Source organism: Pelobates fuscus, chromosome 1 (assembly GCF_036172605.1).
Source record: "Pelobates fuscus isolate aPelFus1 chromosome 1, aPelFus1.pri, whole genome shotgun sequence".
NCBI lineage: Eukaryota > Metazoa > Chordata > Amphibia > Anura > Pelobatidae > Pelobates > Pelobates fuscus.
In genome coordinates this window covers 182,585,635-182,657,723 of record NC_086317.1, presented here as the reverse complement: position 1 = coordinate 182,657,723, position 72,089 = coordinate 182,585,635, and the positions used below count along the sequence as shown (strand labels likewise).

General features: G+C 43.5%; 1 protein-coding gene across 3 annotated transcripts; it reads right to left on the bottom strand.

Annotated features, from left to right (window-relative positions):
- Positions 1 to 41,524: 41,524 nt before the first annotated feature.
- Positions 41,525 to 67,175, bottom strand: LOC134590675 (uncharacterized). Of its 3 annotated transcripts, none has more exons than XM_063444418.1 (4): positions 66,981 to 67,175; positions 66,006 to 66,150; positions 65,751 to 65,864; positions 41,525 to 42,279 (listed from the first exon to the last, which is right to left on the bottom strand). In XM_063444418.1, exons 1-4 carry the CDS (start codon positions 67,065 to 67,067, stop codon positions 41,717 to 41,719), a joined length of 909 nt encoding a protein of 302 aa, XP_063300488.1. In that variant the 5' UTR covers positions 67,068 to 67,175; the 3' UTR covers positions 41,525 to 41,716. The 3 variants fall into 3 exon arrangements, with proteins under 3 accessions (XP_063300488.1, XP_063300489.1, XP_063300490.1); XM_063444419.1 differs by having other exon boundaries at positions 66,006 to 66,172; positions 66,981 to 67,038; XM_063444420.1 differs by lacking the exon at positions 65,751 to 65,864.
- Positions 67,176 to 72,089: the final 4,914 nt, after the last annotated feature.

The following is a 72,089-nucleotide window of genomic DNA, read 5'->3' as shown; positions in this document are numbered from 1 at the left end:
GTCACCGACGCTATAATTCCCTATATCTGAATTACCCGTCTATAACATACCCCAGTAACATTGTCTTTACAAACAGTAGTTATAGTACGGTTAGCATAGGTCAAAGTACAATTTAAGGTCACAATACAATTATTAGTGGTTATGGTGTTAGACATGCAATAGACGACAATTATTAGTACTTATATACAGTGTCAGTAAATATACAGGGTTATGGTACCGTGCACTATAATACAGCAACACACTGTTAACACTCTCGCTAGACGGCAGAGCTCACGCTATCTAGCAAGATATACACGTTACTAAACAATCTTTATCACATATACAATTCCCAACTAATCTATTGGCCAGTACCTTGATGGACTACCTAAAACTATCTACATCCGTTTTGGTTAGCCACACTGCCCAAGCACCACATATAGCGAGCTAGAGGACCGAATTTACACAGACGCCTCTTAGTCGATTACTCTATCAAAAATCTAGTGGGTTCCAAATTTACACGCCTTCCCACTTAGCCAAGATAGGTTGAGAGCTAGCGAACTGAATTTACACAGACGCCGCTTAGTCTCCCGGTCCCTTCGACCTAGCGAACAAAATATACACCCTAGAACGCTAGTCTAGACAAGACACCGGTGTCCGGCTAGGGCTATTTACACCAGAACCCCGCCTGACTAACCAAATCAAACGGTCTTACTAAAGAGCGTTCGATTGAGCGGTGCGCCTTCGCTCCTTCCCTCCGACAGAGGGGGCAGATTCCATACACAATTCAAACCCCTTATGGGCCTACCGCACAATCGGTATACCCCTAGTGGGTCCGCCGTCTAAAACAGCAGTCGTCTTACCTCCTCGTTCCTGAACCTGGGTTCACACTCATCGACGGGGACACCCCAGCACTTACTACGTAGAGGCCGATGATCTCCTGGACAACAGACCAGTGGCGCCGAGACGAAGGGAGGTCCACGCAGAAGTTCAGGGGTGCAGCCGTAGAGAACGTGGGCAAAGATAGACCGTCTCACGCCTCTGCCTCTCAGCTACCGTTGAACGATGAGCTTCCCGGCCCAATGCACCAAATGATACCGGAGAAACTGACGGAAGCCAAGCACAGAGAGATGGACACAGGTTTCTTCAGGAAGGAAGAGATTCTTTATTCGATTCACCGACCGGGGCTCAGAGGGACTAATGTCACCAAAATACAGCAAGATCTGAGCCCAGAACTGACTGTGTAAATGCATGATATAGACATATAGCTCCTCCTATAGTTAACTCTACCCACATATACTCTTTACACAATCAGCTGAACAAAGCCTAACTTCCCTTACCTGTTAGACCACATGGCTCACCCAGAACAATGGAGGAGGGGAAGTGTTTTCAGTTTCTGCATTCCTGCATTTGCTCAATACAGTGTTGATTGTATCTTAGCTACGTGTAACTAACTAACTGATACAACATTTACACATATGCCACATGGCAATCTTGTCCTAGTAAATTTATTTTTACTGAGATTCCACCACATTTTGGGTATGGAACCATGCGTGCGGTCGGTCAAAATGTGACTTCCAGGAAATTCCTGAACTGATATGGCTGATTTTAGGATATGTTGGTCACCCAGATCAGGACTATCAGAGGATGTGACATTTGTGGGGATATTATGTGTTTTGGGGTACTTTTTTTAGTTTTTCTGCCTGGAGATAATTGGGTTAATTGAGTCAATTATCTCCAGGCAGAAACAACACACATTCCTATAAAGTCCCAAAAGTACCCCAAAACACATATTATCCCCACAAATGTCACATCCCCTGATAGCCCGGATCTGAGTGACCAACATATCCAAAAATCACCCAGATCAGCAAAGGAATTTCCTGGAAGTCACATTTTGACCGACCACACGCATGATTCCATGCCCAACAGTTCCAGAGAATTAGGCTGTGCGGTCGGTCTACTTCGGGGATTCGAAGTGCACACAAAATACTGAACACCGTTTGAATACCGAACATCCATGGAGGGTAAATAGTTAGCAGTCTTCATGCTGTCGAGTGTCAGATTTGAGTTCCATGAACTCTACGACCAAACCCCGCTCACTGTACTCGCGGTTTAAGGTGGCTGCCGCCACGTGTCGAAGTGCTGCTTCAAACCACTTTGACTGTTCAGGAGTTTGAAGTGCCGCTTCGAAAGTTCGAAGTGTCACTGGATAAATAATGTCAGTAGTCCAAATGGCCCAAACAGTGGTTTTAACCAAGTTCTATCACAGGGGCCATAGTCACAGGGTAGGAGGCTGGCAAACAGGCCCCTCCAAGAACCAGTGGCGAGGTTACTTTCGCCACAGCCAGTGTTCTGACGTATTGACAAGATTTGCCCAGTGACAAGGTTATTTTCACCACATTGGCTTTATTGCCAGCAAGGAAGCTACAGCTAGGGAATTTCAAAGCAACCACAGCGCAAGTGCTGTGGATGCTCTAGGACAGGCTTCCCCAAACTCCGGCCATCCAGATGTTGCTGAACTACGACTCCCATGATTCTCAGCCTATTTAATTCATAGAATCATGGGAGTTGTAGTTCAGCAACATCTGGAGGGCCGGAGTTTGGGGAAACCTGCTCTAGGAGGAGAGCAGTGGGACCTCCCGTGGGAGCTTTTTACTGCTATCCCTTGTCAGTCAATGGATCAGCACGCTGAGACATTGAATGACATCGGAGAGAAAAAAATGTTTGTAAAAAAAGATTGTCTCCTTCTATACATTTTCTAGCAAAATTGTTAGCACAATGTATAGATAAAATCTTATGCTCAATCTAATGCTCATACGTTGTTTAGGGCATGGAGAAGTCCCTTTAACATTATAATGTCAAACATTGCAGGTTTTGAGAAACTGCATTGCTTACATTGCAGGGTTAAAGGGATTCTCCAGTGCCAGGAAAACATATTCGTGCCCCTCTCCCTTGCACCACCCAACCCCTTCAGTGACTTACCAGAGTCCAGCGCCAATGTCCCTCAGTGCTGGGTCAGGCAACGCCTTCTCTCCTCCCCCGCCGACAACAGCCGGCGGGGGAGACCTAATCCTCAATGCTGGAGGTCCTCACATAGCGTGAGGACTGGCAGCGCTGTTTTAAAACACTTTTCATGTTCTAAGAACACGGAAGTGTCCTCTAGTGGCTGTCTAGTGGACAGCCACTAGAGGAGGACTTAACCCTGCAATGTAAATATTGCAGTTTATGAAAACTGCAATAGTTACACTTGAAGGGTTAAGGGTAGTGGGAGTTGGCACCCAGACCACTCCAATGGGCAGAAGTGGTCTGGGTGCCTGGAGTATCCCTTTATGCTCACTTGTAGTGGATGTTAGTGTGAGCCACTAGAGGCACTAACACAAGTGAAACTCATTTGAATGTAGGTTCAGTGCATAATGTACATTACACATCAGATTAGGACCCCAATGCTATGAGAAAGATTGGATTGGACCATGCCAGAGGATTCCATGTATCCTCAGTGGCATTGTGGAGGTTGAAAGGTGAGCAGTACCGAGGGAGTCTTAATGCTGGCAAAATTGGATTAAAATTTGATTATTTTATTTGTATGTTTTACTACACCAGGTGGGGACCCCTGATACAAGCAGGGACTATAATGTTAGGAGTACAGATTTGTATTTCTAATGCTATAATGTTCATTTAAAAACAAAATACCCATGCTCTCTTATAGCTCCTTATAGTGGATAATTTTGGTTAATGGGCTATTTATGTCTAAATTATGCAATTGCTCGAATGTGGATTGCTATTTTTATGAGATCAGAGTCATTGCACCCTATAAACTCTGTTAGTAAGTGCTTTATACTCAGGGGTAAGTTAACGGTTGGTGACTCCTGGGTGCAAGATTGTTTTTTGATTTTTTTTGCTTTAAGAGCATGGTTAATTAACTAATCCCATTTAATACACTTCTCTTATATTCCCCACACAAAACAAACAAAACACTAACAAAAGCAAGCAAACAGGAATACACAGTGACACAGATAGAAACATACAGGAACAGATTCACATTCATGGACAAAGGTGCACACACAGATACTGTAGCACATATACACACACACAAATACACAGTCAGTAATACATTTAGACACATACACTCACAGTTACAAATACACACAGGCATATAAACAGATATAATACAGTTAACCTCTGCTCTTTTCCGTCACACCAACCTGTGTCTCTCAGTGCAAGGAAACATGTAAATGATATTCCCTACAAAAATGTGACCTGTAACTCTACAATGAGAGGTAAATCATATGTACATTATTATTATTGGTATTTATATAGTGTCAACATATTCCACTTTGTTATGTGACTGGGGAGGCTGGGAAGGAAGAGCCTTTTATCTACTAATTTACTTAAATGCATTATTTAAAATCCTGCCGTGACACCTGAAAGGCAGGGATAACCCATTAGTGATGCTATCATGGAAAATGGTCAGGAAAAAAAATTACATAAAATGCATCAAACTGCGATTATTTTTCCCCTAAGGCACATGGATACATTCCTTTAACTATGCAAGAACAATAAATAAAGTTTACCGTACTTTTCACTCAATTATCTTTGGATGAAAAATAGGGGGGGGTGTGTAAATGCAGGACCATATTTACCACGTCCACCTGGGTGATTAGTTACAAAGTAGATATTTTCTGGCTCCAACTCTGAAAATAAGAAGATGTGAATGCAATGCCAGGATTCCTCACTTATAAGATCACTCCAAGCACCATAACCATAACCACTACAGAATCCTGTAGCGATTATAGAGCTATGGCACCCTGTCAGAATTAGTAGTCAAACTGTTTGAGAATGATTTGTTAAATTTGCAGTGTCCTGCCAGACGCCCTTCATCACCGAGAGCTTCAGCTGACTGCTTCCAGTAAATAAGCTTAGGGCTTAGTGTACAGCAAAAAGGACCTAGGTGAATGTTCAATTTTAAACCAAAAATATTGCACAATTTGGCTCTTTTTTTTTTTTTATTCCATTTTAAATCAACTTCTGGAAGTGTTTTGCTGTCACCTTAAGGGCACAGAAATATGCATGTTTAAAACGTTCCTTTGAATGTGAGTTTTTATTCACTCACTTTTAATACTAATTTGTACTTACTAAACTGAATTGCACTTTTATTTGTATTGTACTTCCTTTTATATGTCTACAAACTGCCCCGGTGCATGCTTTAAGGGGTAAGTGTAAAGCGCTACAGAATCTGTTGGCGCTATATAAATGCCAATAACAGTATTAATAAGTGTTATCCCTACACCAGTTTTAGCCCTACACTTGCACTTTGTGGGAGACATTACCTAAATACTGAGTTTGTTTTACTTGTATTTGAAAATTTCAATCTGGTTTTCATAGATTTGACTATTTGACTCAGAGAGGACACTAGCACACTTCTGGCACCAAAAACACTAGTGTTCCTCTAAAATAATTATGCTGATTTCTGTACTACTGAAAACACTGGTAGAAAAACACTCAAAAGAGAGAAGAGATGAGGTAAGGGAAAAAAAAAAAAAAAAAACCTAAAACTACACAAATTATGCAACACTTAACCTCTTAGTGACCAGACCATTTTTTAATTTTCTTACCATTAAGGACCAGGGATGTTTCTGCGGTGTTTGTGTTTAGCTGTAATTTTCATTTTACTCATTTACTGTAGCCACACATATAATATACAATTTTTCTCGCCATTAAATGGTCTTTCTGAAGATATGACGAAAAAATATAGACGAAGGTAGCGCCTAGCTACGCTAATCTTTTCGTGGCCAACTGGGAGGATACTTTAATCTGGTCTAATCCTAACTGGAAATCTAATATTATTTTATACCGCAGGTATATTGATGACCTGTTTTTTTGTTTGTTTTTTTATCTGGGAGGGCACCTAAGATGATCTTAACCACTTTTTATGTTTTTTAAACGATAATGACAGAGAAATTAAACTAAATACAGATATCAATACTAACAAAGTAACATTTTTAGATTTAGACATCGATATGAAAACAACCAGCAGTTCACAAAAACTTTTTTTAAAAAGGTGCACACAAATACGTTCATTGATTCCACCAGCTGACATTAACCCCCATGGCTGAAAAGCATCCCAAAGAGCCAACTTATAAGACTAAAATATAATAATAATGATGAGGTATTTAAAGCACAAGCCCAAGAACTTAAAGAAAAAAACCTTCTGCAACATACTTTCTTTAAAGGGACACTATAGTCACCTGAACAACTTTAGCTTAACCCCTTAAGGACCGGACTGTCTCATCTACAAAAGCGAATGAAAAAAACTGCTAAATAGATTCAAAATTTTGTCCTGAGTTTAAAAATACCCAGTGTTTACATGCTTTTTGCTATTTTTTTGCATGTTATAGGGCTATAAGTACAAGTAGGATATTGCGGTTTCAAAACATACATTTTTAAAATGTATCAATAGTGACATTGTAACACTATTATCTGTCATAAATCGCTGAATAACACCGCACATGTACATATTTTTTTTAAAGTAGACAACCCAGGGTATTCAATATGGGGTATGTCCAGTCTTTTTTAGTAGCCACTTAGTCGCAAACACTGGCCAAAGTTAGCGTTCATATTTGTTTGTGTGTGAAAAAAGTAAAAAACTAAATTGAACGCTAATTTTGGCCAGTGTTTGTGACTAAGTGGTTACTAAAAAAGACTGGACATACCCCATTTGCAATACCTTGGGTTGTCTTCTATTGCAAATGGTATGCCATCATGGGGGTAATTCTCATTCCTGGGCTACCATACGCTCTCAAAGGCAACGTAACCAACCTGGCCATTTTCAATGTAAAAATATTTGACCCATATATTTGACCCTGTAACTTTCAAAAACGCTATAAAACCTGTACATGGGGGGTACTGTTATACTCAAGAGACTTTGCTGAACACAAATATTAGTGTTTCAAAACTGGAAAATGTATCACAACAATTATATCATCAGTAAAAGTGCTGTTTGTGTGTGAAAAATGCAAAAAAAGTCACTTTCACTGACAATATCATCGCTGTGATATGTTTTACTGTGTTGAATCACTAATATTTGTGTTCAGCGAAGTCTCCCGAGTAAAACAGTACCCCCCACGTACAGGTTTTAGGGTGTCGTAGAACGTTACAGGGTAAAATACAGTGATAGCAAATTAAATTCTCTGGACTTTCGGCCTTGGTTGGTTGGCAGGCAGGTCCCTTAAATTGCAATCAATAAAATAACTTAATTATGTAAAAATATTACATAAATACGCACGTAGAATTTAAATATATATGCATATTTATATATTTGAAGTCTACGTGTATATTTATATAATTATTTATGTAATTTTGTATATGGACATATGAATAGTTTGTATTCTTTTTATTTATTTATTTATACATAGATATATATACAATTTCATTCTAAGTGTATTTTGATATAAATATATATATATTAATATCAAAATAGAGTTAGAATAAAATTTCGGATAGATATATAATTTTTTAAATCATTTTTATTATTTATTTTTTTTTAAATTCTTTATTTTCTTAGTGCATGGCTTAATAACATACATGCTTGTCTTGCCACGACAGCTGTGACAAGCAGTCCCACGTATGCATCTAAATACAGTGTCAAAGCATGTGAAAACATTATACAGGTTTATAAGATTGGTATACAAGTTAAACTAAGCACTTTTTTTTTTATAGTAGACAAGTTAGGTGACACGCCCAGGGTTGTGCTGTTGCAGACAGGTGTGGTGGGTTGTGTGTTAGTTCCCTGGGATACTCCAGGTTTGGGTGTCTGTGAATGCTCGTGGTTACCAAGTGTGGCTTTACTTGGGAGCCTAAGAGCATACATGCTTGTTACAGGTTTGGGTCAGGCTTGTGGTGTCAGATGTCAGTGAGTACCTGTCTATGGGCCCCGTTAGGTTCTAATTTGTGTTTGATCAGGTGTGCGTGGGGTTCCACGTTGCTGGGTACTGCCTGTGGCATCTTGACTATTCCCCTTACCTTGGGGGTGGCAGGGAGACGGAGGGGTGTATCTAAGGTGGGTGCCATCAATTTGTCTGTTGCGTAGGTCTGTTTGGTATGGTTGGGTGCATGGGTACCTCATGTAAATAGTGGTAGTGTTTAGGAACAAATTTATACTGGTGTTAACAGGGAAACAAAGTAATAATACGTGCATATACATCTCATGGGGAGGGGGGGGTGCATGGGATGGATTATGCAATGGTGTAGGCACTAGAGGGGATCTCAACCGAGTATCGGTAAAGTCTTGGTCCGCATCGGAAATTGTTCCCGAGGTATATGCGTTGTTTTTAGGCTCAGCCTTTGAACATAGTTAGGTGTTTGTAGATTGTCGGTTTCTCGTTATCTGGGTCGGCGTTAGATCGTCTTCTGGTTCCCGATTTTCTATTTGACTTGCAGGTGCGGGGTTAAGATGCGAAGGTTGCAGTCCCAGTGCAGATAGGAAGGCTGGTGCTCCAGACAGGGTTGTGAGGTTATGGGTAGTCCCATTGTGGTGTACTAGCAGTGAGCCAGTGCGTCCCCATCTGTAGGCTATGTCAGCAGCACGTAGTGAGGCTGTGACTGGCCCGAATGTTTTACGCCTTAGTAGTGTGGCTCTGGTGAGGTCCTGAAAGAAAGTTAATTGAGAGCTCTCGAAGGCCAGAGGCGTTTTACCCTTCAGGGCTGTCATTATCTGTATCTTGTCCTGTATCGACGTGCAGCGCAGGATTACATCTCTAGGTGTGCTGGGGGGGATTTGTACCGTGCTTGTGACCCGGTAGATCCCGTCTAGGACTAGTTTCTTGGCGATAGCTTGAGGGAGGATCGTGGCGAGGAGTCGCCTCGCGTAGTGTGCTAGTTCCTTGGTTGGGACTGTGGTGGGTACTCCCCTGATTTTAATGTGGGTTTGGCGTTGTCTATCCTCAAGGGACATGAGTTGAGCAGCTAGGACATGTTGTTCCATTTGTATTTGTTGGACTGTGTCTTTAAGGCTGGAGACCTCGTCCTGAACGACTTTGATGTCTGCCTCTGCCGTTCCAACACGTTCTGTTACTTGTGATATGTCTGCCTTAACCCTTGCGACATCGGCAGCTAGTAAGTTTTGTATATTTGCCCATAGTGCTTTTAAGTCCCCTTTGGTGGTGGGGGCTGAATCATCTAGGGGTTCTGGTGGTGTTTGGTCTGCCAGAGGGGTCGCCGCTGTGCTCGGCTCTTCTCCGTGCGGGTCGGAGGTCAGGCTGCTGGCGTGGAGTTGAGCGGCCTGGGCCGGTTCAGGGTGTGTAGGCCGGAGGAGCATCTCCCCGATATCCCTACCTTGTGTGCAGTAGCCGGTTGCGGGTTTTTGTGAGCGGCGGCCCATTTCTGTTTTGCTTGCGGCCGCGTTGAGAGGAGGGAGTTCCGGGTAGATCCCGCCGAGGAAGGCCTCTAGGCCCAGGAGTGGAGTGGCGCGGTAGGCCGCAGTTTTGAGTTTGCGTCTGGGTTGTTTGGGTGCCTGAAAGAAAGGCATGAAACGGTGCGGGGTGCTTGCTGGTAGGTGCTGGGTGTTTTTGGAGGGTAGATGGGGCTTGATGTTGTCGATTTTTGGCAGATTGTGGTAGATTTTGGAGGAGCAAGCTTTGATGGTGTCTATTCAGGATGGCTGCCAGGCTCCGCCTTTATTATTATTTTTACATGTTTAATTTAATTTAAATTACTTATTTGTATTTTATAATAATAATAATAATATATATATATATATATATATATATATATATATATACAGGGAGTGCAGAATTATTAGGCAAGTTGTATTTTTGAGGATTAATTTTATTATTGAACAACAACCATGTTCTCAATGAACCCAAAAAACTCATTAATATCAAAGCTGAATATTTTTGGAAGTAGTTTTTAGTTTGTTTTTAGTTATAGCTATTTTAGGGGGATATCTGTGTGTGCAGGTGACTATTACTGTGCATAATTATTAGGCAACTTAACAAAAAACAAATATATACCCATTTCAATTATTTATTTTTACCAGTGAAACCAATATAACATCTCAACATTCACAAATATACATTTCTGACATTCAAAAACATAACAAAAACAAATCAGTGACCAATATAGCCACCTTTCTTTGCAAGGACACTCAAAAGCCTGCCATCCATGGATTCTGTCAGTGTTTTGATCTGTTCACCATCAACATTGCGTGCAGCAGCAACCACAGCCTCCCAGACACTGTTCAGAGAGGTGTACTGTTTTCCCTCCTTGTAAATCTCACATTTGATGATGGACCACAGGTTCTCAATGGGGTTCAGATCAGGTGAACAAGGAGGCCATGTCATTAGATTTTCTTCTTTTATACCCTTTCTTGCCAGCCACGCTGTGGAGTACTTGGACGCGTGTGATGGAGCATTGTCCTGCATGAAAATCATGTTTTTATTGAAGGATGCAGACTTCTTCCTGTACCACTGCTTGAAGAAGGTGTCTTCCAGAAACTGGCAGTAGGACTGGGAGTTGAGCTTGACTCCATCCTCAACCCGAAAAGGCCCCACAAGCTCATCTTTGATGATACCAGCCCAAACCAGTACTCCACCTCCACCTTGCTGGCGTCTGAGTCGGACTGGAGCTCTCTGCCCTTTACCAATCCAGCCACGGGCCCATCCATCTGGCCCATCGAAACTCACTCTCATTTCATCAGTCCATAAAACCTTAGAAAAATCAGTCTTGAGATATTTCTTGGCCCAGTCTTGACGTTCAGCTTGTGTGTCTTGTTCAGTGGTGTTCGTCTTTCAGCCTTTCTTACCTTGGCCATGTCTCTGAGTATTGCACACCTTGTGCTTTTGGGCACTCCAGTGATGTTGCAGCTCTGAAATATGGCCAAACTGGTGGCAAGTGGCATCTTGGCAGCTGCACGCTTGACTTTTCTCAGTTCATGGGCAATTATTTTGCGCCTTGGTTTTTCCACACGCTTCTTGCGACCCTGTTGACTATTTTGAATGAAACGCTTGATTGTTCGATGATCACGCTTCAGAAGCTTTGCAATTTTAAGAGTGCTGCATCCCTCTGCAAGATATCTCACTATTTTTGACTTTTCTGAGCCTGTCAAGTCCTTCTTTTGACCCATTTTGCCAAAGGAAAGGAAGTTGCCTAATAATTATGCACACCTGATATAGGGTGTTGATGTCATTAGACCACACCCCTTCTCATTACAGAGATGCACATCACCTAATATGCTTAATTGGTAGTAGGCTTTCGAGCCTATACAGCTTGGAGTAAGACAACATGCATAAAGAGGATGATGTGGTCAAAATACTCATTTGCCTAATAATTCTGCACTCCCTGTACAATATATATAGTTATTATATATATTATATATATACGTGTGTAATTTAATTATAAGTGTATTTTTATATTAATATATGTACATATTAATATAAAAATACACTTAGTATGACATTATATATATATATATATATATATATGATACATAGACATATATTATATAGGTATAATATATGTCTATATATCATTTATATATATACACATATATAATTATTATTTTTTTATTAACATTAACTTTATTTAATTTTTTTAGGATTTTACACTAGCAGGGAGACTGCCTGTCAGCACAGACAGTCCCCCTGCAGGCAGACACATGGACACCTATTGTGACCATGTGGTCGCCCTGTTGAGCGATCACATGGCCCCAGGGGTCCTAATCCGCCATGGGGAGACTGTCTGGGCTGCAGGCAGTCTCCCCACAACGGGACCAACGCCGATCGCCGCCGGGAGAACGACGGCGATCGGGTAAGTACATTGGACCGTTAGGACGGTTCAGGACCGTCACCGGTCAGCAACGCAAAAATGCCGATGACGGTCCTGAACCGTCCTCGGTCCTTAAGGGGTTAATGAAGCAGTTTTGGTGTATAGAACATGCCCCTGCAGCCTCACTGCTCAATCCTCTGTCATTTAGGAGTTAAATCCCTTTGTTTATGAACCCTAGTCACACCTCCCTGCATGTGACTTGCACAGCCTTCCATAAACACTTCCTGTAAAGAGAGCCCTATTTAGGCTTTCTTTATTGCAAGTTCTGTTTAATTAAGATTTTCTTATCCCCTGCTATGTTAATAGCTTGCTAGACCCTGCAAGAGCCTCCTGTATGTGATTAAAGTTCAATTTAGAGATTGAGATACAATTATTTAAGGTAAATTACATCTGTTTGAAAGTGAAACCAGTTTTTTTTTTTCATGCAGGCTCTGTCAGTCATAGCCAGGGGAGGTGTGGCTAGGACTGCATAAACAGAAACAAAGTGATTTAACCCCTTAAGGACCGGCCTGTTTTTGCGATGTTTGTACGTTAAGGACCAGAGCAGTTTTAACATTTTTGTGGTGTTTGTGTTTAGCTGTAATTTTCCGCTCTCTCATTTACGGTTCCCATACAAGTTATATATTGTTTTTTTCAAGACAAGAATGGCTTTCTTTACATACCATTATTTGTATTATGTCATATATTGTATTTAAAAAAAAATAAAAAATATGGTGAAAAATTAAAAAAAAAACATGTTTTTGGACTTTTACTTGAAAAATCTTTTACTTATCTACAAAAGCTAATGAAAAAAACTGCTAAATAGATTCAAAATGTTGTCCCGAGTTTAAAAACACCCAGTGTTTACATGCTTTATTGCTTTTTTTTGCAAGTTATAGGCCTATAAATACAAGTAGGAAATTGCTGTTTCAATATATATATATTTTAAATGTATCAATAGTGACATTGTAACACCGTTATCTGTCATAAATCCCCGAAACACACCTAACATGTACATATTTTTTTTAACCCCTTAAGGACCAAACCTCTGGAATAAAAGGGAATCATGACATGTCACACATGTCATGTGTCCTTAAGGGGTTAAGTAGGCAACCCAGGGTATTCAAAATGGGGTATGTCCAGTCTTTTTTATTAGCCACCTAGTCACAAACACTGGCCAAAGTTAGCATTTATATTTGTTTGTGTGTTAAAAATGCAAAAACCGCTAACTTTGGCCGGTGTTTGTGACTAAGTGGCTACTAAAAAAGGCTGAACATACCCCATTTGCAATACCTTGGGTTGTCTTCTTTTGCAAATGGTATGCCATCATGGGGCTAATTCTCATTCCTGGGCTACCATACGCTCTCAAAGGCAACCTAACCAATCTGACAAATTTCAATAAAAAAAAAAAAAAAAGTAAAATCAAGCCTTATATTTGACCCTGTAACTTTCACAAACACTATAAAACCGCTACATGTGGGGTACTGTTATACTCAGGAGACTTCGCTGAACACAAATATTAGTGTATCAGAACAGTAAAATGTATCACAGCAATAATATCGTCAGTGTAAGTGCTGTTTGTGTGTGAAAAATGCAAAAAACGTAACTTTCACTGACAATATCATCGCTGTGATATGTTTTACTGTTTTGAAACACTAATATTTGTGTTCAGCGAAGTCTCCCGAGTAAAACAGTACCCCCATGTACAGGTTTTAGGGTGTCATAGAAAGTTACAGGGTTAAACACAGTGCTAGAAAATTAAATTATCTGGACTTTCGGCCTGGGTTGGCAGGCAGGTCCCTCAAATTGCAATCATTAAAATTACTTAATTAGGTAAATATATTACATAAATACGCACGTAGAATTTTAATATATATACATATTTATATATTTGACGTCTACGTGTATATTTATGAAATTATTTATGTAATTATGTATATGGACATATGTATATTTCGTATTATTTTTATTTATTTATACATAGATATGTGGTGGAATCTCGGTAAAAATAAATTTAGTAGGCCGAGATTACCACGTGGCATGTGTACGTGCATATGCTGACGTATCGATCAGTTGGTTGCACGAGGCAAGATACGATCAGTAGTGTACGGAGCATGTGCAAGAATACAGGATGTAGTATTCCCCTCCTCCATTGTGCTGGACAGGCCATGCGGTCAAGCAGGAAGTTAATTCTTATTTGTATTGATTGGTCAAGAGAATGTGCGGGTGGAGCTTAATATGGGAGGAGTTATGTGCCTATATAAGGAGCCTGCACCATTGTCCGGGGCTCAGAACTTGCTGTATTTTGGTGACGTTAGTCCCTCTGAGTCCCGATCGGTGATCCAATAAAGAATCTCTTCCTTCCTGAAGAAACCTGTGTCCATCTCTCTGTGCTTCGCTTCCGTCAGTTTCTCCGGTATCATTTGGTGCATTGGCCGGGAAGCTCATCGTTCAACGGTAGCTGAGAGGCAGAGGCGTGAGACGGTCTATCTTTGCCCACGTTCTCTACGGCTGCACCCCTGAACTTCTGCGTGGACCTCCCTTCGTCTCGGCGCCACTGGTCTGTTGTCCAGGAGATCATCGGCCTCTACGTAAGAAGTGCTGGGGTGTCCCCGTCGATGAGTGTGAACTCAGGTTCAGGAACGAGGAGGTAAGACAACTGCTGTTTTAGACGGCAGACCCACTAGGGGTATACCGATTGTGCGGTAGGCCCATAAGGGGTTATTTGTGTATGGAATCTGCCCCCTCTGTCGGAGGGAAGGAGCGAAGGCGCACCGCTCAATCGAACGCTCTTTAGTCAGACCGTTTGATTTGGTTAGTCAGGCGGGGTCCTGTGTAAATAGCCCTAGCCGGACACCGGTGTCTTGTCTAGACTAGCATTCTAGGGTGTATATTACGTTCGCTAGGTTGGAGGGACCGGGAGACTAAACGGTGCCTGTGTAAATTCAGTTCGCTAGCTCTCAACCTATCTTGGTTAAGTGGGAAGGCGTGTAAATTTGGAACCCACTAGATTTTTGATAGTAATCGACTAAGAGGCGCCTGTGTAAATTCGGTCCTCTAGCTCGCTATATGTGGTGCTTGGGCAGTGTGGCTAACCAAAACGGGTGTATATAGTTTTAGGTAGTCCATTCAAGGTACTGGCCAATAGTTTAGTTGGGAATTGTAAATGTGTTAAAGATTGTTTAGTAAAGTGTATATCTTGTTAGATAGCGCGAGCTCAGCCGTCTAGCGAGAGTGTTAATAGTGTGTTGCTGTATCATAGTGCACGGTACCATAACCCTGTATATTTACTGACACTGTATATAAGTACTAATTATTGTCGTCTATTGCATGTTTAACACCATAACCACTAATAATTGTATTGTGACCTTAAATTGTGCTTTGACCTATGCTAACCGTACTGTAACCGCTATTTGTAAAAGACGATGTTACTGGGGTGTGTTATAGACGGGTAATTCGTATATAGAGAATTATAGCGTGGGTGACTGTATAGTTTCGCCAAAGGGCATAATATTGATTATCTAGTGACTGGTGTAACAGCTGTGTGTGTACGGGAATTCCCTGAGTGTTTATTGTGTTATTGTGTACGTTTCACTTGGTAACCGTACCACGTGGTGCTGTTGCCAGAGGAAACGGGTGTGACTGTTGAATAGTACGCGTGCATAGTATTCGTTGTCAACGACGTTCCATTGATAAGTATGGGCGCGTCGCAGTCAACGATTCCGGATCCCTTAGGTTGTATGGTGAAGAATTTTAAAAAGGGATTCAAAACATGTGATTTTGGGGTTAAAATGTCTCCTGTACGTTTGGTCACTTTGTGTACTAGGGAGTGGCCTACTTTGGTTGCGGCATGGCCGCCACGTGGCAGTTTGGATCCAACTCTGGTACAGCGCTTACACGTGGCTGTATCGGGTAGGCCTGAACTTTACGGGCAGTTTCCTTATATTGATTGTTGGAGACAGGCCGTAAATAACTCGCCAAAATGGATTCAGACATGCCACGAGGAGCAATGTCGCCTCATGGTGGCTAGGACTTGTTTGTCCACTAGGACTGGTGTTAGGCCCATTTTGGACACGCCCCCTGAGTCCGAGATCCCTTTGCCGCCCCCTTACTTTCCTTTAAGAGGAAGTGACGCAAATGCAGGAAGTCCTGCACCCCTTCCCTCATTGCCCTCATCCACTTCCGCTTCCTCCTCCAGTACAGAATCCACCCCCTCTCGTACTAAATCTCCCCTTCCGGAACCAGAGCCAACCCCCATTAGATCTGAATATCCTGATTTGGCGCCACTTCAGACTTCCGGTCAAGCTTCTTCTAGCTCGGCTCGAAGTGTTTTATTTACTAATTTTTCCCAAAACCAAGCTCCCACATCCTCATGTTTTATTACCCCCCGACCGGAACCTCTAACTGACGCCCCTCCACGTAGCCCCATACTAACCCAACAACTGACCGGTACCCAACAATTAAAACATTATCAGATGCCTCTTCGTCTGAATCCCGGGTCAGCCTATATCGATGCCGCAGGTCAAATGGCACATGCTGACCCAGTCTTCGTATATGTCCCGTTCACGACAACCGATCTCTTGAATTGGAAGTCCCACAATTCCTCGTATACTGAGAAACCACAAGCTATGACTGATCTGTTCACCTCGATAGTTCAGACACATAACCCGACATGGGCTGATTGCCAGCAGTTATTAATGACTTTGTTTAACAATGAGGAAAGGACAAGGATTAACCAAGCGGCCATTAAAGCGCTAGAGGATAAAGCCCGTGCTTTGAATCAAGCCAATCCATCAGCATGGGCCGCAACACATTATCCTAACACCGATCCCGACTGGAATGTTAATGGCGCAGATATGGTCCAACTTAAAGCCTATAGAGACGCTATAATTGCTGGCATGAAAGCTGGAGGAAAGAAAGCCATTAATATGTCGAAGACAGTTGAGGTGATTCAGAAAAGTGATGAAGCGCCCAGTGTCTTTTATAACCGATTATTGGAGGCATACCGCTTGTATACCCCCTTTAATCCGGAAGACGCAGATAATTCCCGAATGGTGAACTCCGCCTTTGTCAGCCAAGCTTACGGAGATATTAAGCGCAAGCTACAGAAGTTAGAAGGGTTTGCAGGTATGTCCATCACCCAACTAATGGAGGTAGCGAATAAAGTATACATGAACAGGGAAACAGAAAGTAAGAAAGAGGAAGAGCGCAAGATGCGTAGAAAGGCAGATATGTTAGCGGTAGCAATCGCAGGCGTAGATAGACGGGGCCCAGATAGACGGGGCCCAGATAGAGGCGATAGTAGATGGAATAGGGAGCCTTTGAGTAGGAATCAGTGCGATTATTGCAAGGAAGAAGGGCATTGGAGGAACGAGTGTCCACAAAGAGAGCAGTACGAGAGAGACCAACCCAGGGCAGGTTATGGAAACTTTAGAGGCAGAGCGAGAGGTAGAGGAGGCCCCGGAGGGAGTAATGGTAATAGAGGGAGCAATGGGAACAGAGGAAGTGTTAGGGAAGATAGGTATTTCCCAGCAGCGCAAAGGTCCCGCGATAGAGAAGGCAGGGACTTTGTAGGATTGGCTGACACGGTCATGGAGGACTATTGATACCGACCGGGCTCCATCCCCCTTGGTCGAGCGGATCCTACGGTCGATGTATCAATAGGGGGAAAAAGGAGTGCGTTCATGATCGACACTGGTGCTGAACATTCAGTGGTGACTAATCTAGTTGCTCCTCCATCTGGAAGGACTATTACTGTAATAGGAGCAACTGGAAGAAGTGCTGAAAAACCGGTTCTTAAAAGTCGACTCTGTACATTGGGAGGCCACGTAGTAAAACATCAATTCCTTTATATGCCTGAATGTCCAGTCCAATTGCTGGGACGTGATATGCTATCTAAATTACAAGCGCAGATTACGTTCCTACCAAATGGAACAACATCCTTAAAGTTTAATGGACCTTCAGGTATTATGACATTATCCGTACCAAAGGAAGAAGAGTGGCGACTTTATACAGCGTTGACTAGCCAAAACCCTAGGAGTGATGAGTCCTTATTCAACATACCAGGAGTTTGGGCAGAGAACAACCCACCAGGACTGGCCCGCAATATTCCTCCTATTAAAATTGAACTAAAACTTGGGGTTTATCCAGTGAGCCTAAGACAATATCACATCCCGCAGAAGGCTAAGAAGAACATACAATCTTATCTGGATAAGTTCATACGGTATGGTATCCTAAAATTCTGTACTTCCCCCTGGAACACCCCATTGCTGCCTGTTCAAAAGCCCGGTACAGATGAGTATCGACCTGTGCAGGACTTGAGAGCAGTCAATGATGCGGTTGTTAGTATACATCCAGTTGTACCCAATCCATATAACCTGCTTGCTTTAATTCCGGGCGGGGTTACTTACTTTACAGTCTTAGACCTCAAAGATGCCTTCTTTTGCCTCCGAATTGCCGCAGAAAGTCAATGTATTTTCGCTTTCCAATGGGAAAATGCTGTAACGGGCTCAAAACGCCAAATGACTTGGACAAGACTGCCCCAAGGGTTTAAAAATTCACCTACCCTATTTGGTTCAGCTCTAAGTCAAGATCTACTGGATTTCGAGTCCATCCCAGGAGAGTGTGTATTGTTACAATATGTAGATGACTTGTTGAAAGCAGCAGTTACAAAGGAAATATGTCAGCAAGCAACGCACGATCTACTACACATTCTCTGGAAGGCAGGATACAAGGTGTCTAGAAAGAAGGCTCAGTTGTGTTTGCCAACTGTCAAATATCTGGGATTCCATATCTCTGAAGGTCAAAGAATTATGGGGCCAGAGAGAAAAGAAGCTGTGTGCCAAATACCGATACCCAAGAATAGAAGACAAGTGCGAGAATTCTTGGGGGCAGCAGGCTTCTGTAGGATATGGATTCCCAGCTACGCGATACTGGCAAAACCTCTGTATGCAGCTATCAAAGGTACAGAGCACGACCCCTTCTTATGGACTCAAGAACAGCAAACGGCATTTGAAGATGTGAAGAAGGCTTTGATGAGTGCCCCAGCATTAGGTCTACCTGATCACACACGACCATTCTACCTGTATGTACATGAGCAAAGAAGAATGGCTGTGGGAGTATTGACACAGTACTTGGGATCATGGCAAAGACCTGTTGCCTACATGTCTAAGCAATTGGATGCAGTGGCCAGCGGACTTCCACCGTGTCTAAGAGCCGTAGCTGCAGCCGCCCTGCTAGTAGCTGAAGCCGATAAACTCACTCTGGGTCAAGAACTTTATGTACGAGTCCCACATGCAGTACAGACGTTGTTGGATTACAAAGGAAATCATTGGTTTAGTAACAGCCGTATGACCAAGTATCAAGCAATGTTGTGTGAAAACCCAAGAGTGCATTTAGAGACTGTAAACACCTTAAATCCAGCTACCCTTTTGCCACAACCTACTGAAAGTCAACATGATTGTTTGGAAGTAATGGATGAAGTATTTTCAAGTAGACCAGATCTTCGTGATTTTCCCATCCAGAACCCCGATGTTCAATATTATACTGACGGCAGTAGTTATGTGAAAGAAGGGATCCGCTATGCAGGATATGCAGTAACAACAATAGACAAGGTGATAGAAGCTCGGCCACTGGCGAAAGGAACATCAGCACAAAAGGCAGAATTGATAGCACTGACACGAGCGTTACAATTGGCTGAAGGTTTAAGAGTGAACATCTACACGGACTCCAAATATGCGTTTTTAACCACTCATGCCCACGGAGCTTTGTATAAAGAAAGAGGACTATTGAATTCAGAAGGCAAAGAAATCAAGTACGCAGCTGAAATCCTACAACTATTGGAAGCAGTGTGGGAGCCGAAAGAAGTCGGTATCATACATTGTCGAGCGCATCTGAGAGGAGATGGTGATGTAACTAAAGGAAATCGGATGGCAGACAGTACAGCTAAGCGTGCCGCTGAATCGGGAAGACAGGAATATGTGGGGCATATAGCTGCCCTTATACCAACTCCACTGTCTCAATGGACTCCAGTTTATACAGCTCAAGAAGAGGAGTGGTTAAAGACTGAACCTGGAAAGTATTTGGAGAACAAATGGTATCAGTTAGAAGATGGAAGAATAGTCATTCCAGCATCACTAGCGGTAGAAATTGTCCAAAATTATCACAACGGGACACATTCTGGGAGAGACAGCACAGAAGAATCTCTCAGAAAACATTTCTACATACCAAGATTGTCCAACTTGACTCAGGCCATTGTACGAAGATGTGTAACGTGTGCTAAAAATAATGCAAGACAAGGACCAGTAAGGCCACCAGGAGTCCAGTTTATGGGGGGACTCCCCATGTCCGATTTACAAATTGACTATACAGTGATGCCTAAATCGGGTGGACATCGTTACCTGTTGGTAATTGTGTGCACCTATTCAGGCTGGGTAGAAGCATGTCCTACTCGTACAGAGAAAGCAGGAGAAGTTGTGAGATTCCTGTTACGAGAAATAATACCTCGATATGGACTACCCTGCTCTATAGGATCGGACAATGGTCCAGCTTTTGTTCATCAGTGCCTACAACAACTGACTCATATGCTTGGTATAAAGTGGAGGCTTCATACGGCATATAGACCCCAGAGTTCTGGTAAGGTAGAGAGAATGAATAGAACTATTAAGAATCAGTTGGCTAAAATGTGTCAGGAAACCCAACTTAAATGGAACGTTCTCTTACCCATAGCTCTATTGCGAATCCGCAGTACCCCTACCAGAAGGATGGGCCTCTCTCCTTTTGAAATCATGTATGGGCGACCACCTCCCGTACTTGGTAACTTAAGGGGGGACTTGAGTCAGTTGGGAGAAGGAATTACCCGGCAGCAGGTTGTAGAGTTGGGTAAGACTATGGAGGAGGTACAGAAATGGGTACAATATAGATTACCTGTGAATATTTATCCCCCAGTTCATAGTTACCAACCAGGAGACCAAGTGTGGATTAAAGAGTGGAATAATGTACCGTTAGGGCCCAAGTGGAGAGGTCCTTATGTTGTTCTTTTGTCTACCCCTACAGCAATAAAAGTAGCCGAAGTGACTCCGTGGATACATCACTCCAGGGTTAAACCAGCAGCAGTCGATTCTTGGCAAGTTACAGCAGATCCAGAGAATCCCTGCAAGATCCGGTTAAAACGCACGACTCAGTCGGAGTAACGAGGAACTTTGTGGATTACAAAATTTTATTGTTTCAGGGATTTGGTGCGTGAGTGAGAGGGCCATAATAAAGCCTGTCCGCCCACCGACGTATAGTATATAAGCCAGGGAAAGTCTCGAAGGGACTCCTGTGAAGACGAGCAGAACTCCATTCCCTGCAGCCCTTAAATCCTGGAAGCTGAGGTGCCTTCGCACGGACGAAGACTGAGGATGACGGCGAAAGATGTGTTCTTGATAATGTTTATTTATGTGTATTTTTATATTCAGGAAGGTAGAGGTACCGACACTCCTAGCTGTGAGGTATGCATTAAGACTACAAGAACAGGTAACCATATTTCCCAAACCCTAATTTGGCATTCACAATACGAGTGTAAAGGAGATGTATCAAGATGTAGATACCTTAATATAGAATATAGTGTGTGCCATTTAGGAGTAGGAGAACCTATGTGCTTCAGTCCAGAGTATCAACCCCGTACAATTTGGTTGACTCTCAGGAATGGAGATCCTCAGGGGACCCTAATTAACAAGACAGTATTAGAATCCGTATATTCTTCGGGTGTTCTGCTATTTGATGCATGTAAGGCGATATCAAGTGGTAGAAAGCCGTGGAATGTATGTGGGGATCTTAGATGGGAGAGGACGTATGGGTCTAACGATAAATATATTTGTCCCAGTAGTAAAAATAAATATGTGAGTCCTAGATGCCCAAATAGAGATTATAACTTTTGCCCATATTGGTCTTGTGTGGGGTGGGCAACTTGGGGACAGACAGTAGACAAGGACATGATAGTGACTAAGTTGCCTACCAGCCCATATTGTAAGTCTATGGAATGCAATCCAGTCCATATACTTATAAATAACCCCGACAAGTTCTTAGACAAGTATGGTAATTTATTTGGGTTTCAAATATATGGGACGGGTTTAGATCCTGGGACAGTATTGTTTATAGGGATAGAGACTGATACGGTATCCTCCCAAACTCATCAAGTATACCATTCCTTTTATGAAGAGATGAGCATAGATAATAAGATCCCCCATAATGCTAAAAACCTGTTCATTGATTTAGCCGAAAGTATTGCCGGTAGTCTTAATGTTACCAACTGCTATGTGTGTGGAGGTACTAACATGGGAGACCAATGGCCTTGGGAAGCAAAGGAGGTAATGTCCGGTTCTGAGGCAGTTGACCAATTAATATCTACACAAGCCGATTATCATATGAGTGTTAGAGGTAAATCTGAGTGGAGATTAAAGACCTCCATCATAGGTTATGTTTGCATAGCAAGGAAAGGAATGATGTATAATACTTCTGTAGGAGAATTAACTTGTCTAGGGCAAAAAGCTTATGATGATGATACAAAGAATACAACTTGGTGGTCGGCTTCAAATGTCTCAGAACCATCTAACCCGTTTGCTAGATACGCCAATTTAAAGGATGTGTGGTTTGATCTATCCATCACATCTACCTGGAAAGCCCCAGCAAATTTGTACTGGATCTGTGGTAAGAAAGCCTATTCGGAGTTGCCACAGGACTGGGCAAGGGGCATGTGTGTTGGGTATGCTCAAACCATCCTTCTTCTTGTTACCTATTGAAACAGGTGAGACTTTAGGTGTTAAAGTATATGATGTGAATCATAGGAAGAAAAGGGGACCCATAGAGATAGGCGCCTGGGAAGATAATGAATGGCCTCCCCAGCGTATTATAGATTATTATGGGCCAGCCACGTGGGCAGAAGATGGTACCTTTGGTTATAGAACCCCTATTTATATGCTCAACCGTATTATAAGATTACAGGCGGTGGTTGAGATTATTACTAACGAGACATCACAAGCGCTCAATCTTCTAGCGAAGCATAATACCAGGATGAGGACAGCAGTCTACCAAAATAGATTAGCCTTGGATTACCTTTTGGCAGTAGAGGGAGGTGTATGTGGGAAGTTTAACCTGAGCAATTGCTGTCTTCAAATAGATGACGAAGGGCAAGCAATAGCCGAGCTTACTAGCCATATGGTTAAACTAGCGCATGTGCCTACTCAGGTATGGAAAGGGTATAATCCAAGTAGTTGGTTTGGTAGCTGGTATGAGTGGTTTGGAGGGCTTAAGGCAGTGGTAGGTGGAGTCCTACTGATTTTAATGTTGTGTCTACTCCTGCCGTGTCTTATACCCTTAGTAGTTAGGTCTGTGCAAAGCCTGATAGAAAATATAGCAGAGAGGAAGGCTGCTGCACAGATAATGGCAATTTATAAATATGAGGCTCTAGATCAGGGAGAACCAATGCAGGAAGATGAGTGTTGAAGATTCACATCATAAGTTAAGTCTGGTCTGGTTCAAGGTAACTTGCGGTGTATGCAAACTAAGGTTAAGTGATGCCTCAAGTAATTGTGAAATATCAAGAGGCATCAAAGGGGGAAATGTGGTGGAATCTCGGTAAAAATAAATTTAGTAGGCCGAGATTACCACGTGGCATGTGTACGTGCATATGCTGACGTATCGATCAGTTGGTTGCACGAGGCAAGATACGATCAGTAGTGTACGGAGCATGTGCAAGAATACAGGATGTAGTATTCCCCTCCTCCATTGTGCTGGACAGGCCATGCGGTCAAGCAGGAAGTTAATTCTTATTTGTATTGATTGGTCAAGAGAATGTGCGGGTGGAGCTTAATATGGGAGGAGTTATGTGCCTATATAAGGAGCCTGCACTATTGTCCGGGGCTCAGAACTTGCTGTATTTTGGTGACGTTAGTCCCTCTGAGTCCCGATCGGTGATCCAATAAAGAATCTCTTCCTTCCTGAAGAAACCTGTGTCCATCTCTCTGTGCTTCGCTTCCGTCAGTTTCTCCGGTATCAGATATATATATCATTACATTCTAAGTGTATTTTGATATAAATATATATATATATCAATATCAAAATACTGTTAGAATAAAATTGCATATATATATATAATTTTTTTAATTATAAAAAAATATTTTTATTTTTTGTTATTTATTTTTATTAACATATTATTTGTATTTTATAATAATATATATACCATATATAGTAATTATATATATTGTATATATTCGTGTGTAATTTAAATATAAGTTTATTTTTATATTAATATACGTATATATAAATATAAAAATACACTTAGTATGACATTATATATATGATTCATATACATATATTATATATAGATATAATACATGTATATATATATCATATATATATATATATATATATATATATACATATTATTTTTTTACCCTGATTGCTTTATTTTGCAACTTTATTTTTTATTTTCCACTTGCAGGGAGACTGCCTGTCAGCACAGACAGTCCCCCTGCAGGCAGACACATGGACACCTATTGCGGTCATGTGATCGAGTGATCACGTGGCCGTGGGGTCTTGATCTGCCGAGGGGAGACTACCCGGGCAGACAGGCAGTCCCTCTGGACCGGGAGGAGCGCTGATCGCCGCCGTGGGACCGACGGCGATCAGGTAAGTAGCCCCAGACCGTTATGATGGTTCAGGACCGTCAGCGGTCCAAACGCACGTTTTACCGCTGACGGTCCTGAACCGTCAGTGGTCCTGAAGGGGTTAACTCCTAAATGACAGTGAATTGAGCAGTGAAATTACAGGGGAATGATCTATACACCAAAACTGCTTCATTTAGCTAAAGTAATTTAGGTGACTATAGTGTTCCTTTAATCAACAAAAAGGGTTTTATAAGTCTAAAAGATGCCTGGCATGTAAGAGCACCAAAAAACACCATAACCACCGCTTTTAAATCCAAACACTCATCAAAAGAATACAACTTAATAGATTGTATTACTTGCAATTCAAAAAACGTGAATAATATATAACTATATATTTATATATTAAAATGTCCATGCATCGTGCATACGCGATCACGCAAAAAAAAGGATCTCATAATGATATATAAGACACAACTAATAAATTACTATTAGGTGAACAACATTAAGAATGAGCTAATATTAAGAAAATTATACTCCTAATTAGCAGTCATATTGCTCAATGTCAAATAGTGCACACCAATACAATTAAAGAAGACACTACCAAATGGCTGATTCACATCCTGTTTCTAAAGACAACCCCAATAATGGATAATATATACAATATGAAATGTGAAGTTCAACAAGATTAATTATAAATAATACATTCAATAATATCAAGTGATGGCAAGTTGGTGTCAATGTATAGACTATATCATAAATACATTTCATACTGTAATTGTCCTATTAATGTTATAAACATAATTAAATAATAATTAAGTGAATAATAAATATGAAAACAATAATAAAGTATTTTAGTGAAAAAAAAAAAATATATATCAAAATATATTTAATATTTTCATAATTTAAATTTTACGTGACAAAAAATAATAGATGTCTTCTAATATATATTCACATTTAAGTGTTGTATGTATGTCAGAAAGTCACAAAAAATTTGACTAAATCTGTATATAGTGAGTGTAGTAACTAAAATTAAATAATGTTAAATAATATGATAAAGTGAAAATGAAATAAATTAACCCAAAATCTCTCCAAGGACAATATTTACAATACAGAAAATTTGATTTTAATACAACAAATTTAGTAGTTGGTTATATATCATTATGATATCCTTTTTTTGCGCTTTCGCGCATGCGCAATGCTGCGCGTACGCTTTTTGATTACTTTGTAACTAACTTCTTTGGGTATGAGTACATTGCACATGCGTGAATCAGCGCATGCGCGATACAGATATAGATTTTTGCGCATGCGCATTCACGTGCGGTCGCAATTTGTTCTCACCAGATCAGGTGATTGAATCACGTGATCGGGATGAATAGTTGTATGGAATTGGCTGGTGGTGGTCACTTGATTCAAACCACGTGACTACACCTGGAAATGTAAGTGCCTAGCGTTTCTTTGGTGTTCCCAATTATTTTATCTTAATATAAGTGATTGGGCACAATTTGTTCTCAATGAAATAATTTAACTTAATGACTAATACATTTAGATGTTATTGGCTGAGACATTCTGTATTTCTTGACACCCCTAATAACTGAGATGATCAATGGAGAAACAATTATGTTTTACTTATATGTGTATCATTATTGATTGATAATGGGAGTAACTAATTATTGTATCACATGTTTGTCCACTTGTTAAATCATTGTATACACCTAAATATTGTGAATTTTGTATGTGCTTCAGTAGCATGACAAAAGCCCTAAGGGGCTAAAACGTTGCTGTGTAGTTCCTGGTTCTAATAAATTGCTTTGATTATGGAATCTGTTGAGTGCCTGGATTATTTTCTACATTTACTAAATTCATATTTGGTCCATTTCGGTACTGGGACTTTCCATGGAGCACCCTGGATTCCACAATGAAGGGTTGAGTGCACTTCCATCTCTATATATGTCTATTTAAGTTTTTCTGCAGGCCTGTAAGCATGTTTTGTGTCCCTTTTAGAAGTTGGTGCATGGTCTCCCACAGTTGGTGTTGACACGGTAGGGTGAGTAGTGGAGGGGGGACTTCCTGTGCGGTCTCCGTCTATCGAGGAAATCGGTGAGGTCTCACGGGGTGTCGGGGCCATTGACATGAGGGGGCCAGCAGCATTAGGCTTATGTCATTCAGATTTATTTTTTGAATTTTTTTTACACAAAAACTGCACTTTCACTGGTGAATTCAGTATAACGGAGTCCGTGGAATCTTTTCTTGGCAAGTTGAGACTCTTGGTTGAAAAATCTTTCCATTCCACATCAGCATTGTTTGGAATCTTCCCCATAGTGGCCGCCTACAAAGCATGGGGGTATGAGTGGATAGGGGAAAACTGTCAAGTGCTTCTCTGACAATTAAGCAGCTGGCGATACCACCAATAAAGGCAGATCCTCATCCTTGACAATCATGACTTATTAGACGACTCACCTGGTAGGCAGCTACACTACAATTTTGCATCACCTGGGTACAAATTCCCGGTCATATGTACAAAGCAGCTGACACTTTATCTCGCTTTATTTACAAGACTTCTTTGAAGCCCACCCAACTGCCAACAACAGGCCTGTCTACCCCCCCGCATTTCATGTCTTAATCCTGGACTAACTCGCCTCATGGCATTTAGCAGATTTCTGGATAGAGCTGCCCTCTCCGATAATACATCACAAGCATACAATAGAGATTTCACCTTTAAAACAAGTTTACCAACGATTACCATAATACCAATATTCTTTCCCTAGATGCCATTGTGACACTCCTCTCCTTTTTGCCCCCTCAATTTAAAACTCTCTCTTAACACTACAACTTTACCTGACTGGAATACAACACCATATCTTAAGTGCCTATCCTTGTACCAAACAGTTCACCTCCTCTTACCCTGTGAAGAACGTACGGAGATAAGTTAATATCATACGGACAATATGGTGCCCGGTCAAAATGCTAGACCTTTACAGGTTATCACTCACTGGACTAAACCTTAATATGCCCCTATTTACACTGCAGGTCAAACCACTCACTACAGCTAAATTCATAATGTACCTCAGAACCCTCTTAACTATGCTGGGACTCAACCCCAATGCCTTTTTGGGACACTCGTTCAGAATCGGGGCAGCATCAGCTGCTTCTAGACAAACATCCCTGCTCACATCAGATACATACCACAACCAGAGCTAGAGTTGAGAGTAGACAAGCCTTTATGAATCTTGCAACGTAAAGATATGTAATAAAGTTATTTTATAACATTTTTGCCCTCTTTTATTACAGACCTACCCGATATGTTGGTTTCGACACACCACAACCGACTTGCTCATATATGTAACTTATCATAGATACGGCTTTGGTCCCCGACTACAAATATATATATATATATAAATATATATAATATACGTGTGTGTATACATACATATATATGCACACACACACATTTAATATGTGTGTATATATATATATATTTGTGTTCGGGGCGATTCCAGTAATGGAAATTAAATAAAGATTAAGTCATCTACCTTTAATAAGCAAAGTCGGTTGAGGTGTGCCAATACCGAAGTATAGGCTAGACCTGTAAATAAGTGGACCTTAGATAGAGTTGAATAGAGGGAGTGGAGGGCGGGCCAGAAGTATGTCTGGAACCAATCAGGTAAGTAGGGAAGGGGGGGTGGAGCCCCTTTTAAAGGTACATAGCCCCTCCCACAACTTCAGGCCCAGCCTTCCAATTTGTATTCGTGGCCATTCCAGTACCTTTAATAAGCAAAGTCGGTTGAGGTGTTCCGATACCGACATATGTGGTAGGCCTGTAAATAAGTGAGCAAAAGGAATACCAATCTTGCTCAAAAGATTTTATTATGTAAACCACATGACATCATACCAACATATCTATGAGGACATCTTAACAAATGCGGTTATTTACTGTATTGGTTGAGGTATAGATATCGACAACAAAATTTTCCATTCGCAAACGGCGAACGCGAATTTCCGCAAATGTTCGCGAACGGGCGAACTGCCATAGACTTCAATAGGCAGGCGAATTTTAAAACCCACAGGGACTCTTTCTGGCCACAATAGTGATGGAAAAGTTGTTTCAAGAGGACTAACACCTGGACTGTGGCATGCCGGAGGGGGATCCATGGTAAAACTCCCATGAAAAATTACATAGTTGATGCAGAGTCTGGTTTTAATCCATAAAGGGCATAAATCACCTAACATTCCTAAATTGTTTGGAATAACGTGCTTTAAAACATCAGGTATGATGTTGTATCGATCAGGTAGTGTAAGGGTTACGCCCGCTTCACAGTGACAGACCAAACTCGCCGTTTAACGCACCGCAAACAACTGCAAACAGTCCATTTGCACAACCGCAAACTCCCCATTTGCACAAGGTTGGATACCAAGCTAGCCATATCCCGTTCCTTGTCCTCACTGATGTCATTGAAGATCTCTTCCTCCACCCAGCCACGTACAACACCAAGGGTCCCCGAAAGGTGACAACAAGCCCCCTGGGACGCCTGCTGTGTTTGGTCTTCCACTTCCTCAAAGCCACCTTCCTCCTTTGACTCCTTCTTCAGACTCCTCTCTCTGCGTTGCCTCTCTCTGCGTTATTATAAGGTGTGTTAAGTAGTACTATTCCTATCAGTTTAATCCCTGTTACATCCCCTATCAGGGGACGTGTATATGGCATCGATTTTAGGAACCGGAAGATGGAAAAAGATGCTTGGTCGGTCCTCCTACTTCAAATTTGGGGCACTGTGCGTGCAATCTAATGTGCCACCAGATAGGAGTGGTGTGTTAAGTAGTACTATTCTTATCAGTTTAATCCCTGTTACGTCCCCCTCATCAGGCCTTTTTTAGTCCAATGTATCGCCCACTGTCAGTCCCTTCGGGATCCATCCCTCATTCATCTTAATAAAGGTGAGGTAATCTAGACTTTTTTGACCTAGGCGACTTCTCTTCTTAGTGACAATACCTCCTGCTGCACTGAAGGTCCTTTCTGACAGGACACTTGAAGCGGAGCAGGCCAGAAGTTCTATTGCAAATTGGGATAGCTCAGGCCACAGGTCAAGTCTGCTTACCCAGTAGTCAAAGGTTTCATCGCTCCTCAGAGTGTCGATATCAGCAGTTAAGGCGAGGTAGTCTGCTTCCTGTCGGTCGAGTCGTTCTCTGAGGGTGGACCCCGAAGGGCTGTGGCGATGAGTAGGACTTAAAAAGCTCCGCATGTCCTCCATCAACCACGTCTGTAAAGCGTCCTGTCCTTGCCAACGTGGTCGTGGTAGGAGGAGGATTACTTTCACCTCTTCCCCTGTTAGATTCCCGTTGTGCTGTGACATCACCCTTATACACTGTGTAAAGCATACTTTTTAATTTATTTTGGAACTGCTGCATCCTTTCCGACTTGCGGTAATTCGGTAACATTTCATGCACTTTCTGCTTATACCGGGGGTCTAGTAGCGTGGACACCCAGTACAGGTTGTTCTCCTTCAGCCTTTTTATACGAGGGTCCCTCAACAGGCACGACAGCATGAAAGACCCCATTTGCACAATGTTGGATGCCGAGCTACTCATGTCCCGTTCCTCGTCCTCAGTGATCTCACTGAAGGTATGTTCTTCACCCCAGCCACGTACAACACCACGGGTACCAGATAGGTGACAACAAGCACCCTGGGATGCCTGTTGTGGTTGGTCTTCCTCCTCCTCCTCAAAGCCACATTCCTCCTCTGACTCCTCTTCCTCACAATCCTCTTCCAGTGTTGCCACAGGTCCAGCAAGCGATGCTGATAAGGCTGTTTCTGGTGGTGATGGTGACCACAACTCTTCCTCTTCACGCTCATCTACGGCCTGATCCAGCACTCTTCGAAGGGCACGCTCCAGGAAGAAAACAAATGGTATGATGTCGCTGATGGTGCCTTCCCAGCTCCCCAGAGGCTGTCCTAGCACCCCGGTCATACAAATATTCATTAACAGCTTTTTCTTGTTGGAGCAGGCGGTCGAACATTAGGAGTGTTGAATTCCAACGTGTCGGGCTGTCGCAAATCAAGCGCCTCACTGGCATGTTGTTTCGCTGCTGGATATTGGCAAAGTGCGCCATGGCCGTGTAGGAACGCCTGAAATGGCCACACACCTTCCTGGCCTGCTTCAGGACGTCCTGTAAGCCTGTGTACTTATGCACAAAGCGTTGTACGATCAGATTACACACATGTGCCATGTACACACATGTGCTCTTCCAGCGTTGCTGCAGGTCCAGCAAGCGATGCTGATAAGGCTGTTTCTGGTGGTGATGGTGACCACAACTCTTCCTCTTCCTCTTCACGCTCATCTACAGCCTGATACAGCACTCTTTGCAGGGCACGCTCCAGGAAGAAAACAAATGGTATGATGTCGCTGATGGTGCCTTCGGTGCGACTGACTAGGTTTGTCACCTCCTCAAAAGGACGCATGAGCCTACAGGCATTGCGCATGAGCGTCCAGTAACTGTCGGGATCCCGCGGGCGGCTGCGAGGGGAGGCTGCACTCCGCTCGCAGTACTCACCCTCCAGCCGTCCGTGGTCCCCTCCTCCTTGTGGGCTCAGCGAGCGGCATCCTTCCAGTCTCGGATGCCGCCCGCGTCTTCCTCCACGTCCCCCAGCGGCAGCATGCATGACGCTGCACGCTGGACACCCAATATATTACACGCCGGGGTCAGTCACCTGACCCGGCGTTAAAGGCACAGTGCCTCAATCACAGTGGGAGGTTTAGATATCTCCCACGTGTGATTGTTAATTCTGATAGGAAATTATCCAATCAGAATTAACCTTTTGGTTTAAATACTTACCTTTCCTGTTCCTCCCTGCCCTGTTGTGGTCTTTGATTGCTAGTATTGCTACTGAACTTGTGTTTCTGGTTACGTACTCTCTGGCTTGTTAATCTGACTTTGTGACTTTCTCCTGCCCGAACCCATTCCCACTCCAGTACCCGTTCCTGCTCATGTAGTTCATATGATGCCGCCACAGCGCTACAGCGGTGACCCAGCATTGTGTTGTGGTTTCCTCAACCAAATCGACATCCATTTGGTGATGAATCCACGTTCCTATCCCACTGACAGATCTAAAATCGCCTTTTTGATAAACCACTTGTCCGGGAGAGCTTTAGCATGGGCCATGTGGGAGAATACGTCTCCTATGTCCTTTGCATATTTTCTGACAGCTTTCAAACGCAGTTTTGATCAACCTGGTAGGGTTGCTTCTGCTGGCAAAGCTCTGCTTTGGGTCCGACAGTGTAACAGATCTGTAGAGGATTACACTATCGAATTCCGCACTCTAGCAGCTGAAGTGGTTTGGAATAATGACACCCTTGTAACAGCCTTTCAGGAGGGTTTGGCCGACTCCCTAACCTATTGTACCTGCGTCTCAGATAATAGCTGCTACCCGTTTGGTTGTTTCGTCTCCTTTCCTTGATAGCATTAAGACATACCAAACCCAAGCACCCCCTGAGACGCCGGTTCGTAAACTATACGTTAAAGCAAATGACAGAAAAAAGTAAACTTTATTTCACACCGCCAAAACTGCTGGTCATCCGGGGTTTACCAAAACCTATAAGGGCCTCCTTCAACAGTTCTGGTGGCCTTCACTTAAGCGAGACGTAGTGGATTTTGTACAGGCTTGTCGGGTCTGTACGCAGTGTAAGTCCCCTAATGTGAGACCCCAGGGTCTACTGATGCCTCTATCTATACCCAAGAAACCATGGACCCACTTATCCATGGATTTAATTGTGGACCTTCCTCTTTCTGATGGTCAGACAGTGATATTGACTGTGACGGATAGGTTCTCTAAAATGGCGCACTTTATTCCGCTTAAGAAACTGCCTTCTGCGGTTCAGCTAGCTCAGGTGTTTGCCAAAGAAGTGTTCCGCTTGCATGGGGTACCTCAGGATATCGTATCTGACAGGGGTCCTCAATTTGTCTCTCAGTTTTGGAGGGGCTTTTGTGCTGAGATGGGGGTCTCCTTGTCGTTCACTTCCTCCTATCACCCGCAATCTAATGGTGCGGCCGAACGTGCTAATCAGTCTGTGGAATTGTATTTGCGCTGCTTCACTAATGCGCACCACGTCTCCTTCTGTGGGCTGAATTTGCCAGGAATACAGTGTCTCATTCGTCTACTGGCTTAAGTCCTTTTGAGGTTGCTTATGGGTTTCGGCCTTCTGTCCTTCCCGGTGCGTTCTCTGACAAGGGACTGCCCGCCTTGGACCAGCACCTCGCCTCTTTGCGGAAGATGTGGGATCAGGTCCATGTTGCGCTGTCTCGTTCAGCAGCTGCTCAGAAGAAGTTTGCTGATCGCTGTAGGGTTGCGGCCCCTTCTTATGTTCCAGGCGATAGGGTATGGTTGTCCTCCTGGAACCTCCGTCTCAAGGTTCCCTCAATGAAATTTGATTCCTTGGTCCCTACAAGGTGTTACGTAGGGTTAACCCCGTTTCCTACTCCCTTGACCTGCCTCCTTCCATGCGTATTCCCAACACGTTTCACGTCTTGCTTTTGAAGCCCTTGCTGTGTAAACGGTTCTCTCGTCCCCTCGGGCTACCCGTTTCCCCTTGCGCTGTCCCTAGTGACGTGTACGAGGTGGCTGCCCTTCTCGACTCTCGTGTTTCTAGGGGTCGGCTGCAATATCTGGTGGACTGGAACGGGTATGGCCCTGAGGAGCGGTCTTGGGTTTCGAGCTCTGAATTGCACGCTCCCTCTTCATGCATGCTCCCTCTTCATGCCCGGTTTCCTTTGAAGCCTTCTGCTTCCCGCCCTCCGGGCGGTCTTCGAGGGGGGGTGATATCGGGATCCCGCGGGCGGCTGCACTCCGCTCACAGTACTCACCCTCCAGCCGTCCGCGGTCCCCTCCTCCTCCTGGGCTCGGCGAGCGGCATCCTTCCAGTCTCGGATGCCGCCCGTGTCTTCCTCTACATCCCCCAGCGGCAGCATGCATGATGCTGCACGCTGGGAGACCGCCCAATATTGAGTCCTTCCTTCCTTCCTCCCCCTTCCTTCCTCTTCCTTCCTTCCTTCCTATTTTCTCCCCCTTCCTTCCTTCCTATTTCCTCCCCCTTCCTTCCTTCCTATTTCCTCCCCCTTCCTTCCTTCCTTATTATTTCCTCCCCCTTCCTTCCTTCCTTCCTTCCTTATTATTTCCTCCCCTTCCTTCCTTCCTTATTATTTCCTCCCCCTTCCTTCCTTCCTTCCTTATTATTTCCTCCCCTTCCTTCCTTCCTTATTATTTCCTTCCCCTTCCTTCCTTCCTTATTATTTCCTCCCCCTTCCTTCCTTCCTTCCTATTTCCTCCCCCTTCCTTCCTTCCTATTTCCTCCCCCTTCCTTCTTATTTCCTTCCTTCCTATTTCCTTCCTTCTTATTTCCTTCCTTCCTTCCTTATTATTTCCTCCCCCTTCCTTCCTTCCTTCTTATTTCCTTCCTTCTTATTTCCTCCCCCTTCCTTCCTTCCTTCCTTCCTTCCTATTTCCTTCCTTCCTTCTTATTTCCTTCTTATTTCCTCCCCCTTCCTTCCTTCCTATTTCCTTCCTTCCTTCCTACTTATTTCCTCCCCCTTCCTTCCTTCCTTCTTATTTCCTTCCTTATTATTTCCTCCCCCTTCCTTCCTTCCTTATTTCCTTCCTTCCTTCTTATTTCCTTCCTTCCTATTTCCTTCCTTCTTATTTCCTTCCTTCCTTCCTTATTATTTCCTCCCCCTTCCTTCCTTCCTTCCTTCTTATTTCCTTCCTTCTTATTTCCTCCCCCTTCCTTCCTTCCTTCCTATTTCCTTCCTTCCTTCCTTCTTATTTCCTTCCTTCCTTCCTTATCATTTCCTCCCCCTTCCTTCCTTATTATTTCCTCCCCCTTCCTTTTTCAATAAGGTTTGCCTGCACCCAGGTTTTAAAAATACTCTTCGGAGATGAAAACTTTTGTTTTACCTCATAAAGCACGAAAAATGTTATGGGAAAGCCCCACAAATATTTGATTCCATTAGTTCTTAATATTGTTTTATGATTTGAGTACATTTTTCTTTTTTGTCTGGTCAGCCACGAGATGTCTTGGAAGATTTTCAATGCTTCATATTTCCCTGTAAGTTTGTTGCCGCTTAGCGCGTATAGGATTTGTGATTCAAGTTTGAATGTCATACAACAAATCAATACGTCTCTAGGTAAATTTTCCGGGAGTCCCTTTGGCTTATAAACTCTTCATCATTGGTACCTTGACATCCCAGTCAATATTCAAGTATTTGAACAATTCTTCCAGGTACTTTTCAAGATTTTCTGATTAAATTTCCTCTGGTATTCTTCTTATCCTGAGATTATTTTGTCGTGATCTATCTTCCGAATCTGCTAACTTGTTTTCTAGTTCGGTTAATTAATTTTCCAGCATTTCATGATTATCTTGATGGGTCTTTTTCAGAAATTCCAATATTTCTAGTTTTTCCTCCTGTGCTAGTATTGAAGCAGCAAATGGTACATGACATGATATTAACCTGTAACTCGTGGAGATCGGTTTACATGTAGTAGGGATTGACCAAGTAATACAGTGGATGTTATGATGGATACATAATTTCTGTGATCATGTCTGGCCAAAAACAATTGGAATTGGACATATGAGTATTGGGACGCCCTAGGCAAGGAGTGTCGCTTCTCCAATACTTCAAAGCTCAGAAGGGTACCTGGACCGTGTAAGTGCTCCAGATGGGTGGCTCCCTGAGTATGCCACAGTGTGGCATGGAATGTGGGAATACAATATGCGAAGGACTTAGAATATTATCCTTTAATGTAATTTGTGTAGTAAATGGCACAAATTACAGAGATGTTATTGCTGAGGGCAACAGGGGTTACATCTTTTGAAGCTGGGACCCCCACAGAGGTCAGTTGACAGTTGGCTCCCAGACTTTGTGTCGTCTAGTCCTTGGGGAAGAGGGATTATTATTACGCTGCCTGTGTTTTACCTGCTTTATCCTGACTACCAGCGGAGATACCGTGATTATACTGTTATATAAAAGGCAGCCTATTGAAATAAAGTTATTTACTAATCCAGGTATTTTTATAGCCGTAACCAATGTTTTGCTGGAAGCTATGAATTTCCCGATTCTGGATGTTGCCATAGAAGCTACTAAAAGTGAAAAACTTTTTTCACTGTTATAGTCGTGGGAAGTCCAACACCCACCTAGGTACAACTGCTTTGCGTAGGCACATGATCGCACATCACAATCGCCTATGGGATCAACACATGATCCTCCTGGTCCAGCATCTTCAGCCACGTTAACCACCGCTGTCCTCCTTGCCCCCTCTCAACCATCCGCCACTCCGTCTTCCGCCTTGAGCAGTTCCCGCTCATCTGCCCACAGTCAGGTGTCTGTCAAGGACATGTTTGAGCGTAAGAAGCCAATGTCAGAAAGTCACCCCCTTGCCCAGCATCTGACAGCTGGCTTGTCCGAACTATTAGCCCGCCAGCTTTTACCATACAAGCTGGTGGATTCTGAGACGTTCAAAAAATTTTTAGCTATTGGGACACCGCAGTGGAAGGGACCCGGCTGAAATTTCTTTTCACAAACGACAATCCCCAACCTGTACTCGATTGTGCAAAAGGAAGTAATGGCATGTCTGGCACACAGTGTTGGGGCAAGGGTCCATCTGACCACTGATACCTGGTCTGCAAAGCATGGTCAGGGCAGGTATATCACCTACACTGCGCATTGGGTAAACCTGCTGACGGCTGCCAAGCATGGAATGCATGGATCTGCAGAGGATTTGGTGACACCGCCATGACTTGCAGGCAGGCCTGCTGCCACCTCCTCTACTACTCCTACTCCATCCTCTTCCATAACCTCCTCGGCTGAGTCATCTTCTGCTGCTGCAACTTGCTCCACAGGTACTATTCCACATCCCGGATACGGCAGTGTCACGCCGTCTTAGGTTTGACTTGCTTGAAAGCCGAGAGTCACCCCGGACAAGCACTCCTGTCCGCCCTGAACGCACAGGTGGAAAAGTGGCTGACTCTGCAGCAACTGGATATCGGCAAAGTGGTTTGTGACAACGTAAAAATTTTGTTAGCGGCATTGAAGTTGGCCAAGTTGACACATGTGCCGTGCATGGCACATGTGTGTAATCTGATCGTACAAAGCTTTGTGCAGCAACGCTGGAAGAGCACATGTGTGTACATGGCACATGTGTGTAATCTGATCGTACAACGCTTTGTGCATAAGTACACAGGCTTACAGGACGTCCTGAAACCGGCCAGGAAGGTGTGTGGCCATTTCAGGCGTTCCTACACGGCCATGGCGCACTTTGCCGATATCCAGCAGCGAAACAACATGCCAGTGAGGCGCTTGATTTGCGACAGCCCGACACGTTGGAATTCAACACTCAACGTTCGACCGCCTGCTCCAACAAGAAAAAGCCGTTAATGAATATTTGTATGACCGGGGTGCTAGGACAGCCTCTGGGGAGCTGGGAAGGCACCATCAGCGACATCATACCATTTGTTTTCTTCCTGGAGCGTGCCCTTCGAAGAGTGCTGGATCAGGCCATAGATGAGCGTGAAGAGGAAGAGTTGTGGTCACCATTACCATGATAGATTGACAGAGAGGCTATTTACTGTGGCTGGTGTGGATGACAGGGCGTTGGCTTGGGTGACCTCGTTTCTCCACGACAGGGTTCAAAGGGTAAAATTGGGGACATTTTACTCCTCTAACATCTCCCTGACATGTGGAGTCCCCCAGGGTTCGGCCTTATCTCCAATCCTGTTTAACATCTATATGAGGCCACTGACCCATATCATCCGCCGCCACACGCTTCCCTATCATATCTATGCCGACGATACCCAGTTGTATTTTCGCCTGGCCAAGCAAAAGGAGGATCAAATCAATCTTTCTTCCTGCCTACAGGATATCCAGTCGTGGATGGGAGCCAATTATCTAAAACTTAATGGCTCCAAAACTGAATGCATCATCTTCAGTAACCAGGAGGTGAATAGTATCTTTCCCTCATGGCCGGACTCGTTTTCTCCACCTCCGAGTCCTGCCACCAAGGTCAGAGATCTGGGAGTCATTTTCGACTCCAGGTTGACAATGAAGCCCCAGATTAATCAGGTCTTGCCACTACCACCTGAGGCTTCTGAGGTCTATTTTTAGATTCATTGCCTCCTCTGATCAAATCTCGGTGGTCAACGCCATCATCGGTAGCCGATTGGACTACTGCAATGCTCTGTACCTTGGACTGCCTCAGAACATCATACACAAGCTACAGTTGATACAGAACGCAGCTGCAAGGCTACTTACGGGTGTGGCCCGCAATGACCATATCACTCCATCATTAAGAGCCTTGCATTGGCTGCCCGTTCGTGAACGGGTTCTGTTTAAAAATGGTTGTTTGGTATTTAAGGCAGTCCATGGTATGGGACCAGACTATCTGAAGGATAAATTCACACGCTATGCTCCCAGTCGATCCTTGAGATCGGCTGATTTAGCCTTATTGAAGATTCCAAATTTTAAAAAGAAAAAGTGCGGAGGGAGAACGAGTGAAGTTCAGGGAGCGCAATTTTGGAACTCCCTGCCTCTGACATTAAGACTTGAGAATGATCTACTGAAGTTCCGCCGGAGCTTAAAAACAGCTTTATTTGCTCAGGCGTACGGGATGACATGAAAATTTTTAACCTGGTCCAAATGCATGTGATTATAATGCTGTTGTTTGCTGGATATTGTTTTGTCTGTTTTTTATTGCTGGTATGCGCATCGAGACCCTATGGGTAATAAGACTGCGTTTCTTAAGAATTTTTAATAAATAAATAATACCACCAGAAACAGCCTTATCAGCATCGCTTGCTGGACCTGCGACAACGCTGGAAGAGGATTGTGAGGAAGAGGAGTCAGAGGAGGAATGTGGCTTTGAGGAGGAGGAGGAAGACCAACCACAACAGGCATCCCAGGGTGCTCGTTGTCACCTATCTGGTACCCGTGGTGTTGTACGTGGCTGGGGGGGAAGAACATACCTTCATTGACATCACTGAGGAGGAACGGGAAATGAGTAGCTCGGAATCCAACCTTGTGCAAATGGGGTCTTTCATGCTGTCGTGCCTGTTCAGGGACCCTCGTATAAAAAGGCTGAAGGAGAACGACCTGTACAGGGTGTCCACGCTACTAGACCCCCAGGATAAGCAGAAAGTGGCGGAAATGGAGTCGGAAAGTCGGAAAGGATGCAGCATTTGCAAAATAAATTAAAAAGTATGCTTTACACAGCGTATAAGGGTGATGTCACAGCACAACGGGAATCTAACAGGGGAAGAGGTGGAAGTCATCCTCCTCCCACGACCACGCCGGCAAGGACAGATCGCTTTAAAGACGTGTTGTTGATGGAGGACATGCGGACCTTTTTAAGTCCTACGCATCGCCACAGCCCTTTGGGATCCACCCTCAGAGAACGACTCGACCGACAGGTAGCAGACTACCTCGCCTTAACTGCAGATATCGACACTCTGAGGAGCAATAAACCCCTTGACTACTGGGTGTGCAGGCTTGACCTGTAGCCGGAGCTATCCCAATTTGCGATAGAACTTCTGGCCTGCCCCGCTTCAAGTGTCCTGTCAGAAAGGACCTTCAGTGCAGCAGGAGGTATTGTCACTGAGAAGAGAAGTCGCCTAGGTCAAAAAAGTCTAGATTACCTCACCTTTATTAAGATGAATGAGGGATGGATCCCGAAGGGACTGACACTGGGCGATACATTCGACTAAAAAAGGCCTGATGAGATGAGCTGCCTTGGGCTAAAAATGGTCCACACGCTGCTGTATTTTAGCTCTGAATGCCGGTTGACTTGCGTGACTTATCCGCCACCAACTAGGGTTCAAGCCGCAATGTTTTAGGGCACTTTCTGCCTGTGAAACAAACATCAATTTTTCTGGCAGCGGCTGCAACAATACCTAATTTTTCAGGCATGTGTACATGCCTAATTTTTCGGCCCTCTGGTGCTGCACTGTGGCTTCAAAGACCAAACCAAAAAAAAAGGCACATAGTGACCCTATGTAGGGGGAACAGTCCCTATTCTGCTCTGTGTCCGTGTGTATCAGGGATTTGACTATCTTTATTCAGATTCAAAAATTACAATTCCAGGAAAAATGTAACAAACATTTACAAGAACATGTTATGCACATCATAGAAACAACGTGAACCTCTTTAAAGCCACAATCTTAAGAAAAAAAAAAACGTACACCCAATGTGTAAGGGTTTGAAAGAAAATTCTGAATCCTTACATGTTTACTTTATCGTTTGTTTGACTTTTGTGAACCATATAAAAACTACAAGCAGCGTGAAAACTATAAAAACTCAAGTGGCCATGCTGATCAAATTAAATAGTATGCTTTACACAGCGTATAAGGGTGATGTCACAGCACAACGGGAATCTAACAGGGGAAGAGGTGAAAGTCCTCCTCCTCCCATGACCACGCCATATCTGCCAAGTGACCCTATGTAAGGGGAACAGTCTCTATTCTGCTCTGTGTCAGTGTGTATCAGGGATCCTTAGGATAGGTGTCAATCCATATCTGCCAAGTGACCCTATGTAGGGGGAACAGTCTCTATTCTGCTCTGTGTCAGTGTGTATCAGGGATCCTTAGGATAGGTGTCAATCCATATCTGCCAAGTGACCCTATGTAGGGGGAACAGTCCCTATTCTGCTCTGTGTCAGTGTCTGGGGGGGAGTATCTGCAGTAATACAGAGTGTCTGGAGGGAGTATCTGCAGTAACACAGAGTGTCTGGAGGGAGTATCTGCAGCAACACAGAGTGTCTGGAGGGAGTATCTGCAGCAACACAGGGTGTCTGGAGGGAGTATCTGCAGCAACACAGGGTGTCTGGAGGGAGTATCTGCAGCAACACAGGGTGTCTGGAGGGAGTATCTGCAGCAACACAGGGTGTCTGGAGGGAGTATCTGCAGCAACACAGGGTGTCTGGAGGGAGTATCTGCAGCAACACAGGGTGTCTGGAGGGAGTATCTGCAGTAACACAGGGTGTCTGGAGGGAGTATCTGCAGTAACACAGGGTGTCTGGAGGGAGTATCTGCAGTAACACAGGGTGTCTGGAGGGAGTATCTGCAGTAACACAGGGTGTCTGGAGGGAGTATCTGCAGTAACACAGGGTGTCTGGAGGGAGTATCTGCAGTAACACAGGGTGTCTGGAGGGAGTATCTGCAGTAACACAGGGTGTCTGGAGGGAGTATCTGCAGTAACACAGGGTGTCTGGAGGGAGTATCTGCAGTAACATTTATATGCACAAAAAAAATAATAAATTGAAGAAATAAATTAATGCAGCTTCCGAATTAATCTTAAATGGATGCTGTCCAGGAGGTGGGAGGGTCTGCTGCTGATTGGCTGGAATGTGTCTGCTGAATGTGAGGTACAGGGTCAAAGTTTACTCAATGACGACGAATAGGGGGTGGACCGAACATCGCATATGTTCGCCCACCGCCACGAACACGCTATGTTCGCCAGGAACTATTCGCCAGCTAACCGTCCGGGACATCACTATGGAAGAACTTGGAGATTTCATGGTGGGGGAGGATAAATACGGTGAAATCCTATATCCTTCCTAAATGGATTTATCTGTTCCGTATGGCTCCTTTAGCATGCTCCTTAGACTATGTATGTGTATATAATATATATATATGACCTAAGTATATATAATTTAATTTTAAACAGTTTTAACGTTTTTGTTTTTTTACAGGCAGCAGGGGGAGTACAGGCACTTCCCCTGCTGGCACTGACATGGATGGCTATGCCGTCCATGTGATTGCAAGGTCCTCGCCAGGACCTCGCACTCACATGGCCCAGAGGGGCCGGAATGGACGGAGGGGGACACCCTGGGCTGCCAGGTGAGTCCCCCATACCGCGATCACCGGCGACCAGGTAAGTAGAAAGGACGGCGGGGACGTGCTATGTGGGAAGGTGGATGGACATGTTTACAGAGGTTGTGTTAAAAAATAAAAAATAAAGTATCTACAAACCTCAATTCATAGCATGTCCCTTTAACCAAGATGTAAAGCACACATAATGCAATTGACTTTTCAGCTTATATTTTATAAAAAAAATACAAAAAAATGTTGTAAACATTAAGCAGAATAAAGATGTCAAATGTTTCAATAAAGATGACGCTGAGTTTATTTCAAAAAACTGCACTACAATTTATTAATAGGTTTTACCAAACAGTTACATATTTGGATAATATTAGATGTGAGAATATTCATCTTCAACTCAATTATTGCAATACTTTACAAAAAAACACAAATGGGAAAAGTCCATATTAGAAAAAATTGTGTTTCATGACCAAATTTCCCTCTGAGTCCTGTGTAAACATTATTTGCTTGGAGTCCTTTTCACCGAGTGATTGGAAGACTCTAGCTGGACCTGTAAAGTTTGTCTTGTCCTGAAGTGGGAGAACTGAGTGACATTTCTTTTGCTTGGCTTTTACAGGATTGTGGTTTATCACTCTGTACCCCTGACTGTCCTCAGTAAAGAGATGACTGGCCTGTAAAGAGTGGGAAGAGTCATCAATTTCTTTGCTTGAATCATGATCCAAACACTGAAAGGAAACCGGAAATTCAGCCACAAGACAATAGTCTTTTTTGTTTGCTGCACAAGACTGTAAACCACCTTGCAGTAAGTGCATGTTTTGTAAATCCTTATGTGCACTGAAAAATAAAGGTGTGTCACATAAATTTATTTGGGAGGGACTGCCTTTTTTTCGGGCACAACTTATTTTAACCTGTTCACTTTGTGATTGATTTCCAATGTCCTCGCCATCACAGTTTTCAGAAAATGTGCACTCATCTTCATTATGTAGGCTCTTCATATATTGAGATGATTCTGCCAGAAGGAAAAAAAAATAAAGTTGGTTTATACAACTAGCTGAATATCACCATGCAGCCAGCCCACGAAAGGCATATCTTTATCAGTTTATATTTAATTGTAAAAAGTGTCCTTGTCACTAATGATTCACAAGTGAAAAAGTACTTCCCAAAATGACTATTAAAAAGGTCAACACCATACAAATCTATACAGCATATATAAACATATACTGCAGTATTGAGGTATGTTTAAATACTGGATTCATGCCCCTTAGTCCCTGTACCAGGGACACTGTCTCCCACCCTCTTTTGTAATTATCGATCGAATAGGTTTTAATATCTTTTGAGAACCTCCTTTCTAATCATTGATAAACCAACCTCTCCTATGTTTCCTTTTCCCTTTTTACTTTTTATCACCCATTAAGTGCCAAATTAAGAAATATCATTCCAATAATTAATCTATTGGAACAAATCATTGACCCATATCTAGATTTAGATGAGATTACACAAGTGTTTTCCACTAATCCTTTACCTAAGAACACCACCAGATGTGATCTATTTGGACTTTGCCAAGGCATTTGATACAGTTCCACACAGAAGATTAGTGTTCAAACTCAATGAAATCGGTCTAGATGAAAATGCTTGTTCTTGGGTAGAACATTGGCTTAAAAACAGTACAAAGAGTTGTTGTTAATGGTAAATTTTCAAGCTGGACAGAGGTGGCAAGTGGTGTCCCTCAGGGGTCTGTTCTGGGACCCCTTCTATTTAACATGTTTATAAATGATCTTGAAGACAGCATTGAAAGTCATGTTTCAGCGTTTGCAGATGACACAAAACTTTGTAAAATAATACAATGTGAGCAAGATATTACTTTGCTGCAGAGGGATTTAGATAGACTGGAGGACTGGGCACTCAAATGGCAGATGAAATTTAATGTTGAAAAATGCAAAGTTATGCACTTCGGCGTAAAGAATACACAAGCAACGTATACCCTTAATGGAAGCGAATTAGGGATAACAACACACAAAAAGGACTTGGGAATTGCTATAGACAACAAACTATGCAACAATGTGCAATGTCAATCAGCAGTGGCCAAGGCCAGTAGGGTATTGTCATGCATGAAAAAGGGCATTCATTCTCGGGACGAGAATATAATTTTGCCTCTTTATAAATCACTGGTAAGACCACACATTGAATATGCTGTGCAATTTTGGGCACCTGTTCTAAAGAAGGATATTATGGCACTAGAAAAAGTGCAGAGGCGGGCTACAAAATTAATAAAAATCAGCTATGAAGAAAGGTTAACAAATTTAAACCTATTTAGTTTAGAAAAACGTCGCCTGAGAGGGGATATACAAATATATTCGAGGCCAATACAAACCATTGTGTGGAAATCTATTCACAAACCGGACTTTACATAGGACACGAGGTCATGCGTTTAGACTAGAAGAAAGAAGATTTCGTCTAAGGCAAAGGAAAGGTTTTTTTTTACTGTAAGAACAATCAGGATGTGGAATTCTCTGCCTGAAGAAGTGGTTTTAGCAGAGTCCATACAGATGTTCAAACAGCTACTAGATGCATACTTGCAAAAACAGAATATTCAAGGATATAATCTTTCTATGTAGGGTAATAACTGCTTGATCCAAGGATAAATCTGACTGCCATTCTGGGGTCAAGAAGAAATTTTTTTCCTAGCTTGTTGCAAAATTGGAAGTGATTCAAACTGGGTTTTTTTTATTTTTTATTTTTTTTATTTTTTTATATCCTTCTTTTGGATCAACAGCAAAAAACAAATGTGAGGAAGGCTGAACTTGATGGACGCAAGTCTCTTTTCAGCTATCTAACTATGTAACTATGTAACTGTCCGTTCCTACCCATGGAAAATAAATTACAAAAACAATATAGCAAAATTCAGACAATCTGAAAAATAAGAAAACAGCAAGTTCCAACGTGATTTTAAGGACTTCAAAGACGGTCATATTTTTAAACAACGTCGTAACCGTTACAATAGTAATACTAATTCTACCTCTGCAGAAACGGATTGGTCAGACTCCGGAAGCAGCCCATCCTCTTACTCTAGGTCAGTGATGGCTAACCTTGACAGCATAAATTGTTTCTGGACTACATTTCCCATGATGCTCAGCTAGCTTTTAGATTCTAAAAGCTAGACGAGCGTCATGGGAAATTAAGTCCAGAAAATTTATGGTGTCAAGGTTAGCCATCACTGCTCTAGGAGATCAAGGGCACCATCTAGAAATAGAAGTAGTCAACCAAACAGAGGTGTCTTACGGAACACTGACAAAACTATCTTTTTTAGATACATCAACTTCCACTGAAATCTCAACCTATCCTCGCCAACAGCAGGTGAGACTTCGAGACAGGGAAAAAAATGGACGTACAAAACCAACGAGCGACTGTAATCACATCCCCTAATAGGGTCATCAACCTATCTGACTTCCCACTACTCCGTAAACATTTGTCTCTACTCAACAAAGGCCTTTCATTAATCCCAACTCCTATTTGGGATAAATTTGAATGGTGCCAAGACATCCATCTATTTGGCTGCAAATTTGCCTTAGAAGGAATACATCAAAGACATCAATCTAAAATAGCCAATGAATTAGGTCTAACCACACAAGACTTACTAGGAGTCCAAACCCTAACCGATCTCCTGAATGAAAAAGATCACCATAAACCCATAATCGATCTCAAACCTAAGAGTTGGTTTACACCAAATCTTAAAGAGGTGTCTCAGGTTGACCTATTTGTACAATGCACTACCCAAGAAATGGAAGACAAAATGATGACACCTATCCATAATTTGACTAAAGGAACTCAGACAAGCACACAATATTGTAATCAAATCCTCAGGCAAGGGTGGTAACATTGTGTTACAACAACATACATTGACATGCGTATGACACCTCAGAGACCACCAATGCTATAAAGAATTAACAACGGACCCTACCACCACTTTTCTGCAGGAAAAAATAAAATAAAAAATCTGATGGATACATAGAATAAAATCATGAGTTCACAAGAATTCAAATACTTGTTACCTCATAACCTGACAATTGCAACCTTCTATTGTCTGCCAAAGGTCCACAAAAGCACCAGGCAGACCTATAGTCTCGGGTAACAACATCCTCGCAGAACGACCTAGCAAGTATTTAGAAAACATCCTACATCCACTTGTCAAATCACTACAAGACACCAAGGACACACTGTTAGCATTGAAGAATCTACCAGTCCCACCCGATTCACAACTTGCCAGTCTATATGTTGTGTTATTGTACAGCAACATACCCCACAGCAAAGGTATAATAGCATGTAGACACTACCTAGATCACACAATTTGTACTAACCAAGAATTTGATTTTCTTTTCTTTTAAATCAATTCATCTTTATTGAATATTTGTTTTTTTACATTTTTCTAAATAGACATCCAATCACATTCTTATCATACAATCCAGTGCAAAATTCTGCTTAATCTAGCGTTATTATAGAAGTCAGAGAGAAGACACAACATCCAGTGGAAGAAAATAAATAAATAAATAAATAAATAAGATCCTACACTAGAGTTGGTAAGGTTGCAGGGTATAAGGGCATAACCCAAGGAGTGTAATATAGAAAAGAAAAAGACTGAAAAAAAGGGATTACAGACGGGTCCTCCCAATCATCAGTCTCAATACCCCTGAATAAAGTTGTTCATAATCATGGCTAAAAATTGCCAGTATAGAACATACATGAAATATATGAAAAATAATAAATTTTTATTAGTCCCTTCTAGGGAAGATAAAGAACGACAAAATTTAAAAATAAAGGTGTATATACAGTGAAAAAGTGTGAAAGAATAGGAATCCTCTGTCAAATGCTGGCCTCACAATATACCTTGTTGTCAAAGATAGTTGCAACAATGTTTCAAACGCTAAAAATAGCTATTGATGTGTATCTTAAGAGAAACAGTAGTGTCCCCCTAATTGAGTTGCTAAATAGCAGAGTTGCTAGGGAGGGGAGGGAGAGAACCCCCACTCACAAGGTATGCTAAAGCGATGGAGTATATGTTAAAAAATAAAAAATAATAACGGCACACTCAGACTAGCCCCAGATCGTAAGGCTGATGTAGCATAAACTCCCCCTTTGTAAATCACATACAGTAGACCCCTAATATCGATAGCCCACTGGCTGTAAATAGAGAGCAGAGCTCCACACCCCATGTAACGGGACTGGAGTGACGAGAGCCTGCAAAATCGTTGGCTCCTAATTTTTTGTCACTCAGAATATGCTGCTCATATGCAAAAATAGACCTAAGTCCTGATATGGAGTCTTAAAAGCTGACATAGCGAGATAGATAACTGCCAATCAAATTGCTCAAATAACTTAATCTATTCTCGAACCGATGACAGTTCTACAGGAAAAAAACGCTGCTAATGTAGATCTAAACTCTGGTAGGCAGTCTGGGTGCTAAGTTAGCGAGGTGAGGCAAATACTGGCTGAACTCAAAGTTCTATAATATAGAGGAAAAGGCTTTCCTAGTACTAATATTGCAGAGAGATCCCTAGTCTAATCTCGGACCAAGCGGTCCCGGTAATGGCTCAACGCGCGTTTCGGCGCTTAACATTGCGCCTTTGTCAAGAGCTTACCGGAATGAGTAAGCCCGCCGTAATTTAAACCCCATAAGCTCCGCCCATCGGGCTCCCGACGTCATCCTCACACTCGAGCGGCGTTGGTCGGTGGGCGGGGAATGGATGGTTGAGTGGCATGTGCAACCATCCGGCAAGGGGATAACTAAAAAGTTAACCCTGTATTTGCCAAATCCTGGATGGATGCTAAAACAGGTCCCAAGCAGGGACTATAGTGGAAAATATATTTCAAAGTAAATTAGAGCCTATTACTGCAGGAAAGTGTATAGATATGTGCTATTTTAGAGTTAGAGATGCAGAATCTCTTTGTATTTAAAAGATTGAACAATTGAACGAGTAGAATAAAGCAATATATTCAAAAGTAGATAGAGAAATGATAAATAAATAGAAAAATGAATATATAAATATATGTTACAAATATATACAAGCAGAGAATTTTTAGCTAATACATTGTCTAGATGGCTTCAAGATAGATCCAGATGGTAAATATTGGGGATGTTATTCATATGTTGAAACCATATCCCTAAGAGTGTTAATTCTCATAGGGATGTTAGGTCCCTGAGGGGTCAGTTGGTGAACATATGTAAATACTGGATAAATCTTGGACATTTTTCAAATTTCCAGATGATGACCATATAAAAGGATCACGTTTTCTGGTATAGTGGTAAGGTGAATATTTTCCCATCTTTTTAACACCCTACTATGGACATCTTGGACAGTATTCCAAGTTTCCAGATGATGGTCATATAAAAGGATCGCATTTTCTGGTATGGTAATAAGGTGAATATTTTCCCATCTTTTTTTCCACCCTATTGTGAAGGACCCGTGTGGGGTGCCGCAATGTATTATATAAATGGTGCGAATGAAAACCCTTCATTCAGACCCCTAGGTTGTAAGGTCTTGAGCCTGTATATCCAAAAGCTTTCACGTTGCCTGAGGAATCTGTCGTAGTCACCCCTCCTCTTGTCACGTTTCACTAATTCAAGGCCACAAAAGCGCAGACCATGTGATTTGCCTGAATGTTGTTCCTTTAGGTGACGAGCAATTGGCGTTTCAATAGTTAATTTGGGTGATCTAACGTGTTCCTTGATCCTCTCTTTAAAGGGACGAAAAGTTTTGCCCACGTATTTACAATTACATTCACAAGTGAGTAGATATACCAGGCCTGAGGTGTTGCAATTGAAAAAAGATGCAACACTAAAGGTCTGTTTATTGTCACTATCTGTCACTTTCTTTGAGTCTCGTTTAATATATTTGCAGGCGACACATCGCCCGCATTGGAAAGTGCCAGTGATGGGTCTGTGGAGCCATGTTTTGATCCCTGAACGTACTGGTTGAAAATGGCTGGGAACCAAGAGATCTCTTAGGTTCTTGCCTCTACGTGCCGTGATATCTACTTTCGGACCCAAAATCTTTTTAAGATGAGCATCCCCTGTTAGAAGTGGCCAGAATTTTTGAATTCCGGATTTAACTCTATCCCAACCAGCATCATAGGTTGCAATCAAACGGGGGCTGGAGATGGTGCGTGGTGTAGGTTGACTTGCACTCAAGAGGGTCTCCCTCAATTTCCTGGACTTGACTGTCTCGATTGATAATCAACTGATTCAAACTACACTATTTAAGAAACCGACTGCCTCAAACAGTCTTCTATATTGGGACAGTTTTCACCCAAAACCCCTCAAACAAGGCATCCCCATAGGCCAGTACCTTAGGGCACGCAGAAATTGCAGTACTTTGCAGGAGTTTAAAACTCAAGCTGACATCCTGAGATTACAGTTCAAGGATAAAGGCTACCCTAATCGGTGCTTAAAAAGAGCCTATAGGCGAGCTCTGGAGTCAGAGAGAGAGACCCTCTTGAGTGCAAGTCAACCTACACCACCCACCATCTCCAGCCCCCGTTTGATTGCAACCTATGATGCTGGTTGGGATAGAGTTAAATCCGGAATTCAAAAATTCTGGCCACTTCTAACAGGGGATGCTCATCTTAAAAAGATTTTGGGTCCGAAAGTAGATATCACGGCACGTAGAGGCAAGAACCTAAGAGATCTCTTGGTTCCCAGCCATTTTCAACCAGTACGTTCAGGGATCAAAACATGGCTCCAGAGACCCATCACTGGCACTTTCCAATGCGGGCGATGTGTCGCCTGCAAATATATTAAACGAGACTCAAAGAAAGTGACAGATAGTGACAATAAACAGACCTTTAGTGTTGCATCTTTTTTCAATTGCAACACCTCAGGCCTGGTATATCTACTCACTTGTGAATGTAATTGTAAATACGTGGGCAAAACTTTTCGTCCCTTTAAAGAGAGGATCAAGGAACACGTTAGATCACCCAAATTAACTATTGAAACGCCAATTGCTCGTCACCTAAAGGAACAACATTCAGGCAAATCACATGGTCTGCGCTTTTGTGGCCTTGAATTAGTGAAACGTGACAAGAGGAGGGGTGACTACGACAGATTCCTCAGGCAACGTGAAAGCTTTTGGATATACAGGCTCAAGACCTTACAACCTACGGGTCTGAATGAAGGGTTTTCATTCGCACCATTTATATAATACATTGCGGCACCCCACACGGGTCCTTCACAATAGGGTGGAAAAAAAGATGGGAAAATATTCACCTTATTACCATACCAGAAAATGCGATCCTTTTATATGACCATCATCTGGAAACTTGGAATACTGTCCAAGATGTCCATAGTAGGGTGTTAAAAAGATGGGAAAATATTCACCTTACCACTATACCAGAAAACGTGATCCTTTTATATGGTCATCATCTGGAAATTTGAAAAATGTCCAAGATTTATCCAGTATTTACATATGTTCACCAACTGACCCCTCAGGGACCTAACATCCCTATGAGAATTAACACTCTTAGGGATATGGTTTCAACATATGAATAACATCCCCAATATTTACCATCTGGATCTATCTTGAAGCCATCTAGACAATGTATTAGCTAAAAATTCTCTGCTTGTATATATTTGTAACATATATTTATATATTCATTTTTCTATTTATTTATCATTTCTCTATCTACTTTTGAATATATTGCTTTATTCTACTCGTTCAATTGTTCAATCTTTTAAATACAAAGAGATTCTGCATCTCTAACTCTAAAATAGCACATATCTATACACTTTCCTGCAGTAATAGGCTCTAATTTACTTTGAAATATATTTTCCACTATAGTCCCTGCTTGGGACCTGTTTTAGCATCCATCCAGGATTTGGCAAATACAGGGTTAACTTTTTAGTTATCCCCTTGCCGGATGGTTGCACATGCCACTCAACCATCCATTCCCCGCCCACCGACCAACGCCGCTCGAGTGTGAGGATGACGTCGGGAGCCCGATGGGCGGAGCTTATGGGGTTTAAATTACGGCGGGCTTACTCATTCCGGTAAGCTCTTGACAAAGGCGCAATGTTAAGCGCCGAAACGCGCGTTGAGCCATTACCGGGACCGCTTGGTCCGAGATTAGACTAGGGATCTCTCTGCAATATTAGTACTAGGAAAGCCTTTTCCTCTATATTATAGAACTTTGAGTTCAGCCAGTATTTGCCTCACCTCGCTAACTTAGCACCCAGACTGCCTACCAGAGTTTAGATCTACATTAGCAGCGTTTTTTTCCTGTAGAACTGTCATCGGTTCGAGAATAGATTAAGTTATTTGAGCAATTTGATTGGCAGTTATCTATCTCGCTATGTCAGCTTTTAAGACTCCATATCAGGACTTAGGTCTATTTTTGCATATGAGCAGCATATTCTGAGTGACAAAAAATTAGGAGCCAACGATTTTGCAGGCTCTCGTCACTCCAGTCCCGTTACATGGGGTGTGGAGCTCTGCTCTCTATTTACAGCCAGTGGGCTATCGATATTAGGGGTCTACTGTATGTGATTTACAAAGGGGGAGTTTATGCTACATCAGCCTTACGATCTGGGGCTAGTCTGAGTGTGCCGTTATTATTTTTTAACATATACTCCATCGCTTTAGCATACCTTGTGAGTGGGGGTTCTCTCCCTCCCCTCCCTAGCAACTCTGCTATTTAGCAACTCAATTAGGGGGACACTACTGTTTCTCTTAAGATACACATCAATAGCTATTTTTAGCGTTTGAAACATTGTTGCAACTATCTTTGACAACAAGGTATATTGTGAGGCCAGCATTTGACAGAGGATTCCTATTCTTTCACACTTTTTCACTGTATATACACCTTTATTTTTAAATTTTGTCGTTCTTTATCTTCCCTAGAAGGGACTAATAAAAATTTATTATTTTTCATATATTTCATGTATGTTCTATACTGGCAATTTTTAGCCATGATTATGAACAACTTTATTCAGGGGTATTGAGACTGATGATTGGGAGGACCCGTCTGTAATCCCTTTTTTTCAGTCTTTTTCTTTTCTTTATTATAAAAGTCATATACTAGATAGAATTATACAGATACAATCCTAGTATAAACAAAACAAGCGAAATTGGATGATACGGAGTCTTTCCAAAGGAACGATAATACAGATATTATAGCATCAATTAGCCTGAAACATAGGTCTTAAGGCTCTGTACGGAGGGACAGTCTTGGGGTAGATCATTCACAGGGTAGGGTGGTTCAGAGGATCACTGGCCTGGGTTGACACTTTCATAATATAAAATCCATGTGTGACGGACCGGGTACCTCCGTCAATCGCTTCTTCCTAGAACCAACGAGTACCATAAGCACTACGCTGGAACACCATAACTACTGCAAACACCACGAAACGCCGCAGCTTGGTTGGGATCTCGCCGTCTCCTACCCACCCTGGACCTATGATCAGGATTCAGCTTGCAGTGGGAAGACCTCTTAGTGCCGAGAGCGTAGCAGGAACAAGCTCTAACTAGAGCTTAGTGATTATACTCTGGGGAGTATAGCAATCCCCCAGAGTGTAGTTCTCCAATGCCCCAAACATGAGTCGAAACTTCATGAAGGTGCAAGATGATCTGAGCTTTAACCCCTTAAGGACCAAACTTCTGGAATAAAAGGGAATCATGACATGTCACACATGTCAAGTGTCCTTAAGGGGTTAATGGTTCATGTTGTCTTTTTTACAATTATCCAGGCCAGAGGAACACCCCCCTGGACCTGATGGGACACAGGAACACAAAGGACACAAACTAATCAGAACATACAGTCTGTGACACGCCCATGTACAGCACACAACCCCTCCCCTCTGCTTGGGAGATAATTGAGTAAAGTCCTGTAAGTAACTCAATTATCTCCAGGCAGAAAAAACAATTTTTTAAGTTCAGAAAGTGCCCCAAAACATAAATGTTACATCCCCGGTTGATCTGGGTGAACATCCAAAAATCACAGAACAAACAAACTAACGAAGGCAGTCAACAGTCTTACCCTGGAGCTTAAAAATATAAAAGAAACCAAGGGGAAACTCTTCCTCCTGGATAAATAGGAAGGAAAAGTAATGGTCTAAAGACAGGGGGTATATCCACTAAACAACTGGTGAAACAAATAACACCCTAGGTTGAATAGATAGACAATAAAAGATAAATGCAAGGAGAAACCAGTCTAGTTGCTTTAGCCAGGAGTGGATACCAACACCCAAGAGATACACATACACACACACACACACAAAACTGTCCAGTCCTTGCACTCTGATATATACAGCAGTATTCTGCAAATGTAATTGCCGGGTGCAATAAATAGCCACAACCAAAAAATATACAAAGTGTAAATATTGGCTAGCACTCACGGTCTTGAAGTAAAATAGTACTTTATTGAATAATCTTAAAATCATCGTTTCAGCCCACGACTGGGGCTTTGCTCAGGATCAACAAACAGTAACAATGTGAAAGAATATATAGCCCAAGAAGAAAAACTTAACTCACCGCAGGTGATTCCAGTTAATTGATCGGCGTTCTCCAAGAGCATTTGCGCATACCCGGAAGTGTAGTGCGTGGCGTGATGACATCATCGCGGCCACTTCACATATACGGGTTGCTATAGTAACCATCAAACAACAACAACAAAATACGTAAATACAGTGAAATAATATATTAATAATTAATAGTATATTTTTTTATACTCTTTGGGTGTTGGTATCCACTCCTGGTTAAAGCAACTAGACTGGTTTCTCCTTTCTTTTTATCTTTTATAACCCTGGAGCTTGTTCCCTTCATCCAGACGAATGAGCTAACCGAACAGTGCCCTTCTAAGCTGAATAGAACCGAACGCAGGCGTTGATTGAAGTCCAGCGGTGTTCGGTAGTTTCTGTATCAGATTTTAGTTCCATGCCCAAACACAGCAGCCTGCGTTCATGCGAACACGATGGCCGCCACCTAGTGGTTGTTCATAGGAATCATGGCCACCCAGACGAACAATTAGAACACTGTGGTGAGAAATGTTCCAAGTTGTTAGTAGGTGTTAACAAGCTCCAGGGTGGTCTGTGTTCGTGCGGTTGTTCGGTAAACGAACCATATAGTCCCAATTGCATGAACAGAGCCTGGGCCATAGTCACAGGGTAAAAGGCTGGCAAATAGTCTCTTTCAAGAACCAGTGGCAAAGTTGCTTTCGTCACACCATGGATCCCAAATTTTCTTATATTTATATAGAGTCTTTATATCTTTATTAAAGTATAGTTTTTCTGCCTCTTTCTGAAAGTTAATTTGGGTTCCTATTTCGATCACAGTTGGAATAGTTGTATTTCTCCAACGTCGAGCTAAATACATTTTCACTGCAGCCAAGATGTTAACACATAGATATCTATTGTATTTTCCTGTAGCAGGAAGATCGATATGAAACAGGAAAACTTGTGGCGTAAGAATTAATTCAACCGAAAAGAGGGTTATTAATTGTTCAACAAATTTTTTTGATGTGAGCCTGTGTTGGGCATTCCCACCAGATGTGGATTTTTGTGCCTGGATAGATTTGGAACAGCCAACAAAAGTTATCTAAATTTATATCAAACTTTGCTAGGCATGTAGGAACCATGTACTATCTCTGTGTTAACTTAAAGTATTATTCATGTAAACTAATGCAGTGCATGGCTGTTCGTGTTTCGCCCGGCATTGTTCCAAGTCTCTAAAGAAGCAGTAAAATCACATTCTCTCTCCCATCTAGAAATTGCTTTAGATTTATTTAAGGCAATTCTCTTATTTAGAATTTTGCCAACTCTGGCAATTGTTTGGATGTTGAGTTGTTTATTATGAAGTGTGACTAGTGGTCCTGGATGACTTGTTAATTCAGAAGTAAAAAAAAAGTTTAATCTGAATATAATTTAAATATTTCTCGTGGTGGAAGAGCATACTTTTCCTGTAAGTTGGAAAAAGATCTTAAAGATTCACGATCATAAGAGCTTGGCAGCTGCTTCTAAGTGCTGCTACAAAGTGTATTTGGAGATATTCAAGAGAAACTGGAGGTAGTCTGAAGTACACAGAAGTTTGAAAAAAAAGTTAAAGTAAGATTTGTTTGATTTAAACGCCTCGTCTCATTAATGGCAGACTTCATTCCATGTAATAGTTCTTTTGCATTTGTTTCACGTTCCACTTTTGGAGGTTTGGTTGTTGTCTAATCTGTAGACAATTCTCAAGAGATTGCATTTTTGAAGTCGGAGATTTGCAAATTATCTGGTAAACAATCTCAGGCTTGGACTGTTGCCAATCCACTGTTGCAGAGATGTCCTAGGAATGGCAGATGGATTACTGTAGAATCTGGTAGACTTAGAGATGTGGACAAAGGCATACTGCACAGTCTGTGTCTTTACATAATTCATTTTCTGCACTTTTAGACTTTAGTCGTGTTACGGAGAAAGGCTCAGGCACAGAGTTTGTGGAACCAAAGAAGATTGCCCCCCCAGGACAAAAAGAGGCCTGATACAAAGCAGTTGTTGGGGATTCTATCTTAAGAGGTGTAGAGTTGAATAGTGGCTTTGTGAGATGTCTTCCTGGAGCTATTGCTCACAGAGACAGGAGACATATTTGTAATATTGTTAAGCAATCAATGCAGGAAGCGGTATTAGATGTACTTGTCCATCTTGGGACAAATGATTTGGCTTATGACATTTCTGAGGTAAAGGAAAGGTTCTGTGTTCTTGCCAATGATATACGGCAGGTTGCATCCACACTGTCATTCTCTGAAGTTCTGCCTGTGCATAACACTCCGAATAACAGGCTGATGCGTATTAGGGACTTTAACTTGTGGATTGGTGAATGGTGTCGGGAGCAAGGATTTGGTTTTGTTTCTCATGGTAGCTCTATTTGGAATAGAAATGAACTGTACAAAAAAGATGGTTTGCATCTTTCTCAAAAGGGAACAAATGTTCTCAGCGAGCAGTTCAGAGGTTTTGCTAGGAAGTATTTAAACTAGGAGGAGGGGCAGAGGTGGGCAGGGACAAAAAGGATGATAAAACATCAATCCAATTGCCCCCCAAAACAAAAACAAAGTAACCAACGAGTGTGTTAAAAAATAAGCTTAGAGTCATGTCTACAAATGCTCGCAGTTTAGGGAATAAGATACATCAACTTGGCAATAATGGCAACCGATAATGTAGATTTAGTGGTTGTTACGGACACATGGTATAATGAAAAAAAAAATAAATGACTGGGATATAGCAATACCAGGGTACTCTTTATTTAGAAAAGAGAGAAGGCAAGAGAGGGGGAGGGGTGGTCCTGTATGTGAAGGATAGCATAAAATCTAGCCTAATGAAAGTTAGTGAGGCGTTAGAATTTGGTAATCACACAGTAACTCGGGTAGGTGTTATTTACAGGCCCCCTGGACAAATAGAAGAATAAGATAATCTTCTAGTTGAGGAAATAGCTAAAATTACAAGGGAGGGGGGAGTTATCATCATTGGTGACTAATCTTCCTGATGTGAACTGGAAATCCATAATAGCTGCTTGTGCCAGGAGCACACATATTCTAAACTCCCAACTGGGATTGTCTCTAAAACAACTAGTTGAGGAACCAACTCGTAAGGAGGCCATACTAGATTTAGTGTTTACAAATGAAGATTTGGTATCAGATATTACTGTAGGTGAAAGTTTAGGATCCAGTGATCAGTCAGTGTGGTTTAAGAACAGTGATTGAGTCACACCACACAAAAACAAAAGTTTAAGACTTCAGAAAAACAGACTTTTCTAAAATTAGAATATGCGTAAAGGAGTCCTTGTCAGACTGGAGCAGTTTAAATAGAGTCCAGGAGAAATGGGATTATTTAAAAGTTGCACTGCTGAAGGCAACAGAAAATTGCATTAGGCTTGTCCGTAAAAGCAAAATAATAAAAAAAAAAAAAAAAAAAAAAACTAAAAGTTAGCTTTTAGTAATTATAAAAAAAAAAAAAAAAATGTGAAGACAGACAGATCGATAAGATTAGGCAGAAAGAGGCTAAGCAAGTTCTAAGAGCCTCCAAAGCACACACAAAAGAGAAAATAGTCCATAAAAAAGGGAGAAAACCTTTTTTAGATACATTAATGAGAAGAGGAAAGTAAAACAAGGATTAGTTAGATTAAAAACAAAAGAAGGAAGGTATGTAGATGAGGATAAAGGTCTAGCTGACTGCCTCAATGAATATTTTTGTTCAGTATTTACAGATGAAAATGAAGGAAATGGGCCTCAGTTAGAAAAAGGACAAAAGAGTCATTTGTTACATGTGAGTTCACAGAGGAAGAGGTTCTATTTCAACTGTCAAAAGTAAAGACATAAGTCAATTGGACCTGATGGAATACACCCAAAAGTTATTAAAAGAGCCTGGTGGTGTACTAGCAAAACCATTAACAAATTTATTTAACCAATCATTGGTAACAGGAGTAGTCCCAGAAGATTAGAAAATAGCGAATGTTGTACCCATTCACAAGAAATGTAGTAGAGAGGAGTCAGGCAACTATAGGCCAGTAAGCCTTACTTCCGTACTTGGGAAAGTGATGGAACCCATGTTAAAGGATAGGACTGTTGAACATCTAAAATCACATGGATTTCAAGATCAGAGACAACATGGTTTATTTCAGGGAAATCATGCCAAACTAATCGTATTGATTTTTTTGACTGGGTAACTAAAATAATAGATCATGGTGGTGCAGTACACATTGCTTACCTAGATTTTAGTAAGGCTTTTAACACCGTTGCACATAGAAGGCTTATCAATAAACTGCAATCTTTAAGTTTGGATTCCAATATTGTTGAATGGGTTAGGCAGTGGCTAAATGACAGGCAACAGAGAGTTTTAGTCAACGGAGTATATTCAAAGCAAGGTCTAGTTACTACTGGGGTACCTCAGGGATCTGTACTTTAACATTTTTATTAGTGATATTGCAGAAGGTTTTGATGGTAAGGCATGTCTTTTTACTGATGATACTAAAATTTGCAACAGGGCTGGACTGCAGAGAGGGTGCCAGAAAAGAGATGTGGGACGAAGCCCTGGAGAGTGTCCAGCATCGGCGAGGCGAGCGTCTCCAGGCCCAAGTGGCCCTACGGACGCCTATGATGGGAGAACAGCCCAGGTGGGAGTTGGTAATGCAGCTTAAATTCTCTGGCACGGAGGGAACCGGGGCTCGGCGACGCATACCAGGCGCTACATTGGTATGCAGTTCAGCGTGTTCCCGGGATGGCTACGTGCGACAGACCAGAGGGCGAGGATTACAATGTCCCTGGCCTATTATGGGATGCCATTGCCGGGCCAAGGTTCGGGCACGCTGCAGAGTCACGACTACGAGACATATATGAATCCAGAGCAACCATACTAGATCTCCCTATGGATGAAGACCTAGAGCCAGACCTGTTTGAATTGGCCATCCAGGAATGGGAACTGGAGCAGGATAACCAGTGTGTTCTGCAGGGAGAGGAGGCAGCCGGACTCTCTCTCCAGCGGCAACTTACCCAACAAAGGAGAGACACCAATCTCCCAGATGGGACCGTTGTCTCTGTGCCTGACCCACAGGGATGCTGGACAACCGGGCCAGATCCCAGCTACCATCGCAGGAGTACCAGGAGGAAGGGGTAAGTAATGTCTTCCCTCCCCAGCCAAGTCCACACCAGTCTACCCCAGCAGAAGCGCTTGCATCGGGGCAGAGCGCAGCTAGCTTCTGCCCATCAAGCCCCCACAGCGAGTTGCCCAGTGACCTCAGAGGAATACCCAGGTACAGTAACTTTGTTGTGGGTGGGCTACTCTGGCATTTGTTTATGGTGGGTGGGTTGACTGACAGAAGGTCAGGTGCCTGGTTAGTCTTCCTCCCAAAGGGGAGATGTGTGACGTAGTGCCCTTCGCCACTTTGTCCCGGAGAGGCCTGCTTACCTGCCTCCTCCCCTGCGACTATGGCCCCTGGGAGATTAAGAACAGCATTTGAGCTTATTGCATTTTGAACCACTTTTTCTGCCCCTTTGAATACATGGGAAGGTGTTACCTGCCCCCCCCCCCCCCATTTCCTGTCTATTGTTCTCCAGCAGGGCGTTGTCCCAGGGACACTGCCAGACCAGTTGGAACTTGCTGTTTTGCCCCTCCTCTGTCTCTCATCAGCCCTTGCTATGGTTTAACCCCATGGCGATTTGACTGTGTTCGGATATAGTGAGCGCTCAGATCCAAGCTATCTGAGGATAGCTCACAAGTATATCTCTAACAATATACAGAAAATTAATATAAAAAGCAATAGTACTTAGCTTATAAAGATGTATGACAGCCTCCCTAGGTCGCTACCCAAACAAGCAACCTATATCAAATATAGTGTTGACCAGAAACAAAGAAGATTCGGGATATGGCTATATAAATCTACATAGAAAACATAAAACAAAACATAGTGTGATATGGTTATAAAACAATATTTCAGGCGCAGCAATCTTTGCACTCACAGGATGTAAACGATAAAAGCGCTCTTAGGGTGCCTCTCCCGATGTGAAGGGGGGCTAGCCGGTATTTCTGATCACCTCTGGATCATTGTTTCACCAAAAGACATCCACAGGTCAGGGTTCAGTAGTAAAAAAATGCTTTTTTATTCAAATAAAAAGTGTAGTCACCATTTCAGCATAGGATATAAGTAACTGAAAAGTTGTCCTACGCGTTTCGTTCTATAAGAACTTCCTCAGGGACCACAATTAAAAACAATAACCATGTATCAATGTACAATACACAAATTAATATATCCTATCCAAATCCCCCCCTCCCTGTGCCCTAAAGTCCATTGGTGGATCCAGTGGGTGTATAAAACCTTGTTCCAGATTGGAGGAATAGTTTTCCTATGGCAGCTGTTTTCCGTTTGTCAATTCTCCATAATTTGTAATTCGCGCCCTTTTCGACCGGAACCGGAAGTGATCAAATTTTCCCGAAACCGGAAGTGGCGTCACATGCGTTCCACCGGAAGTGACGTCATATGCGTTCCACCAATAGCATCTCCATAGCAACCGGACACAATCAGATCATTCAGAGATCATATGAAATCAGGGTGAATGAAAAGCCCCATTTTGCTAGAGAAAAGAATATTAAACATGCACAATGTATTCAACTTATATATATATATATATATAAAGTTTCATCCTCCTCAATCATCCTCATAAAACAGTATTAGTCCTCATATTTCAACAGTGATCACAATGCCTCAATATATTATAAGCAAAAGGCTTCGTGTTATAAAGTCATTATAATTATTATAAAGTGTGGGGTTTTTTTTGGATATAACTTTATACCATTTTAGTGAGAAACGGAAAACAGCTGCCATAGGAAAACTATTCCTCCAATCTGGAACAAGGAGGTTTTACACACCCACTGGATCTACCAATGGCCCTATTTAAGGACACAGGGAGAGGGGATTTGTATAGGATATATTAATTTGTGTATTGTACATTGATACATGGTTATTGTTTTTAATTGTGGTCCCTGAGGAAGTTCTTATAGAACGAAACGCGTAGGACAACTTTTCAGTTACTTATATCCTATGCTGAAATGGTGACTACACTTTTTATTTGAATACATTTTTTTTTTTTTTTTACTACTGAACCCCTGACCTGTGGATGTCTTTTGGTGAAACAAGGATCCAGAGGTGATCAGAAATACCGGCTAGCCCCCCTTCACATCGGGAGAGGCACCCTAAGAGCGCTTTTATCGTTCACATCCTGTGAGTGCAAAGATTGCTGCGCATGAAATATTGTGTTTTATAACAATATCACACTATGTTTTGTTTTATGTTTTCTCTGTAGATTTATATAGCCATATCCCGAATCTGCTTTGTTTCTGGTCAACACTATATCTGGGGATAGGTTGAATGTGGGGGTTCTGTTCAATATAATGGGAATTGTGTATTTTTATGTGTTTTTACTGTTGTTGTAAATTGAGATATTTTCTGTATGCTGGAGATAATTGGCTTACCACACCCAAGCCACTTGCAGTCGGTCAAAAAGGGATTTCCAACTAAGTTTTGAACCACTGGACCAATTGGCATGATTTTGGACATATGTTTGTATTTGGAGTATGCGGATTCTGAAAATGTAAGTGAATGTGATGTATACTTTTGGAGTTATGAATATTGTGCAAAACTGTATTTTCCTGACTGTGATAATTACGTTAGCCCATTGTGTTCAGTAATTGTATCACAGACAGAGGGGAGGATTTTGTGTGGGAGTGTATTGATTGGTTGTACTTCAAAACTCTGTGGGCGGTACTATGTTTGTAGAATGGGCATAAAAGCAGTGTTTGAATAAAAGTTCAGTTCTACTTCAACCTCAACACGTAGTCTTGTCTCGTGATTGGAGGGGACAGCAATACTCACACTGGGGATTGCTATGCTCTGCATACTCCCCTGAGCTTTAATCACTTGGCTCTTTTAAGAGCTTGTTCCTGATACACTCTCCTGGAGGAGAGGTCTTCCCCACACGGTCCTGGAGGACAGAAGCTGATCCAGGGTGGACAGAAGACGGCAGGACTCCAGTTAAGCTACTGCGGTTGTGGAGTAGATCTTCTTAATCAGAATGACATTAATCTAAAACTCACTCATGTCATCCATGAATCTGAAATGGTGTTCTTGGATCTAAAGATTTAGGCTCTCCCCGAAAGGGGCCATTCAAATGCAATTATACCAGAAATCTACCTCTACAAACAGCTTTTTGCACTGGGAAAGTCATCACCCCCATAGATTAAAAGGCCTCCATCCCATATGCAAAATATTAAGACAATATTTGCAGGCACGTTGCAATTGTTCAGACGACGTCACCTTCTTCCAGGAATGCCAAGAGCTCAGATCAATATCACTTGGGTACCCGAATAGGATTCTTAAAAAGGGCTTATCAAAGAGTATGCTAGACAGATCCATCAGTATAAGAACCACTAGACCTCCATCCAAAAAATTAACTAGATGTATCGCTACTTTTGATGGTGGCTGGTCCACAATGACAGATACTTTTAAGAAGCACTGGCCCATCTTAAAACATAATCAAGTATTGAAAGAATTGGGGATCGACTGATATTTATTTATTTATTCTTTAGAGCCGATACCGATCATCTGTGAACTTTCAGGCCGATAGCTTACCGATATTCTGCACATTTAGCGTTTTGAGTGGAAACTTTTTTCCACAAATATTTTTTTTTAAGTGTTAAATGCACAAAATATACATGCCACTTAGATTTTCTTTAAGTCTTAAAAAATATCTGTGTGTGTGTGTTGTGGATGCAGTGAGAGAATTGGATGCAATGTGCAGTAGGAACTCCCCCCCCCTCCACCCTAGTGATTCTTCCCCCCCCATCCCCCCCTCCCCTAGTGATTCTTCCCCCCCATCCCCCCCTCCCCTAGTGATTCTTCCCCCCCATCCCCCCCTCCCCTAGTGATTCTTCCCCCCCATCCCCCCCTCCCCTAGTGATTCTTCCCCCCCATCCCCTAGTGATTCTTCCCCCCCATCCCCTAGTGATTCTTCCCCCCCATCCCCTAGTGATTCTTCCCCCCCCATCCCCTAGTGATTCTTCCCCCCCCATCCCCCCTCCCCCCCTCCCCTAGTGATTCTTCCCCCCCATCCCCCCCTCCCCTAGTGATTCTTCCCCCATCCCCTAGTGATTCTTCCCCCCCCATCCCCCCCTCCCCTAGTGATTCTTCCCCCCCCATCCCCCCCTCCCCTAGTGATTCTTCCCCCCCCATCCCCTAGTGATTCTTCCCCCCCATCCCCTAGTGATTCTTCCCCCCCATCCCCCCTTCCCCTAGTGATTCTTCCCCCCATCCCCCCTTCCCCTAGTGATTCTTCCCCCCATCCCCCTTCCCCTAGTGATTCTTCCCCCCCCCATCCCCCCCTCCCCTAGTGATTCTTCCCCCCCCCATCCCCCCCTCCCCTAGTGATTCTTCCCCCCATCCCCCCCTCACCTCCATCCCCCCCTCCCCTAGTGATTCTTCCCCCCCCATCCCCCCCTCCCCTCCATCCCCCCTCCCCTAGTGATTCTTCCCCCCCATCCCCTAGTGATTCTTCCCCCATCCCCCCCAGTGATTCTTCCCCCCCATCCCCCCCCAGTGATTCTTCCCCCCCATCCCCCCCCAGTGATTCTTCCCCCCATCCCCCCCTCCCCTAGTGATTCTTCCCCCCCTCCCCTAGTGATTCTTCCGCCCCCTCCCCTAGTGATTCTTCCCCCCCCTCCCCTAGTGATTCTTCCCCCCCCTCCCCTAGTGATTCTTCCCCCCCCCCAGTGATTCTTCCCCCCCTCCCCTAGAGATTCTTCCCCCCCCTCCCCCCTCCCCTAGAGATTCTTCCCCCCCTCCCCTAGTGATTCTTCCCCCCATCCCCCCTAGTGATTCTTCCCCCCATCCCCCCCTCCCCTAGTGATTCTTCCCCCCATCCCCTAGTGATTCTTCCCCCCATCCCCCCCCTCCCCTAGTGATTCTTCCCCCCATCCCCCCCTCCCCTAGTGATTCTTCCCCCCATCCCCCCCCTCCCCTAGTGATTCTTCCCCCCATCCCCCCCCCTCCCCTAGTGATTCTTCCCCCCATCCCCCCCCTCCCCTAGTGATTCTTCCCCCCATCCCCCCCAGTGATTCTCCCCCCCCTCCCCTAGTGATTCTTCCCCCCCCTCCCCTAGTGATTCTTCCCCCCATCCCCCCCTCCCCCCCTCCCCTAGTGATTCTTCCCCCCCTCCCCTAGTGATTCTTCCCCCCATCCCCCCAGTGATTCTCCTCTCCCCCCCCCAGTGATTCTCCTCTCCCCCCCCCAGTGATTCTCCTCTCCCCCCCCCAGTGATTCTCCTCTCCCCCCCCCAGTGATTCTCCTCTCCCCCCCCAGTGATTCTCCTCTCCCCCCCCAGTGATTCTCCTCTCCCCCCCCAGTGATTCTCCTCTCCCCCCCCCAGTGATTCTCCTCTCCCCCCCCCAGTGATTCTCCTCTCCCCCCCCAGTGATTCTCCTCTCCCCCCCCCAGTGATTCTCCTCTCCCCCCCCCAGTGATTCTCCTCTCCCCCCCCCAGTGATTCTCCTCTCCCCCCCCCAGTGATTCTCCTCTCCCCCCCCAGTGATTCTCCTCTCCCCCCCCCCAGTGATTCTCCTCTCCCCCCCCAGTGATTCTCCTCTCCCCCCCCAGTGATTCTCCTCTCCCCCCCCAGTGATTCTCCTCTCCCCCCCCAGTGATTCTCCTCTCCCCCCCAGTGATTCTCCTCTCCCCCCCCAGTGATTCTCCTCTCCCCCCCCCAGTGATTCTCCTCTCCCCCCCCAGTGATTCTCCTCTCCCCCCCCAGTGATTCTCCTCTCCCCCCCAGTGATTCTCCTCTCCCCCCCCAGTGATTCTCCTCTCCCCCCCAGTGATTCTCCTCTCCCCCCCCCCAGTGATTCTCCTCTCCCCCCCCCAGTGATTCTCCTCTCCCCCCCAGTGATTCTCCTCTCCCCCCCAGTGATTCTCTCCTCCCCCCCAGTGATTCTCCTCCCCCCCAGTGATTCTCCTCCCCCCCAGTGATTCTCCTCCCCCCCCAGTGATTCTCCTCCCCCCCCCCAGTGATTCTCCTCCCCCCCCCCAGTGATTCTCCTCTCCCCCCCCCAGTGATTCTCCTCTCCCCCCCCAGTGATTCTCCTCTCCCCCCCCAGTGATTCTCCTCTCCCCCCCCAGTGATTCTCCTCTCCCCCCCAGTGATTCTCCTCTCCCCCCCCAGTGATTCTCCTCTCCCCCCCCCCAGTGATTCTCCTCTCCCCCCCAGTGATTCTCCTCTCCCCCCCCCAGTGATTCTCCTCTCCCCCCCCAGTGATTCTCCTCTCCCCCCCCCAGTGATTCTCCTCTCCCCCCCCAGTGATTCTCCTCTCCCCCCCCCAGTGATTCTCCTCTCCCCCCCCCCAGTGATTCTCCTCCCCCCCCAGTGATTCTCCTCTCCCCCCCCCCAGTGATTCTCCTCTCCCCCCCCCCAGTGATTCTCCTCTCCCCCCCCCCAGTGATTCTCCTCTCCCCCCCCCAGTGATTCTCCTCTCCCCCCCCAGTGATTCTCCTCTCCCCCCCCAGTGATTCTCCTCTCCCCCCCCAGTGATTCTCCTCTCCCCCCCCAGTGATTCTCCTCTCCCCCCCAGTGATTCTCCTCTCCCCCCCCCCAGTGATTCTCCTCTCCCCCCCCCCCGTGATTCTCCTCTCCCCCCCCCCCCAGTGATTCTCCTCTCCCCCCCCCCCAGTGATTCTCCTCTCCCCCCCCCAGTGATTCTCCTCTCCCCCCCCCCCAGTGATTCTCCTCTCCCCCCCCAGTGATTCTCCTCTCCCCCCCCAGTGATTCTCCTCTCCCCCCCAGTGATTCTCCTCTCCCCCCCCCCCCAGTGATTCTCCTCTTCCCCCCCACCCCCAGTGATTCTCCTCTCCCCCCCCACCCCCAGTGATTCTCCTCTCCCCCCCCACCCACTTTGCTACATACAGGAGTTTGCCGAATAACCCTGAAAAGGTACTTCTTCACATTTTTGAATAAAGAATTTTTTAATAAGAATAAAAAAAATGCTTTAGTGAATAACACGACTAAACCTATTTTTTCCCAACCTGGATTTTATAGCTTACATTTTCAGCTTTCGTTTTTATTTACCAGATTGGTAAGTGTGGCGCCTGGGTGAGGAACTGCAAAACGCAGTCTCCATAGCACTAGTTAGTGAATTGGTCAAAGACACCAAACATTTTTAACTGGGTGAAAAATTGCCAATCACAATGTCGGCTGTCTTCATTGCCAGCCAGGACACTCCAACCATGGATCGAGCCAGGGCTTTGATCCAATTCCACAGCGAGCACAGGCTAGTGGGCGTGGCTATCCTCAACAATAACACTCACTGACTAACTCTCGGCTGTATCGAGAGGACGGAGTCGCGTGGCAGTTTCCATGGTAATGCGGTTTCTTGCGCACTTTGCACCACCGGCCTGATGATGGGGGTTTACGCTGGGGTCTCTCTGCTTTGGCAGCTGAAGCTCCGTGATCTCGTGTCACCGACCACCACGAAACTAAAGTCCTGGTAACTAAAACCGGCTGGAGGAAGGGGAGCAGTGACAGAGGCTCATGGTATAAACCTCTCATTCCTCCCCGTAAATTGTGATCTCACACCACTTTTTGGAAATTGTGACCTCTCATACTGCTGGCTACTCATAAGGGGGGGGGGGGGGGGAGAGAGGGTTATGTTCGGCAGATGTGACCCTTTTTGGGCCAAAATGGGATAGGCCTATTTTAGTCTGAAAATTTTGGCCCATCCCTATTCATTACATCACTGGGCTCATGACCCTTAGCCCCTGTCCCAGGGACACTGTCTCCCACCCTCTTTTGTAATGTTTAAATTCATGAAGGAAAAAAAAAAAAAGCTTGCTAAGAATGATAGACCAAAATGTCAAACTAGAATACTAATTCAAAAGTGTGCCACAAGTGTCCGTTTAACAAATGTATCTGTAGTATTAGAATATGTTGACATACCAGAATTGTTGCAAAGCATCAAATTTTCCCCCAGAGCGAAATCTAAAACAGGTGGTTCTTTATTATTTGTGCTTTGCTCATAATGATCTATTTGAGGCTTCATTTTCTTTTTGCCTGAAAAAAATTAAATCGATGTGTTCAAATTCAACATGTACAAAAATGTAGATGTGATAATTTTAAAGGCATTCTAAAAAGAACCATGTCTCTGTTCTGAACACTAAACAGGTACACATAAAATGTCACTGCACATCTTACCAGGTGGCATGAAGAAAGAATACATAGAGGTCTGCTTGGTGCAAGTCAGAAGTGTTCTTGTTTGGGTGAAGTCAAAAAGAAATGAATCAGTGCTTTTCCTTCTTGAGATTGGATTAAAACGCTTTGAGGTATAAGGGAGCATCTTCTAAAACCAGAAAGTAAACAACCTTAAAATATATATATATATATATATATATATATATATATATATATATATATATATATATAATTACACAGAAAACTGCCAATTACCCTAAAGGAAACACATAAAATAACTAATGTTGAGAACATGAAAAGATTAAAATAAAATAAAATCACTCTTTTCTTCATTTAAACCACTAAGTGTCAAAGGTGCAAATATTAATGAATCTAGTTTTGGTAGATATGAGTGCACTACAATACTCTCACAATTAGGGAGCATGTAAAGTACTTCTCAGGACAATAGAAGCTCCACTGAGTAAAACTTCAACAGCAGCTGCTCCATAGAGAGTGGACCAGATTAGGAGTAACAATTAACCCTTCCAAAAGTAGTAATCTGATTTGACACTTTTCAGCTTCTGAAAAACGGCTTTAGCTATGAGAGAGTGACATGTTTCCTTCTGCGTCATATCCCTGGTTTTTAAACCATACAAATAAAAAGGGAGATGATGAGACTCTCCACACTATCTTAGTGTGTTAGAAGACAAAAAAAAAAAAAAAGTCTATAATTTAAGCAAAGGATGACACTGTGGAGCGGTGTAATACCGCACTTTAAAAAACTTGAAAATGTAGCATATACACTAATATATGCTTATACAAAACATTTGTTCTTTTGTACCAGCAGTAAATGTGAAGATCCTGTAATTTCTCCAGTTCTGACTGTATAGACAAAGCAAATAGTCAAGTGAAAAAACAACTGGAAGGCTTTCCTCGGCTATCAGATACGTTGAGCTCCCTGCAGCAAAAAAAATAATACCCACTATTTACGTTTCATACCTGTTGAGGTCTCCTCTTGAGTTCGGCAGTGTCCAGCCAAACGCCGCACTCCTCAGGATGCAGACTGCGGGACTTCTTCACCTTCATATTCTAATATGGACCGATTAGCTTCCTGAAAGGTGCAGAATTTATCCTGCAGAGAGCCCACACACAAACCGAAAAAAAAACGTGGAGCCTTACACAATCAAATCTCCCGCGGCAGGTGTTCTATCAAAACAGCATAACCAGTGAAAAAGACATACCCTCGTCACTTCCGGTGACGCGACCGCACCGGAAGTGACGTTGGGACGGGGGTGTGCGCCACGGCGCAAGCGCACACCAACTAGGTAGGGATTTTTCACGGGGTAGGAGAAATTAACGCCACCAGTGCGCACGCGCGGCTCAGTACTCCCGTCTGAGGTACAGCGCGCGTGCGCACTAGTGGCAAGGGAGCACTCCACACACCGCGCGTGCGCAGTATAGGGGTAGGGAAATTTGATGGCTATTAATTAGCCCTGTGAAATCTCCCTACCCCTATACTGCGCATGCGCGGACTCTGATCGTCGGATTAAAGCCTCTCCCTGCTCCCTGCTCCCAAAACTCTCAGCCATCCAAGGGGAGGGTAAAGTATGGTGGGGTTTTTTGTGAAGTTAATGGGGGGGTCTGCGCAGTATAAAGGGGGGGTCTGCACTGTATAATGGGGGTCTGCGCAGTATAATCGGGGGGTCTGCGCAGTATCATGGGGGGGTCTGCGCTGTATAATGGGGGGGTCTGCGCTGTATAATGGGGGGGTCTGCACTGTATAATGGGGGGTCTGCGCAGTATAATGGGGGGTCTGCGCTGTATAATGGGGGGGCTGCGCAGTATAATATGGGGGGCTGCGCTGTATAATGGGGGGTCTGCGATGTATAATGGGGGGTCTGCGCAGTATAATGGGGGGTCTGCGCTGTATAATGGGGGGCTGCACAGTATAATGGGGGGGTCTGCGCTGTATAATGGGGGGGCTGCGCAGTATAATGGGGGGGCTGCGCTGTATAATGGGGGCTGCGCAGTATAACGGGGGGATCTGCGCTGTATAACGGGGGGGTCTGCGCTGTATAACGGGGGGTCTGCGCAGTAGAATGGGGGGCTGCGCAGTATAATGGGGGCTGCGCAGTATAATGGGGGCTGCGCTGTATAATGGGGGTCTGTGCAGTATAATGGGGGGTCTGTGCAGTGTATGGGGGGTCTGTGCAGTATTGGGGGGTCTTTGCAGAATTGGGGGGACTTTGCAGTATTCGGGGGTCTGTGCAGTATTGGGGGGGACTGTACAGTATGGGGGGGTCTGTGCAGTATCGGGGGGTCTGTGCAGTATTGGGGGGTCTGTGCAGTATTTGGGGGACTGTGCAGTATTGGGGGGTCTGTGCAGTATCGGGGGGGACTATGCAGTATTCAGGGGTCTGTGCAGTATTGGGGGGGACTGTACAGTATGGTGGGGTCTGTGCAGTATTGGGGGGGTCTGCATTGTATATTGTGGGGGGTCTGCGCACTATATGGGGGGCTGTCTGCGCATTATATGGGGGTCTGCGCAGTATATTGTGGGGGGTCTGTGCTGTATATGGGGGGTCTGCGCAGTATATGGGGGGGGCTGTCTGTGCAGTATATGGGGGTCTGTCTGCGCTGTATGTAGGGGGCCTGCGCAGTATATTGGGGGGTCTGTGAAGTATATTGGGGTGGCCTATGTGTTAGATGTGGGGGGCAGTGTGTTAGATGGAGGGGCTGTTCGTTACATGTAAGGGGGCAATGTATTATATTTGGGGGCTGTGCGTTAGATGTGTACAACCCTAGTTTCACAGAAAAATATTTATTTCCTAGACATCATATACCATGGCATGCTTTTTGCTATGAAACCGCAGCCATCTAGTCACTCGCCAGAGAAGGATGAGAAACTGCACCCCAGCGAGAGGGACTTCCCCACATCTGCAACCAAATCCGTCGGTCATCGAATTCAGTAGTCTCTTTGTCCATTCTGTATGTATGGTACTCCCAATTCTTATATTTAATCCGGTGTGTCTCCCACAATCGTTGTGTCTGTCTGCTGTATGTATGTATTTGTAGTTTTTTCTTTTTGTGTGTGTCACAGCTCTGACAAGCATTCTCCTATGGGACACAAAGTACATGAAGAGGAATGAAGAAGCCCATGTTTGATGCTTGTCTCCAAGGTAGGTAACCTTGGGCAGTCCAGATGCTGTGAATTACATCTCCCATAATACTGGCAAACCATTATGGGAGGTGTAGTCCAAAACATCTGGAATAACGAATGCGTATGAATGAAAAGTATGGTGTGTGTGAATGGTCAGTAACAAGGGTTGAAGCCTTGACGTGGCGTTACTGCTCACATGTGTATTCATGTGCCAATTCAACCAATGTGAGTCACTGTAATACTTATGAGGTAACCATAAATAACGTGACTATGGAGAATTAAACGCCTGTATCACCTAAACACTGCTTATACTGTGACCGTATCTCCTAAACACTGCTCACACTGTGACCGTATCTACTAAACACTGCGTATACTGTGACCGTATCACCTAAACACTGCTTATACTGTTACCGTATCTCCTAAACACTGCTTATACTGTGACCGTATCTCCTAAACACTGCTTATACTGTGACCGTATCACCTAAACACTGCTTATACTGTGACCGTATCTCCTAAACACTGCTCACACTGTGACCGTATCTACTAAACACTGCGTATACTGTGACCGTATCTCCTAAACACTGCTTATACTGTGACCGTATCTCCTAAACACTGCTCACACTGTGACCGTATCTCCTAAACACTGCTTATACTGTTACCGTATCTCCTAAACACTGCCTATACTGTGACCGTATCTCCTAAACACTGCTTACACTGTGACCGTATCTCTGAAACACTGCTTACACTGTGACTGTATCATAAAAAACTGCTTATACTTATCGGGATCCATCAAAGGTGAAATCTAGGGTTATATACTCCATGCCACTTTAATCAGGGGGGGTAATAAAGTGTTCCAGATATAGCGCCCCAGTTTGGTCAGGTTTAAATCATTATATGTGATACTGTTTTCTCAATTCCAGATCAAGTTTCAGTTTGATGAGGGAGGCAGTTTAAAGCATTATACACTAAGTGCGTTTTCTGTATTTTAGATCTAGTGTCCCAGTACGGGATAGAGACCATCGTTCTGTTTAACAAGAGGATAGTTGTGCATCATCTATGACTGGCGGCTCAGCAGGAATTCAACAGGTTCTTGAAATGGAAACCTCTGTTGCATTAGACCCAATTCTGATATTATGACCGAACCCTAAAGCACTTAATATTTTAATGATATTTTATTTATGTATTTTGAATGTTGTGCAAAGACCCCAGATGGTCCCTGTTCCACTTGTATTCCAGTGGCCATGAAGGGCAGGTAAAGGTAGTTTTTATTTTACTTAAAATGTCCTTTGTATGCATCTTCTTTCTCAAGGTCCTCTTCAGCTCCTGGAGCGTTAATCTGCCAGAAGTCAACGGAAGCGCTCTACTCAAGTGTATGCATTTGCTCTGTCTTTTGTCAAAAGTAGAAAAAATACTTAAGATAAAGTTGTTCCTGTTTGCTCTTAATTTGTGGGCGTCGCAGGGATGCTTTAAGTCAAAATTGAAAGCACTCTATCATTCTTTCTATTCTACGCCTCTAATCCTCAACATGGAAATTATAGTTTGTAATAATAGAAAATATGTAGATTGTAATATGCTTTCTGGTTACGTTCTGGTGAGTTTTAACTTAATTTTCTATTTTTACAGCTCCCGAGGGAAGGAGCAAATCGCCTTGAGGAGTCCCTGCATAAGAGACTATTGGATACAGAAGGCTGTACTAAAGGGAGATCTCATCACAGCATCATCCAAGTCGTAATCAGGAGTATGTGAGGCCTCTTAAGAGTAAAGAGCAGCTAACAATATCTGATAATAGGCCACATGTGCAATTATTATGTATGTAATTGATGTACAACATATTTTTTCACTTTTTTGTTACATTAGAAATTAACAAATATTGTTAGACCTTTTGTTTACTGCTGTTTCCTGCAAAAAACCAATATTAAAACTCCAAACAATTTTGAAATGTGCAGTGAAATGTGTATCTGTAATCAACGTTAACCTGCTAATTACTGTGGGACAATGGAGAGCAACCCCAAACTGGTACTCTATCAAACAATCCAGGACTGTTCGGAAATATGGCTTTGTATCAAACTATGATAATTTATGGTGCACATAGGTCCTTTTGTCACTGTGCCTATGGAAAGTTTTGCTTATAACAGTGATGACTTTCAAAAGATAGCAATAAGCAGAGTAAGAAGTTGCTCTTTAAAGGGACACTATAGGCACCAAGACCACTTCATCTCGCTGAAGTGGTTTGGGTGCAGTGCCTATGTCCCCTTAACCCTGCAATGTGAAATATTGCAGTTTCTGAGGAACTGCAATAATTACCTTGCAAGGTTCTCATCCTCTATTGGCTGTCTACCAGACAGGCACTAGAGGCGCTTCAGGTCCTTAGCGGAGACCAACTACGTGAAATGACACTGGACATCCTCACGCTTTGCATGAGGACAACCAGTGTCTTTAAAAACGCTATAGAAAAGCCTTGAGTTAATGCTTTCCGATGTGGAAGCCCAAATGTGTGCGCAGAAGGGACCTGATGTACGCGGAGCCTGACCTAACAATCAGGTAACTGACAAAAAGGGCATTAGGCATTAGGAAGGCAGTATCTTTATAATATAATAGTCTCTCTCTATCTGGGCTGTCCAGGATTATTAATCACTGGAAGATGAAGGTTACCGTATTTTTCGCTCCATAAGACGCACTTTTTTTCCCCTCAAAAGTGAGGGGAAATGTCTGTGCGTCTTATGGAGCGAATATGAAGCTTTACTTACCTGTCTTGCAGCGTTGGCCGGCAGCACAGGGCGCACCGCGGTAGTGGAACTTGAATTTCATGTTCCGGTTTCCGGCGGGACTGAAAGGAAGTGTGCACAAGCTGAGTGCGCACTTCCTTTCAGTCCCGCCGGAAACCGGAACATGAAATTCAAGTTCCACTACCGCGGTGCGCCCTGTGCTGCCGGCCAACGCTGCAAGAC

Excerpts from the sequence above, each read along its gene's own strand:
- LOC134590675 (XM_063444418.1), bottom strand. The coding sequence starts at position 67,067 with ATGAAGGTGAAGAAGTCCCGCAGTCTGCATCCTGAGGAGTGCGGCGTT. Across the intron at positions 66,151-66,980 it reads TCAAGAGGAGACCTCAACAG|AAGATGCTCCCTTATACCTC; the intron begins GTATGAAACGTA and ends TTCTGGTTTTAG. Across the intron at positions 65,865-66,005 it reads TTCTTTCTTCATGCCACCTG|GCAAAAAGAAAATGAAGCCT; the intron begins GTAAGATGTGCA and ends AATTTTTTTCAG.